We start from the raw sequence: 71,153 nt of genomic DNA on the forward strand, positions 1-71,153 counted from the left end.
TGTGTTAATGCTTAAAAAACATAGGGTGAGAGGGCTTTTAAACACCTTTTGTGGTGTAAAAATATTGCAGCACCATTTGGATCGTCTCATAAAGCACTGTTTTCGGTGTAGTTTAGACACCTGGGAATAAATAATCAAAAGTGAACATGTTCGGAAACTTCAATATTTGATTGTCCAGTCGCAGTTTCTCTTGAAAACGCAAAAAAAAATGCCTCGGGGAAACTCAGCACCAATCAAGGGTAGCATGAGCAAAAACGGTAAGTGTGTGTTAGCACCAGATTTCAACCATAGCGGTTCCCCGCATACAAAACTTGGTTTTGAAATTGCGTATCGAAGCTTGCTGCTGCCCAAACAAACTGTGTAACATCGGCAGAACAAGAAATCTCTTGCACTAATAGACTCGGGAAGCGTAACTTTCGTCAGGCCTCAAAATTACTGTCCAGCCACTCTTTTGTTCAAATTATTTGACAGCCTACGCTTCCTCTTGAGGATGGAAGTGCTGCGAAAGACTTATCGGCAAAAACATGGCAGGATCGGTTCTATTTGCACAAGTGCCGATAGCGTGTGTGGGGTCACCTTTATAGAAATGTACACCTATTGAAGGGGTTGAGAGTTTGGATACCACGAGTGCTTTCCCAAATAAGGTGCTTCCCGACAAAGCCACAGCTGTCACTGTTGCTAGGAGCTACATCTACAAGCATATATAAACACCATTTCATTTTTCATTCACTTCACAACACCGTCTGCATTTTGTAATAGGTCCATAGGATAGGTTCGTTGCGACAGGGACGTTTAGATGCAATTTTGTGATAACCGAGTTTTCTGGGGCAACGGCAAGAACTGCAGTGCAGCGACACTAATGACAGTCATCTTTTTTTTGTGTGTGTGTGTGTGTGTGTGTGTGTGTCTTATAAAAATGCGTCCACATTGTTTCAGTCTCACGGGTTTTTTGAAGGTTTTTAAATACATGCTCGTCTACTTGCCAAGACCTTTGAGTCAACACAAACAACAGTGTTTTTTGCAACATCACTGGTTTCAAACAAATTAATGCTTCGAGCACCATTTTTTGACAACTGAATTTGGTGACACCACCAGAAGCCACAGTTCATTCAGATCGATTGTAATTTGCTTGCCTCTATGCAAAAAAACATTTCTCTCTCTCATCAGTTCATCAAAGATGTTTTCCATGTGTACACATTTGTGTCAAATGGACTAACACTGTAAGTTTCCCAAACGTCTGGTTTGTTTTTTAACAAATTGTAGCAAAATGCATTTTTTTGCATGAAACCATGTTGTAAACGGAGCTCACGTGAACAACTTGTCCGCGGGATCCTGTTGACCGTCGCTAATTGTGAAGACATTAGCATTGTGCGGCGGATTTTGCCGGCGGCGATGCAACATTTTTTCCGCGTGTACCTTGAGAAGGAATGGCCTCTCCCCGGCGGTGGTGTTTGTTGTGTGATTCATGCAGACAGGACTGGCTCGGTGCAAAGGAAAGTGCGACAGCCTGAATTTGAGCAGGGCTTTCGTTTTTTTGTACAGTAATTTATACACGCGCATGCGCAGAACCTTTGAAGCTGTGTTTGGATGACAGTGCACTTTGCGACACGAGTGACTGGGAATGCTACGCCCTTCGGGCGAAGTTTTCGTTGCAGTGTGGCAGAGCGACTCAATAAAATATTTTCGGTGGTTCGAAGGAATTGCTTCTTTTTCGTGTGCGTATGGGCTGCATGGGAGATTTGTTGATGTTTTGATGCTCTCTTACTCAACGAGTTGCAACAATGTGTACAGTGCATCCATGATTGCAAATGGAAGAAAACCACATGGAGGGCGTACGCTCAACTTTTGTTTGGGCGTTGGGAGAAAAACCACCAGGCCTGTGCGGAACGTGCAGCACAGGCACAGCAAAAGCTGCAAAAGTGGCCTTTCAGGGCTTTTCTTAAACTCTTTGGGTAACTGCTACTAATAAGCACACTTGCAGGGCAAGCCACTATGACATCAAGCATCATAATTTTAGTGCAGTAGGGAAGTATTTGTTTCTTTGTTTTCCTAGATAACTGGCACGTACCTACTTTTGGGAATTCACTATGCCAATTCACTATGCTTCGAAGAAGCGTGGTACCCGCAACACACTAGGAAGGAGTTCCGTGCAATTTTTCTGATGCTGTGGCTGACGACGATGAAGAATTATGCCTGAAGCTATTGTTATGGGTTGGATCGTTTGACGACCACTCGTTGTGGAATTCGCATTGTGCGGCGCCTGGTTGTTCTTTTGCCGTTTTGAAATGCTTTATTACTCATGTTAACGAGATTCCTTCCACGACGTCAAGCCTGCCTAAGGTCTGTTTGCAAGGAAGTTTCGAGTACCAGCACGGCTCTGTGGCAAAACACTGGGCTGGAACTCAGGGGACTCAGGTTCAAATCTCATCGTGTCGTTGGTGTTTTCGTTTACTTAGTTTTTTTTCTTATTTTGCGCAATAGAGGTTACGGACAGCGTTGGAAAACTGCGGCGCACGCTACCCTTAGTGTGATCTAACAGCTTTCGCTGTGAAATGCAGCGTTCTTACTCGTGCAGTGCTGTTTTGGATGCCATGTACACAGTGCATAAGCTCGCCAATATATTGTGAGCATTAGTAATATTGCGGTTAACGCTATCCCACACTTTCACCAATATATTTTGAGAATGTTGGAAAGATGCAAATGTGTATGTACAGTGAGCGCACGTTAAAATGAAACGCCTAAACTTTCAGCACGACTGGTATGCGCACTTGTCCGAGATAACGCATCGTTTCACTACGCACTCGGCTATAGAAATATGTCGGCGTTAACGTAAGTGTTCAGATCGAAAGCATGTCCATCATCTGGCCCTAAATGCTCACAATTCAACCCGCGAGCTCTTTGCATATGTGTATGCACGCATACATTGCTTATGTACACCCACAACTTTACGTCTTGCTTCACTACATCATAACATTATTGCTAGTAGTACTAGCATTACAGTACATAACTTGCACGTGATGTTAGTTCCCATCTTCCGTCCGCTATCACCGAGCCAACAGAGCACATTCGTCTCGGTGACTGCGCCACGTTTACGTTCGTGCGGCCAATAGTTAGGCATAAGGCATGCGTATCGATTGCTTGCCACTTACGACAAGAGAGAATGATTCGGGACATTATGCAGCCTGCAGCGTTGGCTGGGGAACTCGGATCATTCGTGTGTGCAGTGTCTATGGCGTCACACGTAATAAGTGAAACGACTTCGTACGACATTCGGAAACACGACTTTTCTGTCATGAAGTGACGCCCGCACACGTAAACATCGTTCCTTGTATTGTGGTCTTTCCTGTTTATGCGATCTTTCCTGTTTATGCCGCTGCTTGAACAGCTCCTTCGTCACAGGTTTGTGATCACCTTTGGCAAACAGTACGTCCTTGCGTCTGGTCCTGCTTTACCCGATTTACACTTACTTCTCGTGAGACGGTCAAATATTGCACAAACCTCCATTGCGACGAATCGACAGGAAATGCGAGAGCCGCACAGCTCGACTCGACGTCCTAGGCTGCCATGTGCTCGGGGATGGTGGTGTATGCAGAGATTGTATCCCAGAGTTCCGTGACGTAATTGCAAGTTAGCTGCACATGAGGTATCAAGAACAAGCCCTAACGCGAGAGCTCTCATCGACAAAATGAAGCAATCAATTTCCCTTGGCATATACTGTGCCACATCGAAAGATTTGTTACATGTGGATTCAAGAGTTGATGGGACTTGAACGCTTCATTTACTTTATTGGGAAATTTCTGAAACTCGCACAGTACGTTGGAACAGATGAATCGCAAATCGCACCAAGAAGGGCAGTAACATTATCATAAATTTGTGCCGAAAAACTTCATTGGTTTCATTAGGTCTGACGTGAACAAATGCGACAGACATACGGATTATGTGTAGTTGCATTCAAACAAAAATTCCACGCGCAGTTACCGATGCCTAAACAATATGCTTCAACTGCGCTTAAATTACGAACGCCGAGAAATATTTGTAAAAATCTACAAGTACCTGATTGAATACTCTGGTTCTACTACTTAATAATATTTGGCGTTCCCTATTAAATGCATACTATATAGGGAGACTCTTTTTGAACTGACCCTTTTCATTGGGCTGTAGGTTTGCTACATAATATTAGATTTCAATGCTGTTTGTGCCACAGCATTCAGGAAAGATAACTGTACCATTTTTTTTTTTTTTTCATGTATAAAGGTGAAAAAAGTAAAGAAATAATGTAAACTGAGGAATGCTATAAAAAGTTTTGTGGGCTTGTGCCTATAAAATGTTAACAACTCTAACTGCCGTGTGATATGCCACAACTGCTTAGCGAAAGTTTGGAAGTCAGCCATTTTTATTGCTCTCGCGGGCCCCTAGAAGCGGAGGGCCCTGTTCATTTGAACCCCGGATAATCCGTCCCTGTGTCCGGGAAGGATTCGCGTCAGTACGAGTAATAAAGCTTTTAGGACAGCAAAGGAACAACCAGACGTTGCACAATGCAAATTGCATAACGAGTAGTTGTTGAACGCTCCAACTCATTAAAAATGCTTCAGACATAACTCTTTGTCGTCGTCAGCCACAGAATAAAAAAATTGCGCAAAATTCCTTGCAAGTATGTAGTGGGTACCACGCTTCTCCGAAGAATGAGAAAGGATGGCACATAAAATGCCTCCCTACAACAAAAAAATTATAATTAATGGCATAGTGGGTAGCCTGCAAGTGTTCTTGTACCAAAGAGTTTTAAAAATATAAGATTCTTAAAAGGCCTCTCTTGCAGCTTTCGCTGCGACTGTGCTGCGTGTTTCGCAGAGACCTGGCGGTTTTTTGGTCCACGGCAAAACTTAGTGATCTGAAACAACTACAGCCATGCAACGGGAAAAAAAATGCAGATCTCAGGGTACAGCACCAGCGCGTATGACCAGTAGGAATTTCAAGATAAACATGTAAAATCTTGTAAAAAATGAAACAAGTCGGTAAAATAACTGTTTATATTGCTTCAAGTGGGCTTTCATGCGCATGTCACTGTCACGAGGCTGTTTAATGGGCAAGCTCTCGTGTAGGTTCGTGTAAACCGAAAACCGATGACATAACCGTCATCAGGAAATGAGCTGACGAGACCATTTGCTTCCACAAAATTTCCAACACTGAGTATATTTACGAAACTGCCAAAAGGGAGTAAACAACAGACAAAGAACAGAGCATGCAAAAGTGAAAGAGCTTAACAGGAGCACTAGATGGCTAAAAGATTCAAGCAGTGCGCGGAAATAAAAGTTCACCGGAGAAAAACCCATATCACCATACATCGAGACGCGTTGCTTGCAGCTGATGCGACGGAGTAACGGCGAAGACGCACTCATGCAGCAGGGGAAGACCGGCGAATAGGTTGAGACGCTCACGACCTTGACTGGCACGGAAATAAACATCGGGCTGGTCGAGGTCAGTGACCTTTCGGCGTTGGCAGCCGCAGCTCGCACAGGAAGCCGGAGACGTTTCTTGGCCAACGCCAGAAGACCAGAACAAGCCTGGCCCACGTCAGGCGACGAGAAGAAGCTCTGCGTCCAAGTGGGAGCCCGCTGGGACCTTGGTGCAGGAGCTCGGCTGGCCGCCACTCCCACACCCTGGACACCTTCTCTCGGCCACGTCTGCCTGGCTTCACTGTTCTTCTCCCGTGGCTCCCCTATATCTCCGTGGAGGCACCTTATTGGCTTAAAATGTTCGCGCCCACATGTGCCGCAATTGAGCGTCGCCTTAATTGTCCTCCTTGGTTCAGGCTGATGGCGTGGCACACTTTTCGAATGCGCACAATCACATCACAGTCACACACGTAAAGAAGGTATTCCCAGCGCCGAATTTGTTTTAAGAGAAAGTCCGCCGCAGTGGTGTAGCAGTTACGGAGCTCAGCTGGCGACTTAAAGGTAGCAGGTTCGATCCCAGCCACGGCAGGCGCATTTCAATGGAGGCCAAATAGTAGAGGCTCGTGTACTGTGCGATATCGGTGCAGGTCGAAGAACACCAGATAGTCGAAATTTCCGCAGCCTTCATCAACGGTCTCTCATAATCATATGGTGGTACTGGGACTTAAAAGCCATATTTGTTTCATCAGAACAACGCTCTCTCATATCATGAGATTACACGAGATAACAGGCTGCTTCCGAGATCATGCTCGCTCTCTTCACACAAGCACTGAGCCAACTCTGTAAATTTGCGATTCTCTTTTGAGAAAAGTAAGCACTATAAATTATGAGAGTACTGTTTTACGCCACTTGCAAGGAGGTCATGGTACAATCACTTGCGCTCCTCTTAAGAACGTTGGAAGAGTGCGTTTCGCCCCAGTCCAACATTAACAAATTCGCAAGCAACTATACCAGAAGTCCTGCCTCTTTATTATTACTTTACCTTCAAGCTTTTGCATAAAAGTAAGAAACGCTAGACACCATGACTGAACCGTCCCTTTTTTTTTATTTTCGTTCCATAACAGAAACATAAGAGAACTTCTCGTGCCGGAATGAAACTAAAATTGGAACGCAAACATTTTCTTCCAACACCAAAGTCTTGTCAAATGATTTGTGTGCTTGTGTTATTTAAAGGGACGCCGCAACACATTTTCAATTGACCATCGAATGGCTTCATTAAAGGAGTTACTTGCCCCACTAATCGACTGCCCCCAAAATTTTTTATGATCTGTCGAGTACGAGTCGGGATGAAAGATTTGTCGCACACTGTGATTGCTTTCTCTCTTTTCTCATCCCAATGAACGGGCTGGAAGTTAAGCAGGGAGGGGTATGGCAGGGGGAAAAGAAGTCGCATCACGCGGGTTATGACTTCAAACACTTTCTTTCTTCCCTTCAAACGGGCAGCTTACTTTCTGTGTGTAACCGTGAGTGTGCGTGCAGACACGTGGTGGCCTCTCGCGGCGACCATGGTAACTTGTGCAGCCTGTAATGCTCAAATCGGCCAATGGCCATAAATTTGGGTGTATGAAGTGACCACTGTCATTTGAGTATGTGGCACCATTTGTGGACAGAAGAGAGAACTCCAAAAAGACAAAGCTCTAGTCATGAATTAACACTACGTGCAACGTGATGTGGGTGCCCTTTTTTTAAGGATGGGTTTCGCAGACTCCCTCAAACCTCCACTTGAGAAACACTGTTCTAGATGACTAAGAATGCATGAAGCTACACGAAACACATTGGAAGCATATACTCAGGTGCACGCACTTATTTAGTTGATGCATACAACAGGAACATACAAATAGATGCACAGGGTGAAAATAAATGTTGAATGAGACATTGACAGCAAAATAATGAATATCAATAGACAGTGAACAGCCAGAGAAGGTATTATGGATGTTCATGCAGTCTTAACAGATGTCTCCTGTACCATCCTTGACCTCATCGTCTGTCGGCTTTTAATAGGTTGTGTCTAACAAAAAAAAAAGTTTTCTTTTCTACGTTGAGACCAAGATAATACACAGAGTCAATAATGAGGCGTATGGTATGTAGAAATGAAATTCACTCAAACTTCATTATAGCAAGTTCCATCTTAGACAAGAATAAGTTAATTGTATTTAAAAGCTTGTTATGAAGGTATATTCCAACGCCATAGTTATTGCAAGATTATTCTTCATTTACTTCGTTATAACCAATATTTCATTATGTCCGTGTCCGTTATGCCGATCTATGAGTGTATATGACAGCCAGGACACGCAAGTGCTTTGCCTAGACACATTTTCACGTATCGCACTAAAGCTGCAAACAATACGATCAGAGGGTTCTGAACCATGCAGATCCAAGTCACACAACATAGTCACTGAGTTGTCATGACATGTCCTGTAAACTAGTTCATTGATTGAATTTCTTGCCACATGGTCCAGATATGGCCTGGATGAAGACTTTTGCACTCTTAAGTACTTACTAATGAGCATACCTTACATGTTCTTCAAATGTTCGGCGACATGCCACTGTGCTGGAACTTCGCTAAAACGATATCGCGCAGCACTCTTCTCAAGGACGCAATTGTGTGTTCAGCATGCTCAACCTCCAACCGAAGGCTGGCGTTTCTTGCGGCAAGCATTGCGATCTCTTTTTCAGCGTTTTGTATAACTGGCATCTTTCCCGCCCGGTACCCCAATGACGGCGTTCTATTGAGGAAACGCTTATGGTGAAGCTTGTTGCTTAAGTCTTTACAGCCCGTACAGGCATGCTGTGTACAGGCATGCTGTAAACCTTCACCTGCAGTCTCCCTAAATGCGACACCAGAAACCGAGTCTTGTTCGTGCTCCAAACGAGACACAGTGGCTTCGGGTGTAAGGTCAATGTTCTGCGAATCGTCGCTGTTGGTGCTTCCAATGTCTCTGCAGGGACTTCCAGGTGGTGAACTTTTCACAGCAGACAAACTTTGCACTGACATCACTGAAGGCATACTGTGGCTACTGGCTGGACAACCCGGCTCAACTGACAAACCAAGAAAGTCGGCAATGGTACTTGGTAAACTTGAGCAACAGTCTGCACTCGAAGATGCCACGCTGGTGGGATAAATGGATTCAAAGCATTCTGATGGGGAGAACGCATGGCTGTCTTGAAAATGGAGGGGAGACATTGGTTCCGATTTTATGTTTACATGCTCCACCGCACCAGCATACACTTCTGGTGCATCAATTGGCGATTCAGCTTTACATGCAAAGGGAATGCCGAGGATAGGTGGATCTGGAAGGCGAGTTGTGCTTGGAGCTGCGTCCATGCCTGAATTTCGGCTGGGAGCACCTCTGCAGCGGAGGTTGCTGCTGTTGACCTCAGAGGCGCGGCCCGAGAACCCCATCTCTGGAAGGACACCGAATGCCTGAGAATAAAGGGAGGAAACCAAGTAACCAGCTTAAAGGGAAGCTGAAGTCGTTTTAGAATTTCGTGAAAGTTCATGGTCAACAAGGCTGACATTATTGTTGATGATGTTGCAATTTCTTTTGCGGTTGTTGCAGAAAACTTCACAATACACGACAGAAAGGTTTGTCATGCTTTGCCTATGTGAGCACACTGTGGGCATGCGTACCAGCAGAAACTACGGCGTCTTTGTTTCTGTTTGCGGAGCCATCCTGCATCCTGACAAAGCTCTAGCCCCTCACTGATTCCAACTGATTGCAAGAGTACTGTTTATGTACCGGAGGCTCACATAAGTAAAAAGATGCTGAAAGTTCTGCAGCTCGATTACAATATCTGCCGTAAAGACAGACAGCTGAGGGCAATGTGAACATGCATCTCTCTTGTCTTCCACTGTGGCCTTCTTGATTAGCTTTAGCTGTGCCTCGTCACCAGAGCAAATCACGGAGGCTACTGTTCAGCAAAGCTGCTATTGCAGACAGGGCATGCCGAAGATGACGTCACTGCATTCCCCCACAGTTCGCTCAAAACTAGCAGCTGTTAAATTCAGCTTGCGTTCACTTTTGGGAACTCTCACATCATTATTCGACTTAAACAGCTGACAAACAGTGAGACACATGGTTCGCTGCACTGCAGCACTTGAATGCAACATGGTGCACGTAAGGTGCAACCACGGTGCAAAGAGCCTTGGAATATTCGAGAGAGGTCGTGCAACCTATGTGCACGGCCTCACATGCACGCAAGTGCTTTGCCTATACAACTTGCAGACGCCCATTACGCCTGCACCGTCTCGCGATGGTGCAGGGTGGTCAGAAAGAAAGCGTCGGGGCTGAAGTTACGAACGCTTACATGCACATGAGCAGCAAAGTTTCCGATGCTGCCTGCTTGTCTCCCCCAGAACCCAATTAACAAGGGCTTGAAGGCCGTTTGTGTGCGTTCATTGTTCTTAACAGGGGAGGAGGGGCATAATACATCTTTTTATTATATTAGTGAGCAAACGAGAGGAACTCGATCAACTCCCATTGCCGCATGATGGCTTTCACGTTATCGCATGGCATGTGAAGCCGCCGTACGATAGGGGAAGCAAGCCATTACGCCCAATGTTACGAGCCACACGGACTGAAAACCAAGTAAGGTGCTTGAAGTTTCGAGGAATGCACATAATTTTGCGATTATCGGCACGATTTGCGGCAGAAAACGGGAGGGATGGTCGGCGCTTTGACTACAGCAAGGTGGAATGTCACTTATGATACAAGGCAGCGACTCCGGCCCCCAATGGGGACACCATAGCTGGCACTTGGGTTCATTGGTGCTCACCGATGCCCAACACTGCTCTTAACACCTTCTAAATGATACCACACACACACACTACCCCTAAGGTGAACCGGATATTCTGCGTCTTCCAGTTAATTGTATTCGCGGGTGCCCCCCTGAGGCTTGGCAACGGAAACCAAACTACTTAGCACCACGTCCCATCTGCGACATCCGAACTCATCGTCTCAAGCAGCACCAGCACAATGCGAAAGCGACATGCACTTGCGCAACCAACCGACCATTCAGCACTGCGGTTTCGATCGATGAGCGCTGTACAACAAGCATGCGGCAAAAACAATTGAGCTCGAGCGTTCCAAGAACGGCATACCTTTGTCGTAGAATCTTCGGGAACAGTGCAATACATGTCGCCGATGCATCGCTAGCTGCGTCCACGACCTGGGACGGACGGAACTGTCTGTCTCCATTAGAATCATGCCTGGAAATCCATAGCCGCTTGTATTAGAGGCGGCTATGGTTTACCCACAGAACACCCATACACTACCAATTGGTTTACCATCATAACCTCCTATTTCATTATATTATTCTAGCATATTACAATAAACGACTGCGGCGAACTTGTTACAAATATGATGCCACCACGAAGGAAACAACGATGCCATGGATGGCGCTTTCGAAATAATGAAAATGGTGATTTCCACAGCCTCCTATAGATATCTTTTGCCTGCCAGATGAGCGCAAAACACCCGTCATCCACGGCGGCGCTGCCTACGTATGAATAAGGTTCTTTGTACTTAACCTTTGAGATCGGCAATTTTGGCGTTTGTTATCAATTTCAGAGGCTATGCCTTGTATTGAAAGAGTTGTCAGTTGATTGATAGCGTCACTTACGTAGGGTTAATTATAATTACGCTTACGCCTTCTTAAAACTTTGTTACGTTATTCTTGTTGCATATAAGCTCCTAAGACGTACAAATTTATTTGAAAACACCATCTACTTAGGTGGCTCTACCACCATAGTTCTGACTCAAGTGACCGCTGATAATGCGGCAGGCAAAAGAAATCTAGGAGGCTATGATTTCGGTTATTTCAATCATAGAGTTTCCCACAATACTTACTCTATGATTTCAATGCACTATGTAGCCGGACGACAGTGTGCGTATCTCGCTAAATTTTGCGATGGTTCTGTTAGGCACCCTAGTTTTTTTTTTTTTTTTTTTAAGATTGAGAGCATGGTTTGTGAGTTGTGAACCTGGAGGAAACAAACAACTCTTGCTGATGATGCTGACAGGTTATGCAACGCAGCTTGCAAACTGTGGCAAGCATCACCACAGAACGCCTTGAACTACCGCCTGACACTATTTTCATTTACTGCATTTGCGAGTTGTCTCTTGTCAGCGTGAGAGCTTCGTAACAAAACAGTGCCCTAGTAAAAGCGGTTTCTCTTCTCGAAAGCCATGCCTTGGCGTTTCAAGCTGACATACTGAATTCCATCGCATCATATTTCTCGGTCTTGTTTGAAGAGATTCTACAGCCTCTTAACTTGCTCACGTTGCGCTTGGAACACAAAACGCACTTCTTGCTTTGCTTACGAAGTCAATTGAGCAGAGAAGGAAGAGAAAAAACTTTATCCAACGAATACGGTAGGATTTCCCAAATGCGATGGCGTAGCCAGAAGCAACTGGTGGATATGAAATTTCTGAAGCACATCAGTCTTCTGCTCGCATATATTAATACACATAAAACCGATTAGTACATGTTAAGGGTGTACTGGTGTCCCTCTATTAAACTGTACAAGGTCGTCCACATCAGTGGTCAAACACCTAGATAATATTTAAGCTGCTAAATCTAGACATTTCATGAAAGAAATCTCTGTTATATGACAACTGATTATCATGTTCATAAACGATAATTTTGCAAATTACGTACCGAGCATCATCTTCCAGAGGCCTTTAACACTACTTAGGTGGTCACCTAAGAGGTGGACGACCGTGTAAAAACTGCCATCAAAGAGGTGTACTAAAGATTTCAAAGGAATAAGCAGTCATTGTTTCCAGCGGCACCAAATGCATACCTCAAAGTGTGGTATCAAAACATTTTATACGTTCTTTTCGCAACTGAAGCTAAACTCGGAGAAGAGCATACACTTGAGAGGCACATGAACGGTTGTTTCAGGCTTGATAAACAGTTGATGTAAAAGAGGAACGAAGCATACTACAAAAATAAGCAGGTTAATACACGAGGAAGGTGCAACACCATTTCGATACCCGCTTCTTCTCGTTATAAACCTTTAAAGCTGTGTAATTTACCACCGTCAAACATTGTTGGAGCACTCTGAAACAACCACTTAACATGCCATTAATTATGGGAGGAGAAAACGAGAAAAAAATTGAGCACAAGTCTTTATCGAGTGCATGCCTTTATTTTTTTACTTATGCATGCAATACAAACATAAAATGAAGGGTACATAAATAGACATTCTGAAAAAAAGAATACAGGAATGAGATATGTAAATTAGTATGTAGGTTAAGTCATGGTGTATGTAAACAAGGAAAGTTATACAGTGCCCAACAGTCGAAACACGAACATACAACTTCATCAACTACCACGTCTAAGCCACAAACTACACATTGGGAATGCTGCGACAAGAGATTACACGAGCCAAACCCGTCAGCTACTAAATACACTAGCCGCAGAGCAGGCACCGAGATATCGAATGCGTTAAATTTCTGTAGAAGCGGCCACATGCTTCATAACAGTTTTATCTCATTTGACGTTTCACTGTAAGCACCGATTTTCTTTTGCGTCACAAGGTGACGTTAGCAATAGAGATTATGCTTAGCGCAAACTACCTATTCCAGCGCAACTAGCGGGTGCACCAGTGTGGTCAGCTGCAACAGAAATTAACTCGTCCTATGAGACCTTTGCTACCGCCTTACTTTGGTGGTGTTCATGCCAAAAGAGACACCTCGGCGAGCATTTCTGAAATAAATGCACTTCATAAGCATATTACCCGTAATTACTCGAATCTAACGCGCACCTTTTTTCCGGTTAAGCGAGTTCATAAATCGCATGCGCCTTAGAATCGAGTACGAACTAAAAAAATTACGGTCAATCTATTGCCATCGGCAAATCCAAAATGGCCGCCCCCTACGTGCGTCAGCCATGTCTGCCTATGTGTTTCCCATGTGCGGCACTTCGTACGTGTGCTGAGGAGTTCGTTTCATCATCTTGTAGTACATTAGCATCGACGGCGTGGAAGGGCCGACTCCAAAGACTCGAGTGCACCACGATGCCGCTTTTAAAAGAAAAGTCATCGCGTGTGCAGAAACGGACGGAAATCGGGCCGCATCGCGGTCGTTCCCGAAACGTGCATGCGGGACCGGCGGAAACAAAAGCAGAAGATTGTCGACAGCAAAGCTTCACGCAAAGGCTTCAGTGGACCACAGCAGGATCGGTTTCCGCAAATGAAAGAGCTTCTCGGCGAGTATGTGCTTGAGCAGCGAGCGGCCCGTGACGACAGAACTGCTCCAAGTGCGGGCTATGCAATTAGTCTTAGAAAAAGGTCTAATGCGGAGCCAGTTTAAAGCGAGCAGGTGCTGGCTAACCAACTTTATGTAGAGGAAAGGCTTTTCCCTCCGAAGGGGAACATGCAGTTTAGCGGAGGATTACGATGAAAAGCTTCACAGTTTTCAGAGGTTCGTCCTAAGCTTGCGGCGCAACAACGGCTACCTGCTTGGGCAAATCGCGAATGCCGATCAGACGCCTCTTTACTTCGGCATGCCTGGCACCACAACCGTCGAGAAGAAGGGGGCGAAGCAAGTTCGCGTGCTGACATCGGTCCACGGTAAAACTACAGTGACGGCAATGCTCTGTTACACGTCAGATGGGCACAAGCTTCGCCCGTACCTCATATTTAAATGGAAGACGCTCCCGAAAGGAGTCGTTTTTTCGAGTGGTGTGATCGTGCGGGCCAGCGAGAAAAATGGGTGCGCGTTGCAATCGATGTATTACGTTTTTTTTTTTTCTTTCGCGGTTGAAATCGGGTGCACGTTACAATCGAGGGCGCGGTAGAATCGAGTAAATACGGTTATGAAGTGTGCGTGGCTTCACTTGATGAGCCCCTTCGCTCTAAAGAGGTCTCGCATCAGCCCCTTGAGATAGGAAATTTCGTTCGAGATGCGCTGTGCCTCATGATTGAGGTTGACGTTGGTCGCAGTGAGCTCCTCGAGCTCTTCCTCGAACTTGCTGACCTCCTGCTTCTTTTTCTGACGATAGCGTGTTGCTGCATCTTTGTTCTGCAGGCGCTTCCTCTCTCGGCGACTGCTCACGTCAGCCTTTGCCCGGGGCCGACGTTTGACCGTCCGCTTCCTTTTGCGAGGCGGCTCCTCTGCCGCAGAGTCATGTGCAGACTCCGAATCAGACCCGCTGGCCTCGGGTGCGAAGTCGGCGTCCATGGGATCGTCGTCGCCATCACGGAGGTCATGGTCTTCGCTGTCTGCGCTTGCGTGTGGCAAAGGGCTCTCTGCAAACTGTTCCGGACCGGGCAATGAAGAAGGTGCCGAGAGGCAACTTTCCGGTGAGCTTGGCTCAACTGGCGAGAGAATGTCGGCGTTGCCAGCGGCCGAAAAATTCGGGCAAGTGCTTGTAACCGGTGAGCTGACGGCTCCAACGCAATCGACCGGAGACCCAACCCGGCTGGCCGGTAGGTAGGAGGGCGATGACGGCTCCGATTTGATGTCACTGAGTATCTCTTCTTCCATCGACGGGACAGGCGACGCACAAGTTGCAACGCAGGTCTCCGAAATTGTGACCGGAGACCCGGCGGGACTGTTGTAGCCTGCAGAGTAAGACGGTGAAGCCGACGTTGATGCAAGTGCATACGGGACTTCTACGACCGTTGACGCAAGCGGGACGTCCAAGTGCGACGGAGTCAAAGGAGGAGAGAGGGAATTTGTGCTCGATGCTATGTCAGGGTCATCAGCACGGTCTGTAATGCTCGCTCCAGCATTGTGAAGGTGGTTGGTGTCGAAGTTGATGAAGATGTCGACGTTCGGGACGACTGCTGTGGGCGTCGGGGGAGAGTGAGTCGGTGAAAGGGGAGGGGACAGGAATTCAGGGGAATAGGGGGATGCGGCTTGGCTCTTCCAAGAGCCACTGGCTTTGAGGGCCGAGCTGCAGTTGCTGGACTGGTCAGGTTGGATGGCCGCCTGGAAGTCGCTGTCATCCAACATCACTGGGGTCAGGTCATACGGGAAGTCTAGCTGGGTCCAGGCGGACAAGTCGACCTTCTCGTCCAGCCAATCTAGGTTGCCTGAAAGCATAGACCAAAGAAAACTGTCAGCTTCTCACACTCCGAGCACGCACAAGAATATTTATTTAAATTCCCCGGTTCGCTTAATATAAGGCAATTTGGAGGACGAAATATGAATTGGACAAAACATGTGTCGTGTTGCTAATCCACATTTGAAAAAACAGAGCAAACAATGATTAAAGCAATCAGCACAACAATAACAAAAATACAGGTAGGAAAGTACCGCAGGAACCAGAAATTCCGGCGTGTAAGCAACAAAGGTAAGAACCAAATTCATTACTGATGAGCTGTTATCACTCTGTGCATAATGGTAACAGAAAATATGTGCCGTGAGGCTGCTACCAAAGCCCGAATGTCGGCCTGAGTGATGCACCCTTGTCTGTCATCTCGCAAAACCAGAGTAACATTCAAAAAAATTATGCCATAAACAATGTCACATTCTTTTGTTTAATTCTTGAATGTACGCCATGCAGCCACATGCATTGTTAGAATGCAGCGATAAATTTCTCGGAAACCCTGCTTGATGCCAAGCACGAGGAAAAGCCATACCTGCATCTTCAAATCCGCCCAGCTCATAGTCTTGGATGAGCTTGGAGGAGCAGTACTCCCCAAGCGAATCGAGGTCCCAATTGGCATCCATGCTTTGCGTATGGCTCTGCCGATTTAGATGAATGAGTTGATGGACTGGTCTGATGAGAATGATCCACAAGAATCAGTCTTGCCGATGTGCGGGCAGGCAAGGAGGCGTTAAAGCCTGAAAACCTGCAAGACAAAACAACAGAGTGCCCTTACAGTCAAGTGCTCTTAAATCGTAGGGTGGTGATCTTTCTAACAAATACCAAATACAGTCACGTTGTTGAATGATGCCGTTGCAAGTGACAAATTCGAAAGCCCAATTAATATGACTAGAGAACATTTCCACAAGAGTCGCCGTGACATGATCAGGATTATTTTTAATGCCAAAAGCACCTTTAACATACACTGAGAAAACAGTGCGCGCATGCTATTGCGTTACTCCTTCATTGGAATGTGGCAGGGAGTCGAACCGGCAACCTCCTGTTCAGTTGCACAATGCTAAAGCTACTCATAAACGGTGCAATGGACGATAGTTATAGCGCGAGAACAGAATGATGACAAAGAGTCAAGAAGGACACGAGCACTCATGTTTTTCTTGTCTCTTTGTCGTCATTCTGTTCTCGCGCTATAACTATCGTCATGTCATACCAACTAGCCCAAACAGCCACACTTCTAAAGTGCAACGGACGTTTTTCACGAGCGCCATGTGTGCATGCGCACCGGAAACTGTTCAACGGCGCCACCCCGAAACATTTCTGGTGGCTCATGGCCTTGGAAACCTGTCGGCACACCCATCTCGGAGGCAACAGGTGCAAAGGAACGCACCAACTCCCACACTGTCGCGTTGACCAGAAAGACATTAAATTTGTTTTGTTTTTTTTTTACGCTCGCCACTAAGGGTGTTGTACCTGTTGTGAAAAAGGTCAATTATGAGCCTAGAAACAATACTTACACATTTTGAAGCATTTTTTTTTTAAATTATGAAGCGTACAAAAACAAGCCATTCGATGACGTGCACCTCGCAGGAAGGGAGTTGCACCAGTTATGTTATTAGCTTCTAAGAAAAAAAAAAGCTTCGAATGAAATGTAAAAAAAAAACAGCAGCAACATAGCTAAAAAAAAAAAAACGCTGTTCGCAGATGTCTAGCCAACAATTACTTATACATCACTCACAGCCCTACCATGAACTGAAAAAAAAAAAAAAGAAAATAGAAAGGGTGAATTGATTGTTGGTACCCTTCAATCCAATAGCACAGAATCTGGGAACATCTATGCATGTCATAGTAGTTTCATGCTTTATTCGTGCTGTGAAAATAACGGCATTTTCTTTTCAGTGTTCAACAAAAAAGATTTTATTTCACACGATATTTACATATTTTTGTTTACTCCCAGTCTCTGCGAGCGCTACAAGTGCGATTTCCACACCTGTGCACTTGACCAATCGCTAGCGAGGCAGTGAACAGTTCTCAAACGCCTTTCGAGTGAGACGCAGTGAACTCTCGAACCAAACGGCAAATGACAAGTGGCAAATGAAAGCTGCCACAGCCTGTCTTCCCAGCATGCATTTCTCCAAGTCAATGGCTTCCGATCTTTCCGCTAATCCATCGCTGACAATACAAGACATCTGCTCGTCGTATAACAGTTTTAATAAAATGCGAAACGCGGCTGAAACGTCAGCCGATATCGGCGATTCCTCGGCATGTCAACTTGTTTTGTTCCGATAGAACCTCATCAGCAGTCACACACTTGTGCTCAACGACAATCTGGCATACCCTTTCACTACCACCAGACGAGAAAGTTTTAATTCATTGCACAATTCATCTTCTACCCAAAAGAGGACGCAATAAATAAGCAAGAACGGCGATCCGCTTCAGACAGAAAAAAAACAGAATGTTTTAATGACGGATCGTTTTTTCATTTGCGGAATGCAATCGGCCTTCGTGGGGTGCAAAACAATTGTCGCCAACACTCCGCAACAGGTTGCAGTTTGGTCAGGTTTCGGGTCCCCGAGATGACGTCACCATGACGTCACGCCTGCCCTACATATCGGAGTAAACGAATCCGTCGCCGAAAAATAGCACGTTTCCTAGTACGAGCAGACGGCTCCGACTTCCTCACGAAGAAGTCCGCGGATCGTGTGTTTTTGCGTAAAGCAAGGATGACGAAGCGACTTTTACGTAAGCGGTCACTATGCAACAGGCCGTAATGCGAGCCTGGAAACTCCACGCGTTCACTTTTGTCTTTCAGCTTGTTAATACATCGAAGTCGATCGAAAAACACGACTGATACTAGTACATGGCACGCAACCGATACTCTTTCTGCGTGCGGAACGGGTCACGCGGTTTTCACCTCGCAATGCAAACAATGACCGGCGTCTACACACACGGAAGCGCGCTATCTCTCCGCACTCCGACGGCACGCCCCGTGCAATCACGTGATCGAGAACATAAGACAGTAATTAGAAAATACTTACTCCATTTTGATGATTAAAGGTGCTGGCACCTTACGGTGCAAAGCCGTTAGGCCACAAACTATTCCATCACACTGGCGGTACCCACAGAGCGGAAAAATGTCGGTCTAGCTGCGTTCGTGACATGAGGGCGAATGAAAAAGTAGTCCGGCAGATCGCGATATATTCCTCGCGCCATCCTCTCCTTTCCTAAAACAGCCGCAACCGTCAAGTTCAGATTTCGTCAATAATTATTCCGCCAAATTACTGTTTGTGTTGTCTGCGAAGTGTGTACGTTTTCTTAGAACATGTTTTCAACGAGTGAACAGACTTGTAAAGAAAGTTTATTTTCTTGCGCGGAGCGTCGGTCAACATAACGGTGATGCGGCTGAAGCGGACTTGCGCGGACGTGTTCGCATATGTTCGATGTCGCGGACATTGCATCAGCCGTCGCGTCAACGATGAATACGCGAAATCCAAGCAGTGTGTTCGTGAAAAATCTGAATCTCACGTTGGTGTGTGCCCGAGCGATCCGCCGCTCGAGATGAAATTAAGCGGAACCCGAAAATAATCACAGCTGCTTAATCTTTGATGATGATCGAGACACGACACCGCAAGGCGCAAAGCTCAAAGTCCCGCCGCCACCGCCCGATCTGAGAAGGGAATTCGGCAAATGCCGCAAATACCAGAAATAAAAACACTCAAGTGACCGAAGTAACATCTTTTGCCGATGTCCCGTAGACGTTCCCGTTTCAGTCAGTTTCGCAAGTCCTCCGCACCATCGCGCTCATGTCGCTCTTGACCACTGGAGTGCTGATACAACGTGCATAACGTGGAGAAATGTGCGGCTTTCCGCCATCTTTTTCACTTACGTTGCTAGACGAAATATTGATGCAAGCTGGGGCAACTGCTGCGAACGACGCGGCGCATTGTGAAGTGATAATGCATGGACTTCATAAGTGAAAGGCAACTTGCGAACGTAACGCACTAAAGGAATGGTTTATGTTATCCAAGTAGACGATCGCTGCTCGCTTGCAGACCACTTTGCGTAATCAAGGCAAAGCTTATCCGCTATCTGTCATTGGTGGAAATCATGGCGGCAATTAAGTTTCACTGTTTCGGTTCAAAAAGAAATGAATACTTGCGGTGTGTGCATAAGCGATAAGCGTAGTTTGTTAATACTATTAAAATACTGCGCCCTTTGTTTAACATATATTGAGGAGCTAGGTAATGAAGAAATAAAAACCCTTATAGTTAGATCTTCGGGACGCTTTTAGCGACATTATTTTTAAGCATTTTGAACGCATCAGACGTTGCGAGAGCTCTTGCAAAAGTACAAATTACCCAGCCCAACAAATTTCCTGTGCGCATATCTCTATTTTTTTTTTATTCCATTCAGTATTTTTTTATTTTGTTTTGCAAGATTAAATTTCACCATTCGAGTGAATTTGCATAAAACAATACGTATGGTTCATGCGAATTCAGTTCAATTATTAAGCTAATTGAATGACAGTGAAGAGCTCGTTGAAATGACCGGTGCACTCGCTATAAATTTCAAGGACCCACAAAAAAATGCCTGACGTCATTTTGTGAACCCCTTCGGACTCACAATGACATTTTTTTTTTTCTTTCGTGAAGTTATCTACGCTCAGCTGTCGGTCATGTGTTGGGTACATATTTAACGTTCCACACATCACCCAAAGTGTTCATAAGGGTGTGCATGCCTGTCATAAAATGTGTAATTTTTCACAAAAATTCGGGACCTCCTCACTTTCGTCGCAGGCTTTCCACGTGACGTTCATGACGTCAAAAGAAAGGTCCTTGCGCGCGAAGTTTGATCTTGTCTCACCGAATAAAAACTTTTCAAACATCCAAATGGCACACCGCTCTTATGCCGCTGCATTCTGTACGACTGTACGGCCGTACTTCGTCCGAAGGTGCGTTTTATTATTTTGAACGGCGCCGTTTTTTCTCGTCCACTTAGTGCGAAGTGCGATAACGACAATTTTATTACAGAGCTCGACTACCATTAATTGAGTGACGCTAGCACGGCTGGAGCTCGCACACCGTTACAATAGCATGCGCTGTTTCTGCGAGGAGTTCTGAACAAAGCAAAAAAAAAAAAGGGTCCAGGATCAAGGCATTACCGTACTAAAAAAAAAAGTACATTTAAATCACTGATCCCAGCGAACATTCGTCTAGTGCGACTGATATGGAAGTCACCGCGCAAACTGACTCGCTTGCGTGAGCATCCCAATTGATGGTTTCGATTGAGCCAGTTATGCCTCTTCAGCTTATGATATTACGGCAGCGAGGTTCAGAAAACTATCCCTTCTTGAGGATTCACTAAATTGATATTGTTACAGTCCGAATGAATAATTGTTGCACTTTGCATGGAATAATAAATGGTGTCCCACGCGTAAACTGGAAGTCTTAATACTGTCAGCTCTTCTAGTACACTGTAGCCCTTTGTACTCTAGCTGTAACCCATTTTCTACTTACATGTCGCCGTATTAAATATCAAAGGAAAAATGTTTTGAAATTTTATTTTGAAGTTAGGAATTCCACTTCGCACTCCAAATATTCTCCTTTGGGGCTGCTTTACTGGAATTTAGCGACAGGAACATCTGCGGGGTCCTTGCAGCAAATTTTTATTTATTTTATTTATTTGTACATACTGCAGGTCCTAATCGGGTCCATGCAGGAGTGGGTACATAGAGGTAACATGAGGCATAATAACGCTCCACAAAAGAAAAGAAAGAAAGTATTGATACACATAGGATACTTCATGATTCGCAAGTACACATTTTTAGAAAAATCAATCTCTTCTACATTCCTCTTCTATCTTCTAGATTCCTCTGACACAAGAAAAACCTTGCCGAGTCATTCATCAGCTCTTTCGAAACCAAGCCTAAATTTACATTTAATTACTACATTGCATTATTTACAAACTAAAGAATCATGCATTATATAAAAGTCTAAGTCATTCGATAGCTTCCGTTATGTCTTCTGTTTTTTTTTTCTCTTTGCATCAACATTATCGCATCCTGTTAAAAAAAAAAAGATCACTTTTCTTTTTACCCTACATGGTTCTAAATGGGTCACTTACATTAACCGCAGGCTTCTTCACCAATCCCCCTTAGCAGGTAATAAAAGCCGAAAAAGAGGGACAAGCAAGCAAGCAAGCAAATACGACCAAGAAAAGGTTGCGTTTAAAATAATCACGCTTACAGTGTACTAGAATAGTACACTGTAAGAGTGATTAGAGTGTACAGTGAATAGAGTGTACAGTGTACACTGTACACTGTACACTCTATTCTAGTACACTGTAATCACGCTCAAAACCACATCGCTCAAACCCCCTTATATCGACGTCATTTAGCCGACGCGTTATTCTCACGTCTGTTGCTCTGCCGAACGTACGGACGGACGGAATGGAGCTCGCCGAAGCGTTCGTCAACGGCATCGCAACGGCCGCCGATCCACGCAAGCTTGGCGATGCGGACTACGCCAAACTGCTCGACAAAGTCTTCGCAGTCGTTACTGCCGACGGCGAGTCGGGCGCTGAAGGTGAGGACGACGAGTCGACAGCAGACGACGCCTTCAAAGATGGCGGCGCCGGCCTGATAGCGTTGGTGCTCGAAAGTGCTCGCTTCAACCTGGACGATTCGCAGTTCGCGTTGCGACTCGAGGAGTACGGGATGACGGGAGCCCGCGCGGATGCCCTGACCCGCAGGTATGCCGCCAACAGGCAGCTCGTGCGCCTAGAGTTGAGTCGCATCGGGCGCCGGCCGCCTCACGTCGTCGGAGTCGACTGGAGCGTCGACTATCGCGTCAAGAGCAACCACCTTGAGCGCATCGGGGAGCCCGCGTTCCACGTGGAACTGAAGACGACTTCGTCCGAGGGTCCAGTCCACTTCTCGTGCAACATGGCGCAGATGCAAGACCTCGTGCACAGTCTTCGAGACGCGGCGAAGTGCGTTGAAAACAAGGCGCAGGGGGGCGGTTCCTGAAAAGTTCTAAAACGCCCTGGTCTTTGTAAATACTCGTTGTAAATAAAACCGTTTGTCTAGATAACTGGAGCCGCTTTTTCGGGAGGGGGGGGGGGTAACTGGAGCCGCTTTTACGGGAGGGGGGGGGGGGAAGGGGTATTAAGTTCGCTTCAGCTTAACGTTACCCACAAACATTTCATGTGACCCGTTAGCACTTGCGAACCTCGATGGTGCAACCACTTTCGATATATCGATCGAATTTCCCGATCGTACTTGGCTTCCTTTTCTCTTTGCAGGCTGCGAGCGAGAGCCAACTACCGCCTGTTGATATGATCGCGATCGAAATTGCGTCGTTGCGACTATGGTGCAACTTCAATGGTGATGCGGTCCACTGTGCATGCGCGGTTCATACCCACCACCTTGATGGATAGTAGAGGAAACCAGGGTAGTTAGTGAAAGGGCAAGCAGCCCGGCTATTGTGCTGAAACTGGCTGGTGCCATGACCATTGTGAAACTAATGTAATCATAACTTATGTTTAGATCATATGGCGGTGAAGTTTTTACCACGATAAGAAGAAGAATGAAGAAGAAATGGCGGTGAAGTTTTTACCACGATAGACTTGCGGGAGGCATACAACCAGCTTCCGTTGGATGAGGAAGCCATGCACCTCACGACCATAAACACGCATAAGGGACTGTTCAGCTTTACTCGCCTGCCTTTTGGAGTGGCGTCCGCGCCGGCCGTGTTCCAACGGCGTATGGAGACCATTTTGCAGGGACTTCCGGGTGTTCAGGTCTACCTAGACGACGTCATCGTGGCAGAGAAACGCAATGACTGCACCACCCTGCACGATGTATTCAAGCGTTTCCGGGAATACGGCGTGCGCCTGAACGCAGACAAGTGCAAGTTCCGCCAACTAGAGGTGGATTTTTTGGGGCATCGAATCAGCGCTCGAGGTCTTCAACCAAAGACGGAAAACATAGACGCCATCCTTAAGGTTCAGGCACCACGGAATTCCGCAGAATTAAGGTCCTACCTCGGCATGGTAACGTACTACCACAAGTTTCTTCCCAATGCATCGACCGCCATGGCACCCCTATATCAACTACTCCGGAAGGAAGCTAAGTGGAAGTGGGATACCGCTCAACAGCAGTCATTCAGCAGTGTGAAAGACCTTCTGAAATCCGCAGACTTTCTGGCGCATTTTGACCCACACAAGCCGCTAGTCCTGGAATGCGATGCCTCCCCGGACGGAATAGGCGCAGTGCTTTCACACGATGTCGGGGGCGGAGTACTTCGGCCCATAGGGTTCCGCTCTCGGTTATTGACTGGAGCTGAAAAAAATTACTCGCAGCTGGAGTGTGAAGCCTTGGCACTTGTGTTTGGTGCGTCGAAATTCCGACAATACTTGCTCGGCAATACTTTCACATTGATGACGGACCATAAGCCGCTTGTTGCACTTTTTCACCCAGACAGGCCAGTGCCCGTGATGGCCGCTGCGCGAATCCAGCGGTGGGCCCTGCTGCTGAGCGCCTACGATTACGTCATCAAACACCAGCCCGGGAAAGACAACATTCCAGCCGATGCCCTCAGCCGACTCCCCACGTCAGCAACTTCCCAGCCAGAGACGCAGGAAGAAACTGTGGACGGTGAGTATGTCCTGCTCACGGAGACCCTCAATGATGGTGTCATGTCTGCGAAGCAACTGGGCACTCTCACGGAGCTTGATAACGATTTAGCAAAGGTGCAAAAATGGGTGCAGGAGGGATGGCCAAGAAATTTGGGGCCTAAGGACCAGCACTTGATGCCATACTTCAACCGGAAAGCTGAGATAACGGGGAGTTATGGGCTTCTATACTGGGGCCATCGAGTGATCGTCCCTAAGAGTGCCCGAGCAGTGATGTTACGTCTGCTGCATGATACTCATCAAGGGATTTGCTCAATGAAGCGGCTAGGGCGCTCCTTGATGTGGTACCCCCGGATCGATAATGACATTGAGCACATGGTTAAGTCCTGCACCAGTTGCATCCAAGCTGCCCCTATGCCCCCAAAGAAACCCCCTGTTGCGTGGCCAGAAACGGATGAGCGTTGGTCGAGGCTGCATATCGATTTTGCGGGGCCGATCGATGGTCACATGCTACTGATTGTGGTGGATTCACATAGTAAGTGGATAGAAGCGATACCCATGAAGAGTTCCACCACACACGCCACCATAGAGGCTCTGCGCACCTTGTTCAGTACATTCGGGTTGCCCCGGACGCTGGTATCCGATAATGGCCCACAGTTTACGAGTTGGGAATTTAACACCTTCACGAAGCTGAATAACATAGTACACCTCCGAACAGCACCGTATCACCCCCAGTCCAATGGGCTCGCGGAGCGGGCGGTTCGTACGGTGAAGTATTCATTGAAGAAGAATGTACAAGGGTCACTGAAAACCCGCCTGGCTAGGATTTTGCACAGGTACCGCAGGACGCCGCAGGCCGGGGGCCGGACACCAGCGCAACTCCTAATGGGCTACGATCTTCGCTCCAGGCTGGACAACGCAGTGTCCATTCCGCCCTCACCAGTTGACCGTCCCTCCCTCGATGGGTGGCAGCCCGGGGAGCCAGTCTGGGTGAGGAACTTCGGGCGAGGCGAGCCGTGGACTCCAGCCAGCATTACATCGACAGACGGAGCCCGCCTGGTGAATGCCGATGGTCCGGAGGGGGAAACCATTAGGCGCCACAGCGACCAGGTGAAGCCACGGGAGTTGGAGCATGACCAGGGAGAAGTCGGTGACTCTCGGTGCCTCGAAACTGCCGGCGGGGCCCTAGCAGGAGGAACACCGAGGCGAGCGCCAACAAGGAGCGAGATCGCCGGGAGCCCCTCAACTCCGGTGTTGCGTCGCTCGGGCCGGCAACGCAAACCCCCAGACCGTTACTCACCGTAGGGGGAGCGGAATGATGTATCCGTGACGTCACGCCAGCCGAAGCCGCCGTTATCACCACTGCTTCTTCTCCTTCCCTTCCCCTTAACCCCTCTCGCACAACGCTACATTTACCCGCGCTATCGCAATAAAGCTTTCGTCTTGGCCCAGCCACGGCTCTGGCGTGTTCGTTACAATATGCATAAGTCGAGTATATCCGAGGTCTAAAAGACGACTTAAATTGACAATAAAGAGCAGTGAAAATACTAATTTAGTGACGCAAAGCGTTAACCCAAAACAAAAGTGCATCAAGGCACACATCACAAGCAATTGAAAACACTTTAATTCTGTACAACTTTCCACAAAGTAAAACAGCGCAGCACTAAGGCAGCGACAAGTTGAAGCACTGTCCGAGGAAACACTTACGCCCTCTGCACTTGTCACTGCAATGGTCCGATAATCAAAGCGCTGCATACATACACTTGTCAAAATAATTCCGCCAAGCTCAGCAATACTCTCGCAACTATGGTGTGCAACCACACCTTGTAGAGTTGGTGGCCTTGCATGAACACTAGTGTAATGTTTTGGGCAGCACTTACGATGTCATTCAGAACGTCTCTAACTTTACATCTAAAAGACAACTAGCCCAAGCCTAGACGGTTAGTTTGTACAGCTGAAACTTCAGAACACACCAAGTAGCTAACGCATTGAGATAATGAACGCAAGCTCCGATTTTCCCCGCTTAAAATACGCAAAATGGAAACAAACTTCTATCGGCACACACTACGTATGCTTAAAAAGTGTCTGTAGAGTGCTCGCATTCACAGGAAAATTGTTTTTGAACCAAAAGCACTTAAGACCCGATATTTACATCTTGTAAAACCAAAAGGAAACATAAAAGAAACACCTATAAGCAAACAGTAAATACGCACCCAGTAATATATTACACCTCTGAAAAACCCTTAACACTGCTTTATAAGCAGACTCTTTACATGGTCTGTTGGAAAACTGCAACTGAAAACATACGACAGTAGACTGGTTTGGAAAACGAAAGGCCGTCATATAAATATCGACAGAATACAAGCATCATACACGCTCTCGGCTTTGCCGGCCACCAATGCAGCAGTTGAACACAAGCATAATGAACACAAATACATCTAATTTACATTGAACACGCGAGATTTGCCGACAAACACACAACTCTCTAGCAAAGAACTGAACTCGAGGCATTCATAACGTCCAAGTGATGCAACAAGCCCAATCTTACAAGGTATGTACTGCCAGCCAATAGCAGAGGTGGAGCCATATAGTCAGTTGTTTCACGAGTACAGTCACGAACAATATAGATGGGAATACAGATTTCACGCTGAAGAAACGACAACCCGCGATGTGCACATGCGAATCCACCATATTTGTTTGCAAGAGATGCATTAACATTTGAAACATTTAACGCTACAAACAGTGGTGCGCTCTGTAGATGTATTCATCCACTACCGCCTGCTGACAATTTAAGCATTCCTTTTCACATTTCCCACAAATGTACTTTAGGGTTGCACGTGCCACGCCGATACTGTGCTGTTGTCCATAGGAAGTCAGCCAGAGTTAGTCTACACAACCTCTCACGTCGCAAATGTCGCTCTTGGAGACTTTGGGAACACTTTAAGATGTAACCAAGAACTCCTGCCGACTGTGCGTAGCATTGTTGTCTAAGAGTTCCTTTGTAGCACTTTTTGTTTCACCAGAGATCACGAAATGGCATGTCTAAAAGAGCATTCAAAAAGTGTGTTCCAGTTCCTTACTAGTTTACGCATACTTATTTCGTGCATATTCTCAGCACACAAGCCTGTTTACTCATGGCTGGGTTTGACTGTGATGAAATTCAACATAGTAACCATAAAAGTCCTCCTTCACTTAATTTTTCACCTTGAGCACCTAGGCAGATAACGTAAAAATTCAAACTGCCTGTCAAATTTCAATATATGTGTAGGTGGAGCAAATACATGAAGATGTTGTCACCAAAGAATGGACCGGTTGTTTTATCTTTAAGGTATGCCTCAATAGTCTACGGGTCAACAAAAAAGGAGAGATTCGAGAAGCGACAGTGATTGAAAGACCGCTAGCAGTTCAGAAACCAAGTCACTATCAGAGTGAGAAACCTCAAACAGGTCCACGTGGCCAGATTTATCCCCGTAAAAAGCCAGCACACAATCCCAGGTTAGAACTGATTAAACATCTTGGTTCAACTGCCAAGATCTCGCTGTTTTACAGCTACGCACTCATAAATTTTTGTACTAAACTTGCATGTTGCACATACCCAAGTTTAGGATACTCAAACCACTAGTAAAAACAAACCTAAACTCAAAAAACAAGACAGATGCAATTATGGCGTTGCACTTTAGGTACCCAAAGTCAATCGGCCATAAGTCGGCAACAAAAACAAAAAAAAGCGGAACTCACTCAAGCTTACTGCAACACCGCAATAATATCTTGCCCTTTGGACTCGCTTAGGCTCACCAAAATTTTCCTGAGCTGAACTCACTCGGTCTTGGACTCAGAAAAACTTTCCTGCAACTGGACTCACTCAAACTCAAACTCAGCCCGATATTACTCACTCAGACCCGTAGCTTGATACGAGTCGGAGCGTGTCCACTCGTGAGTGAGTTCGCTGACCTACGCATTTGGGGTGCACCACATCTAAGAGCTAGACTTGTGAAAATATTACAGTAATCGAATTGGCTTCGAATTGAATTCAAATTACTGGAAATTTCAAAGTAATCATAATGAACGAACACGTGTATTAGTTCGCATGTAACTCCCTGTAAAGGCAGTTTCACGAAGGTGGAGAAGTGCTACTCCACTAAAACACTTACTCAAATCTATATGTTTTTTTCCTTTTTGAGTTTAACAGCTTTTTATACTGGCTTATATGCGCTTAGTATAGCAAATTTTAAAGCTTCAAATATTAACAGGTTATCCCTCGCATTGTACCGAAGGTCAAATCCAACGACTATTAAATGCTGCTTCCAGTTCCCCTTGAACCAGAAAGAATTACATTCTTTTAGAAGATATTGTGCAGGTTAGTTGCACCATGACAAATATGCTAATTTTTCTTTATATCTTTCTTTCTGATATACACACTATTCGAACCAAATTACTCTTCACTTCGAACCTGAAATTGGCTATTTGCACAAGCCTACAGAAAAACCCCAATACACTTTCTTCCTTTCGATAAAAGAACAGAAATCTCAAATCAACACTCGCTCGTTATGCTTCATATGAAGAATTACGAACTAAATAGCTTCATTTCAATTCCTGTAAGGCTTGATGCATGTCAAGTGCTCTGGATGTTCAGAGCCGGCCACTAAAACTTGAATGATGAATAGCACTATGGAGCTGGTTGTGCATTGATGCTTTGAGGGCACGGTAAGTTGGACAGGATGCACATGCCCACAATGATTCGTCCGCGACTCTGTGAAACACCACACTGTTCGAATTCACTCTAACACGTCGATGCAATGCGAGGCTGCGTTGAGTTTCTCGCTTAGAATTACACAGAGCCGAGCTAGTTTCTACATGCTCATTTTAAGGTATACCATACATTCATTGCGTATCTCACAGGCTAACGAAAGTGGGTAGCAGATACGGCATTAATGTGACTTTTGACGGCTGCCAATAAGTTAGGCAAGATTTGTGCTGCAGAGCAGAGAAAGAATGAGCCAGTAAAAGACAAGAAGCGGACCAATATTTGTCTTGTAAAACACACCAACAAATTCACCGATTGCCGTACAAGGTCCCTTTTCAGCTGTGGTTGCTTTACATAAGACAGACAGGTTGCTGCATTAACCAGAGGTTATTGGAACGTAAGACATCGCCAATGAAAGGCTCATCTTCTAATCTTTCTTTACATTGTCAAGAGTGTACGTGCATGCCAAAAATTTGAAGAATGCGCAGTTTTGTACCAGCGTAGGAATGAGAAAATGTGTCTGATCAGATAATGGCATATCTATAACAGCAGTAGCCCATGCGTGAGCCAATAGTCTATCGACTTTCATGAGGAATATATCGAAAGCTTCAACACTTATCTTTCACGCAGACCACCAGACGTGCCAGACTGATGGGTTTGCGTACTGCATGGGCATGCGCAGACATGTTTTCATGCATTCTTTCTTTTTGCCGTAGTGCGCTTCTATAGTTGTAAGTGGGCGTTCTTGGTGTCCTGAACCCCTTCATGCGTCTGTGTTTGAACTCCCTGTGCCTTTTAGATTGAGTTTCTCGTATCGCTGCTTGAAATGTAACCGCAAGTCACTAACAGGCGAAGCCATTAAACGAATACTTTTTCAGACATGCAAAGTGGAAAGACCGGCCATATGCCTTTCACCGAAGACAGGCGTAGTCCATTGGCAACTGTACGTAATGGCCCCGATCGACTTGCAGCCGAGGTCAACTACGGAGCATGCAAAAGCACTTTGCGGAGCTTCTTCCTCGGCTTTGCCGTCGAAAGATTGTGTCCTACACTTCGGCAGGCACACACTTCACACTGATAGTTCCCTTCACCTCATGGCAGTTGTAATCAAGCGTGACAGCCAAAAGTAACACTGAATCCACTTCAGGTACAGATCCACGCAGTTTCTCTAAGCATGATTCATACAAACAATGTGTACTCATGTCTAAGCTAGCCACTGAGGTTCACCCTCCTTTACGATAACTCCTATTTCAAATCTCTCTCATTTTTTTTTTCTGCTATACCTAAACAGGCTTAATGCAGTTAGGTTTAGTGCGGTGCCTAAAATTCTAAGCCTAAAATAGGATTAGCATTACGTGGCACAAAGCACAAATCATAAGCGATCAAACGCTTGCTGCAAGTAGGCGGGGAGACTTCTTGTGTTTTTTGGCAAGGGCCGGTGTCAGCGATTCGGTGACAACCCGCGGACACGACAACGCGCCTCCGTTTCCTCGGGCAGTGCAGACCTCTCGGAGCTAGTTTGGCCTCTCGGAACATGAAAGATTTTCCTTTCTTTTCTTTTTCATGTTCCTTGAAGGCTGCAGCTCTCCTTTTGATCTTATGTACTCCTTTTTTTGTTTCTTTTCTTTTCCTCCCTACGCTTTGATCAGTCCACACTGCCACCAGTGGTTTTGCTGGGAGGCTGAGAGTTATGCCGTACAGATAGCAGCAGTCGAGTGCTCGAGCCACTGCTGCAGCTGTCGCCGCTGCTGCGATTGCTGGCGTTGCTCGCCGGGGTGCCCGGCAGGGAGACACTGGTCTCGACGTGCCCGACGCTGCCGCTGGCCTGAGTGCGGGACGGGGACGTCGTTTGGGTGCGTGCCTGTACAAACAAAAATGACAAACTGGCAAACGCTAAAAACACCGCTGTTCTAGATGTGTACCAGCAGAGTCACATTTTATAGATAAAGCTGTCGTGAGATCACAACAGTGGCTCCGCTGGTGGTGGTTACGCGAAGTCACCACTGGCGCCTGTAAACGCTACTGTGCACAAGAAAAAAAATATCCAGGTTTGAGTGGGATTACAACTTGGGCCTTCTGATGGCAGTCGAGTACCACAGCACCATGCCAGTGCATGAAACCCCTTTGCAAGAAGATCCTATGCAAGCATTATGCCAAGCATCATGACAGATGTAATATAGGTAGAAGAGCAAAATAATCACCAGGTGTTACGCAATGTGAACTGCATGAAGACTGGGTGGTTTAAAGCTTCCCGGCCATTACAAAGGGCTCAGTCATAATTCTACATTGTCATCAGACACAGCATCAACAAAGTTCCCATAATGCCTTACAAGTGTGTAGCGAGTTCCTTGCTTCTCAACAGAATGATGAATAATGGCATAAAAGCTACTTCCCTACTTAGCAAAATTGAGATGATTTATGGCAAAGCCCTGTGGCTCTCAGCCATGAATGTTTCAGGGACTCCTTGTAGACTGTTGGAACTTGCGAAGGACCCCTTGCAGTGAGGTGGGCCGTAAATTAACGCAAAACACTGGGTGATATTTATACCTATCAAGGAATCGTCAAACAAAACTGTCATGTCAAGTCAGTCTCAATAGCTATTAAATAAGATGTGTGGCCAGCAGAGACGACATTCAACCTGTTTCTAGCTATGCTTGCTTCTCAAGGTTGCAAGCCTGGAAAATGCACGCTAGCATCTCGTAGAAAACTGCAACAAAAACTTGACAGCCATCTCATGTAAGAAATGCAAGAAGGCTCTGCCACAATGCAAAAATTTAATGCAGCAAGGCATAAACAATATATGTATCAGAATAAGCCACTGTTACAGGACCTGATATGTCTTTAAAGAATACTTTTTTTTTTCTGGCCATGAGTTTTGTGGGCCCCCCGCTGAGAATCACTGGCATAGTGGGTACATTGCAATTTTACGTGCTGCAGTCACCCAAAGAGTTTTGTAACCCATGGCCTCTAGAAAGGCCACTCCTCTAGCTCTGATAATGGCTGAGTGACTTGCCGGTGTAAGTTGAGTCAGTGACTCAATCTTTATTGATGGACTACACTCACCGAGTGACTGACTATAGCTGAAGAATTACTTTGACCACCTGACCGGTTCATTAACTGATCTGTTCGAAACTACAGCACCACAGGTTTACGAGACATGCTAGTGCGGAGGTCTCTCCATTAATCATGACCGCAGGGTTCATTCTTTAAAAATAAACCTACACTTGGAACACAAGCATTCAAGTGTGGCACTACCTCTGAAGGCAACCACCAAAAGCACGATGCAAACCCTCAACCTAGCACTCCTCAGAGAAGAACAGTGGCTGCTCTGTCGTGGCAGGTTCAAATGCAAGTGGCGGGGAGGAAGTGTGTCACATAAGATTGCCCCATGTCCTGTGTCCTATAAGCACCCTAAAATGGATCTCACATCGCCTGCAATCCGGTTTCATCCAGATGATTGATGACACCAGTGGTCTGACTGCAGTGCCACCTGATGGCATGGTCACTCAGGTTGAAAAGAAAGCTTCTCTATTCTTTTCTGTTCTGCTTAAAATCGACTACGCATGAAGTCGATCTTCTGAGCAGCTCTTCGGAGCTATCTCATGGATGACCTCTCGAATGTCTTCCCATTCCATCTAAACCATCTCCATTTAAGAGGTCATGTGCAAACAACACGGGCACAGGTTTCTGAAAAGGTTGAACATCCTTCGCTTGATGATCCTAAAAATATCTTTTTACATCTCAAAACTATGATACACATCTATGGTTTTACATCAAACTATGGTTTTACATCTCAAAACTATGATATGATTATGAGAGACGCTGTAGTGGAGGGCTTCAAAAGCATTGAGCATCTGGTGTTCTTAAACGTGCATTGCCATCGCACAGTACACGGACCTCCTACCATTTCTGCTCCATCAAAATGTGACCGTCATGGCTGGCCAAGCACCCTAGCCACTGTTCCACCAAGGCGACGGACTTGATAATCCAGAAGTAGCAACTGGAGCTTCCTTGATTCCGCAACACGTTAATATGTTAGCGTGCCAACTAGCTGTACAACTAGGCAAGCTGGCTCACCATATAGAAAGTGAACGAAATGCCCTGCAATACATTTACGATGCTCTATACTGTGTCGGTTGTTTAAATCTCAAGCACGAGATGCCAAACAGTTTACTGTGAACCTGTACCGAGTCTATGGCCTCAAAGTGGCGTGGGTATGCTACGTGCTAAATGCTACTGCACACAGTACTAAATCTTATCTGACAAACTAATGCAATTGGCTGCACTTGCCTCGAACGTCGTCGTCCCTGCTGTGGACGCCAGCGGCGTGGTGGCCTTCTTGACCTCCACCAACTCGATGGGGCGGTCCTCCTCGTGCACGGGCGAGCACCGGTCGTCGAAGACTCGCCGCCGACGCAGCGCCATGGCATCTGGTGAGTTCTTGGCACTGCCACTGCCGCCCGATGACGTCGGCATCGCGATTCCCGACGAACTCTCGGCACCGGGGGTCTCGGCCAGCGGCGTGTCCAGGCTGGTGTCGGTCCCTTGGTCGACCAAGAAGTGAGTGCTACCTTCTTGCACGGCTGGGTCCTCAGGGGTGTAGTAGTCAGAGTCCTCGGCTCCAGGAGAGGTGTCTGTGCAGCACACCATGAATATTTGGCGACTCTAGCTTTAATTGCTTATATCCCAGAAAGAAAAAAACTATGCACTTTTCTGTACAAGGTGGGGGAGAAGGGTTACTCATAAAGAGCAGGAATTAGCAGCCACAGGTCCTGTGCTCAAAAAAAGTATGTGAAGTAAGTACGTAAATAGATATGTAAGATATGTAAGTTAGGCAAAAATCAGCTCAAAATTAATCAGCTCAAAATTAAAGAAGTATGCTTTTAAAGCACGTTCCGTTCCAACAAAAACATCTTCCATGTGTCGATACTGCCCCTTCCTTAACCATTGACATTAGGACAGGACGACGAATCCAGCAAGAAGTTCGCCAAAGATTCAGGGCATTCTGTGAAGGCATTTGCACCTATTTCCGAAGCTCACCTGTAGCCTTGTTCTCTTTGTCCGGCCTGGCCTGGCAGAGATGCAGTGAGTGGGGCGTCGAGGCGGACACCTTCCCGTGTGGCGACGGAGAAGTTGCCACCTGGCTTCGCGAGTCGCCCGCTCCGCTCCCCTCGAGCAGCGAGCGCGTCTCGGCCGCCTCCGCCTCTCGGGCCTGCGTTGCAGACGGCACCGCATTCACCTCGTGTGAGTGACATCGAGAGCAGAGTGCCGGGTCGTGCCTTTTCGGGTCATGTTTCACAAAAATAAGGCGACTTTGCAAACCTGATTTAACTTTTTATGCCCCACCATCGCTGAAAATATAAATAAATAAAAAATCCACACATATCCGGTAACTGAATGCTGGTGATGGGACGAAGGCAGTGCATCAGATTATGCGCTGTGGCCTTTTATTTTGGTCTCATTACCTTTTTGTTATGTCATACGCTTTGATTGATAGGTGGTTAAATGTCACATTTTTCTGCTGTTGTGGCCTTGTTTAACAGCGTTTTGACAACCTTTTTGTTGTACACAGACGTCTCACTTTTTACATCTACTGTAGATACCGGCTCGTGGTCTGTGGACGGAGGGACACTGTACGGAGGGACATTGTGCGTGAGCGAGATAGATGGTGCTCCGCCCCCAAAAGAATGTATCCAAGTTACCGACCCATTTCCTAGTGTGCTGTGATATCTGCTCAATAGGTAAACACACACACAAAAAAAAAGCCAGAATAGTACCATTTTGGTAGGAAGCGCACAACTTCTACACGAGGGAAACGAAAGGAGAGACACAAGCGGTTGACTTCAATTAAGCGTTTATTGCAAAACTTCGGAATATATAGGAGCAACAGGAAAGAAGAACATACAACCTAAAGCCCACGTGTGGTACCATACGATACTCACCCATTATTACCAATCACACCACCCAAAAAACAAAGTTCTTTCAGCGTGATCGAGATAGATGGTGCAATTACACACTCAAAGTCATCACGATCCGTAGCAGATTGCCCGATGTAATTGTTTATTCAGAATAGCACTCCTCATTGGCCATCACAAATTAAGGAACAGAGCATTTATTTGCAGTACAAAAGTTGGCATCTCTGAACAGCTTGCAGCATGTTGTTTTCCTTCTAGTTCTGTCTGCATTAAAGCAGTGGAAATTCGTAGTGAAACAAGAACATAAACAAAAAGCTCTGCACATTACCATACTGCACCTGCCAGTCACCTGCGTGGGAGGACTGTGCAAGATGATTTCTGTCCTGATTGCAGGTATTTTCCTTCGGCTAAATTAAATCCTTGGCAACTCAAAAGTAAGTGTTAATCGCTTCTGTATAAAAATTATGCTTGTCTACATGTAAGGATTTGTTGGGATGTTGCAAGTTTCAAGCCTAAAAGTAGTGACACAAATTTATTAACATACAACGCGCAAAAGTATATCTGGCATTAAGTTGCACGGGGCATCTATGAGGATTCCCTCTGGCTGGGACGGCAAAGGCTGTTGGTAGAGTTTTTTATTTTATTTTTCATTTTATTTTATTTATACATACTGCAGGATATGGTGGGCTATGGCAGGAGCAGCGATAACATCACATGTCAAGCGCAAACAAAATACTCAGTCGTTGGCAGAGCACGAACAAACCGAAGCAAGGCATTCCAACCTTCAATTGTCGCAGGAAAGTAGCTATATTTGAACCAATCAGTTCTTGATTTAAATGGCAAAAGATGAAGATTATGAGAGCTACGAGTGGAAGATGGTTGAGCAAACTGAAAGTACTGGTTTAAGTGGGCAGAACGCGGAGATGCAATCAAGGCATGCATGAACTTTAAGTTGCGACGACGTGTTGCCAGAGTGGCCAGACTTTTTCCATAGGTTGTAAATGCCTAGTGACCAGGTATGCTAACACAAATACCGTATTTACTCACATAATGAACCCACCCCCCACCTCGGTCCTTAAAAGAAAGATTAAAAACTTTTTTTCAATGTATCTGTTTATTTTATTTTGGTGTGATAGCCACTGACGTCGATAATCAAGACGTTAAATCAAGCCATTATATCACAATAACAACACAATAAAAGTCAAAACATAGTTTCGCAACCATGCTAAAAAGTTGCGAGCGCGGATGACGTCAATCAAAATTCAAATGTCACGCGCTTTGCGACACAGCGCTGTCTGTTGAATGAAGCAGAAACCTATTTGCTTTAAGTGCCATGCAAGCACAATGGCACAAAAACAAAGCAAAAAACAAAGCCTCCTAGATGGTGGGCACGGGCCATTGAAACAGGCCAAGTGTGAGCCATCTCAAAGGCCATGCAAAGTGCAACCGTGCCGACACCGCGTCATGCACCCTCAACGTTTGTGCGTTCGAATGTCTGTGAATGCATGATACTATTTGCCTCCATTTTTGTTGTTCGGTTTGTCACAGTGAACTTAGCTGGCAACCTGCTGCGCAGGGTGCATTTGGCCGGTATGCTAGCTACACGGCTTGTTTTAAACTTTAAGTTGGTCGCAGGTGCGCTGAAGCATAGGAGCCAAGCGCTTTCGTTACGGGAGAAAACAAGAGGAGCTTCGAGCTACAGCTTTCATGTGTCACAAGAATGAGAAGTCAAGATCGTCCACCAGCCAGCTTCTCCAAATCTTCCTTAACGCACTTCCATCTTTCAGCTCTCCGCAACAACATGACAATATAATGCAATGCAATCAATACTTATAATTATCAATGTTAACTAGCCAAGGTTCTTAAATATGTCCCTGACGTCACTAGTTAAAATGTTTTTGCATTTTTACCCTATTAAAATGTGGCAGCCACAGCCGGGAGTCAAAACCACAGCCCTGGACTTAGCAGTGCAACGAACGTTGCGTAGTCCACTATGGCAGCTTTGGCAGTTTTGCCACGACATAGCGCCATTCAGTCGCAAACACACAAGTTCTGTACAAGTTTCTCAACATCGCTGAGGCGTTGTACTGAGCACGAAACACACACGCACGAGCAAAAGACGAACACAGACGGACGCAGACGAACACAGCCTCACGGTTGTTGCTGAAGCGCACTTTTTTTGTTCACTGCCTTTTTTTTTTTTGGAAAAGCTCACCCGTAACTGTGTTCGCCTGTGTTTGTCGTGCGCCTGAATTCGTCTTCTCTCCTGTGTGACCAGCTTGCCCAACAAGAGGTTCTCCTGAAACGGGTATACGGTTTCGTTTGTTCACTTATGCGGTGAATGAATAAAACAGCTGCAAAGATGGCAGCTCTGGCAAAGAAATTCAGCGGGAAACGGTACTCTGAAAGATTATGCCTTTGCAACGTATTACGATCGAACGTCTATAAATGCATGAAATTTATTTAATCATACATCAAGGTTTTGGAGAACAAGGGTAAACCAAGTGGTAGTGTTAGAATAAATTATGGTTTACTTGACAGCAATTAATTGTGACTGCAATGTAAATAATTACTTCATGATTGTACACTCAGTCATACTGTATTTCTTCCTAAATTAATTTCTATGCCCCACTCAAAGTGCATAAGATATTTATCTGCAAGCAGTGAGCATTGAACATTCCCAAAAAGGTAATAAAAATCGAAATTTCCTGCCCAAATGCCCCACGTTCATTGAGTCGCTACACAGTACTACTTTTACAGAAGCTATTGTATGTAGTGAAGTACTTCAATCAGAAGCGACAAAGAATTTGTCTCGTCTAGCTCGCAACGGGAATGCTTAAATTACGATTACCCTACAGTTTGTGGTCTCTCCTTTGTCAAAATGCACGGCAATGGTAAAAGTAAGTCACGTCTCCAAACAAAAAGCGTGCGTCTTTGTCATGGGGAAAACAGTCACGGGGAAAAAATACACTAGCCTAAGACTAATGTATGCCTCGCTAATGTTCCATGTTGCTCCTGTGATGTTGTTTGGCTACAAGTCGCGATCTTTGCATGTACGCGAAATAACAGCATGAAAACGCCAAGTTCTTTTGATCTACAGTGCCCAGATAAGCCTTTTGAATATTCAGTATGAATTCCCAGATGAACCAGTTGGTCATACTTGACGAAAGACTAACTGCGAACGTTCTCTGAAAGCAAAGGTCCCAATACTCAACCATCCTTCTTGGGTGTAACGTGCGGACTGCCAGCTTTAATGGAGCGCAAAATAGTAGCAAAAATGTGAGGTGAGAGAAAGAGAAGTTATCAGTGCACAACTTGATAAAATGTTATCTTTCAGGCCACACAAAAACACACTTCAAATAAATAATAAATAGACGTCAACAATTTCATGTGTAACCACAATGCAACACCACTTGCCACCCATGGTACGCAGCCCACAATCAACTGAAATTCGCGTTCTGAACCAATAAAACGACAGCACTTGAAAACAACAGCAGCTCCAGTACTTTCTGCGAAATTCAACAATCTTTCAAGCTTGTTTGCTTGATCGTTGCCATTATGCTAAAAAGAGCTAATAAATTACTTTGACGTTTGCAGTCAAGTGTGTTCTCCGCCCCACTGAAGCATTGTTGCACGACCTCCAAAACTGGCCCATCTTTGACAGAGAAACGATGACATAACACGCTGTAACTGATGGCGTCATTACGGCGTTACCACCTGGCTGCGTCACATGACACAACCAGTTGGTCACGTGGCTTTTGGTACAGCTCGTCTTCATGCCGGTGAACAATTCTTTGACTCTAGAAATGTACAAGGGTTAGAATAGCAGAGAACTGAGCGAGTCGATACGTACTCATTCTAAAAAGACAGGACATGCAAACACAAACACGAGATGGAAGTTGAGACAACACAAACGTCTACAAACAACTGAAGGTGCGCACAACGACAGAAAAGTAAGAAGGCACGAAAACTTATCTTCACATGGGCCACGCAGCATGCGAACCTATCAATCTGGCATGCGTGGGGGACAGACAGGACGTTGCATTAGCCAGAGATTATAGAAACAAAAGAGATCGCTAAATGGAAGCTCAGCTTCTAATTTTTCTTTACATTGTTGAAAATCTCAGTGCACGGCAATATTTAATGAATGCGCAGTTTTGTACCGGCATAAGAATAAAGAAATGTTTCTGATGGTTGAGGCAAGGCATATCAATAATGTAGTCAACGTTCGATTTCTCGGACGGCTGAAATTCCAGACATGCCTTAGTTCCCTGACTCATCTGTGGCACCGTCAAGTTTCTCATAGAGTCAATGTGTTCAAAAGTCCAAAATTCCGGACGTTTAGAGCTTTCGCCATCCGATTTTCTGGATTTTTTACCACTAACCACAGACACGAAGTCACTATTGATGGCGCCATTTTAGTTGTTTTCGGACCCTCGAACACACCGCGCTGCGCCGACGTACCCTCGAAACCAAAAATGCTGTAATCCAGCGCACTCCAATCCGTTGCCAGCCGTAGCCTCTGGCTATAGCTTAGGCCGCATGGTGCTGAGCAGCCTGTGCTCCGACAGTGGCAAAAGCTACGCTGTTCACCTTTGGTCTGCCGTCGGAATGTTTGCAGACTCAAGAAAGGCGATTATGCAACAGAACAGTTTTCGCCACGCCACCTTCATACTGGACACCGCCACTACCGCCTCGACCGGAGTGGACAGCATGTGCAACAACTTCCATCCGCGAACGTTGTTTTCAACGAACTGCATAATGCCAGTGTTTCAATTCCAGCAAAGATAACCTTTGAGGGCTTCGCCCACGCTGACGAAGACCTGGAGCTGTGCACGAAATCATTTGTCAAGTTACGAAGGGTTACGATGACAATGACACCGAGATCAAAGAGGGAGTGCCAACTCAGCTAACGAGCCTGGAGCTTACGCAAGCATTGGCACTGTCACCGATGTACGGTGACGGCATGAAGTTGCTGCAGACATCATCGCAAGCAAGGGGGACATCGTGCAAACAAAAACAGGTCACTTAATTATTATTATTTCCTTGCACCTAAGTGTTTAAAATGAAGTAGCGCAGTGCTTAAGTGTTTAAAATGCAGTAGCGCAGGCCACATAAAATTTTTCTTTCTTTCTTTCGGCTCTTTTCAGAGCCATCAAAGCGATGCACTTGCTGCATTGCAATGGGAACACTGAACACCTTGGGCGAATATCTCTGTCAGCGAAAAATACCTATTAAAGCGTGTTTTCGCTGGCATTCCTTTTTCCGGCCGGCTCCATTTTCCAGACGTTTGCACGGTCCTTTGAAGGTCCAGGAAATCGGACGGACATCAACCGTAGTGGTAGCCCATGCATGAGCCAACCATCGATGAACTTGCACAAAGATGAAATCAAATGCCTCAACCGTTATCTTTTACGTAGACCACCATGCATGCCAGTTTGATAGGTTCATATATTGTGTGGGCATGCAAGGAGAAGCTTTTGTGCCTGCTTTATGTTCTGCCGTTGTGCACATTTTCAGTGATTAGCAGGCATATGTGTTGTCCCGACTTCCTTTTGGTGTCCGTGTTTGCTCATTTTTAGAACAGTACAAGGTTTCTGCCTCGAAAAGTAAAGCTTGCATAACACACCCCATCTTGCAGGTGACAGCAGCTTCAAACGCCGTACACAATTGAGAGGCGGTGCCAGCAGCAAGTCGGCTCACCTTTCGACGACCCGCAGAGCCGTTGGATGACTCTGACAGCAGACGAACCTGCTCCGGCGCGGCACGGGAGGAACTCCGCCGGTGCCAGCGGACATCTGGACCGAGTGGAGAGACCGCGCGTCCCTTCTCGGCATCCGACGAAACCACCGCGGCCACCACGACCTCGGGAGCAGCTGCAGCGGCTCCGGCGCTGTCAGTCTGTAATGATGATGTGCTTCCTGAACGCCGCCTGAAAAAAAAGGACATCAAACAGAATTAAACACGTGCTTAGGGGAGCCACGAACCGCCCCTCCGGTTCAGGAAGAAAACGTATTGTATTCACTTGAATGGCTTACTAGTAGACGTTAAAAATTAAAATCATAAATAATACCCAGGATTTAATGGAATTTGAACTGTCAGCCCTCTTGTTATGCAACCTCTGTCCGAGATGATCTGCTTACACAAGAGAACTTCAAGAATTGCCACCATTACCTTCCACTCCTTCGAGGCTTGGCTGCTGGCCCCTCGGGCGTTGACGCTTCAGGTGGCAGGCCAACAGTTAGGTGCACTGGGCGACACAAAACGAACAATGTCAATAAAAAACAAAATATAAATTTCTTACATCTACCCGCATCAGTTGGCAACAAAATTCGAAGAAAAAAAGAATGTCGAAGCTAGCATCAAGCCGCGCAAGGCTTAAAACAGCGCAGCTGGGCAAATTCGAACTCTAGTCTGGTTGCTTCGGGGTTACTTCTAGGCCGTAGCTAGGTGACGCAGGTTCTAGGTTGCATCGAGGTTGCAGCTAGGCTTTAGCTAGGTTGTTTCTACATTAATTCTCAGTAGAGAGAGGTTCAACTTAATCCTCAGAAAGACACAGACACAACACGAACGTCCAAACTCCAAAGGCATAAACCTGCACTGAAACCAACTGTTTGCACGTCCAATACGTCTACAGTATGGCGTCGTTGGCATACGCCTTCCATCGCTTCGGGACCTTCTCACAGATTCAGTTGCCCATCCTGTTCTTTGGTACAGTAAAACCCCGTTAATTTGGACTTCACGGGTCTGGAGAGAATATCCGAATTAACCGAGAGTACGAATTAACCGAGAGTACGAATTATTGCGAGTACGAACAAAACACTTGAAAAATGTCTCCTACACCATCAGACTTTTATTTCTTGAAAAAGTCTGTGATCTCGGTTTGCTTCACGGATGCCATGTGCGACGAAGTCACAATTTTGCGAAGTTCCTGCAAGTGGCTTAGTCCGCCCACACTGTTCGAGGAAAGCATGCATATGTCCTCCAAAACGGCAAATGCATGCGCAGCTTCCATCATAGTGTGGGGTGGACGCTCGTCAGCATCACTTCCGTCCTCGTCAGCCGATACCCCTTCGCCGTCCAAGACTCAGGCGACGATATCGCTGTCGATCACTGTGCCGGCCACGGCAACATCGCTGTCAATTGCGAAGTAATCACCCAGGGGTGCATCAGCTGGCATGATGCTCACATAGCGGCCATCTTGCTCTTCGCCGGTTTCCTCATGGGCCACCACCCCAGGATCAGGAGCGTCGTGCACGAAGCCACTATGCCTAAAGCGGTTTGCAACTACTGCAGGCGGTGTCTTGTTCCACACCTATGTCAGCATGTGGATTGCGCTTAGAGGCTTACTTCGTACTGCTTGCCTGAATCCATGCAGAGCAACATCCGCTCGAGTACCTGCCATCGACAGCGGATTTTCACAAACTGTATGATTCCCTGGTCCATCGGCTGCAGGGAAGCCATTGTGCTTAAAGGCAGGAATAGCAGTTCAATGTTCTCACGCCCAGACACCTTCGTGTGCGCAGTACAGTTGTCTAGCACGAACAACACCTTCCGAGCCTTGGCCGCAAAGTGGCGGTCGAGCTGACGCAGCCACTCTTGAAAGAGTTCGGCAGTCATCCAAGACTTTCTGTTGAACCGATAGTCGATAGGCAGCTGCTTAATATTCTAAAAACAACTTGGCTTTGCAGCCTTCCCGATCTCCAGCAGCAGCAGCCGCTCTGTGCCGGTCATGTTAGCAGTCAGTAGAACTGTCAGGCGCTCTTTACTTTGTTTTCCACCAACGCATGGGTCCCCCTTAAACGCGATTGCCTTGTCAGGCAGAGCCTTATAGAACAGCGCTGTCTCATCAGCGTTGAAAATGTTGCACGGCTTGTATGTAGAAAAGCGCACAAATAGTCCAGACCGCCAGTCCTAACAGCACTTTCGTCAAGCACACCTCTTTCAACAGACACGTTGCGGAACACCAGTCCATGTCGCTTCTTGAAGCGGTCGAACCAGCCTTTAGACGCATTGAAGGAGTCAATGTTCATGGTCACCGCGAACTTCTCTGCTTGTGCACAGATAAGATGGCCGCTCAAGGGCAAACGTGCATCGCGCGAAACGGCAATCCAGCGCAACAGCGCTTCTTCTAGCTTGGGATGCGCCGCCACTCGAAGCCTCTTCCTTTGGTCGCCAAACATGTCCCCGTCATACGCTTACATAATCTGCTCTTCGTTCTTTGCATAAGTGCTCAGCGTGCTTTTCTTCACTTTGAACTTTTCTATCACTTCTTTTCGAAATGCTCCCGCTTGCAACGCCCTCAATATTTTCACCTTCGCAGCCAAATCCTTTGCTCCGTACTTCGCTCTCTTCGTTGCAGGAGTTGGGGCAGTTGGGGCCGCAGGAGACGGAAGGGAAGCCAACCCGGCGTCGCTTGTGCGGTGGTCACGCGCGCGCGCACGATGTAGACAAAAGAAACATACACACAAAAAAAAACACATGGTGATGAAAACGAAATAAAAACCGGCCAACTTTTCAAAAAACAGCAAACAGTAAGACTGCAGATGACACTGATCACACACACATAAATATTTTAAAGCACATCGGAGGTGAGCAATTCAACTCAACCATCACGCAAACGTTTTTGACGCACAAGAAAAAGGAAAGGCAAATCCGTAGGTTGCCCGTTACTGACGACAGTGGTGACACACTGCCTTTCATTTTGGTTGTCTAAACCACCATGTGGTTTTTTTTTTTTTGTGGGGGGGGGGGGGGGGGTGCCTTCGAGATGTTCTACCCGTGGACAAAGTTCTGAATCTCACAGGTTGCAATCCGATCCCTAAGTTGTTTAGGTGCGCCACCGATTCGGCCGGCAGAATCCGCTGCTGCTTAGGAGCGAAATGAAATCCACGACTACTCACTGGCGGCAACTGGCGCAGAGCCAGCGACCGGTCCGTTGAGGGCTTCCACGAGCGGCACGACCTCGTAGCCCGGCGGAATGTCTTGGCAGGTCTGAAAGATAAATTCAGATGCAGTTGGCCAACTCTCAGTTAAAGGTGCACTGAACCACTCATCCAACTAATCACCAAATAATCTCAGTATCCAGAGTTCATTGACTCACGAACTGATTGGCAAAAATTTCTCAAGTCCATCGAAAACCAAAAGAGTTACAGGGGTAGTTTTCAGCGACTGTGGTGAATATGGATGCGGATATGAACGAGACTTTGATAGACGATAGAGTCTCGTCAAAATGAACCTGAATATGACCAGGAAAGTGTCCGTTTAACAAAAGTTCCCTTTATGAAGAGATTAATAGGATTGCAAAAATCTGAATAGAGAGGTAGTTGTTTCATTTAAACAGCACTTCTGTTTCATAGATTACCGTTTATCGAGTCTCTTAATCTCACTTGACGGTTTTCTAGTTTTGCATGTAATATTTGCAATGGATCTGCATACAGCTGTTCAACAGAGAAAGCAATTGGTGGTAATTGATCTCCGACAATTTTTTTTTCTCATAAAACATCACACACACACGAAGGCAATAAGGAATCAAACCGATGACATGAGCGATTATGTCATCGATTTCTTTCTTTTTTGTCATGTGTGCATGCTGTGCCATGAAAGAGTTCAACCAACTCACCCAAATCGCTACTTTGCTCATCTTGCGTAACTCACAGCGCTAGTTAGATGAGAATAGAAAATAAAGGATCATGCCGCAAGTGCCAACTTCTTTTCGTGGTCCTCGTCCAATTACCACTGTAAATGGCGAAGGGGAGTGCAATTCATCATACAGTCGAATCTCATTGATTTGAACACGCTTAATTTGAACTTACGGTTAATTTGAACTCACGATGAGGTCCTGTCAAAGCTATGTGTATTCCAATGGGCGAAAACGGCTGGTAATTCGAACGCGCAAGCACTTGGGACGGTTAATTTGAACGTACCATGCTCCAAAAATGCTCTCAGCACCCAAACCAATCTGGCGGCGGCACCTCCGACACCTCAACGCTGCACGCGAAGGAAAAGAAAAGGAAAAAAAAGGCTGCGCTGAAATGTTTGCTCTCTCTCAAATGCCGACCTGCGACGCGCCTGTGCCACGCTTCTTCTTTTTCCGCCCCTGCCGCGTAAAGACCCTTCTACTTCCAACGCCGCGTGCAAAGAGAGAGAGGGAAAAAAAAAGAAAGCTGTTGTGGAGAGTGGCTCTCTCTCACGTGCCAGTGCCATGCTTCCCCCTTTCCTGTCCCTGCCACGTAACCCTTCTTTCAGCGCGCAAACGCCAAGAGAGCAAAAAAAAAAAAAAGCTGCCGTGGAGTGTTGGTTTTCTCCCAAATGCTGATCTGCTTCTCTACACGCGGAGACACTCTCTTTTCTCGTCACGTGCTAGCAACACTGCAGCTTTAACGCAGAGGATAGCAGCGAAGATGCAGTCGTCGTTGTCGTCGTTATAGAGTGTCGGCGCTGGACATTGCCGCGCGCAACTTCTCTTGCCAGGAGAACGCTGAAACCGAAATAGACATGCTTTGCAAGCTGCGTGCGAAATTGATTGACTCGCTGCAAGGCAAATGTGTGCAGACGCACATCACCGATTACTTCAATTAATTACGGATGTCTTGAAATTCGTGAATATATGCAAGTCTTCCGAAACTTCCCCCTCGTGTGTTAGCTCAATGCACATGCGCCACTACATGGAGAGCCCTTCGTTTACTTAGCTTTCATTATTTTGAACTTCTTTTAATTCGAACAAATTTTCAGATCTCTTCGAGTTCGAATTATCCAGATTCGACTGTATTTATGTAAGGGAGTCCAGACGCAGAAACTTGAAGGACACTTCAGGTTTGCCTTCTAGAGAAGGCTACTCAGAAAGTTTTCACAAGAGACACAAACGATGTTGAGTCGAGGAAGACCGAGAGGCGGCGACGAACCTGGGCGTCTCCAGCAGATGCGCCGAGGTGCGGCACGGCGACGGCCGAGGCAAGCGTGCGCCGCACGGCCCGCACCTGGAGCAGGGCGCGGAAGGGCGCCCGGCAGATGGGGCAGTTGTTGGCCTGGTAGCGTAGCGAGTCGGCGCAGCACGAGCACAGGCACAGGTGCCGGCAGGGAAGGATCAGGGTGTCCCGACTGTCGCACATGCAGATGACGCACTCGGCACCACTGTCCTCCGTCTCCTCATCACCCGTGGGAGGCTGTGCGCAAGAAAAAGCACCACCGTTAACATGACGAGAGAGGATTGACCCCTTGAAGGGACATAAACAAGAAACAATTAGTTGCTTTAGCTTGATAAACTGCACTCTGGGAACTCTGATGTCATAAGCGTCACTGTCATAATTTAATTATTAGCGAACAAAATCGAGGTTGAAGTTTTATCTTTAAATTCCGTGCCGTAATCTCTGAGCGTGGCGCGAGAAGTTCTACATTGTATTGTTACACGACATCAGTATTTTCGTGACATTGGCTTGATATAATTTTCTGAAACTTCGTATGCTAAGTCTATAGCACCCGTAGATTACGATGTACTTCAATTTTATTTTATTAGAAGCTACGTAAGACCCAGTACACACCTTCAAAATTTATGATTTCACAGTGTTTGGTGCGGGAATCTCAAGGCAGTTATTTTTTTCGCACGTTTCCTCGCTTACGAATTTTCGTGTCGCGGTAAGAGTGGTATTTTCAGGATGGTGAAATTGTGCTTTACTAATACAAGAAAAAGCGTTTTGCTCCTCATATCCCTTTACCCATTTTGTTTCTTGAGTGCTTCTGTCTAAAAGTTAATTTTTTCTAAAACTTGATGATGGATTTCCCGGTTCTAAAAGGACCCCTTGACCATTGTTTCTTGAGTGTTTCTGTCTAAAAGTTAATTAAAAAAAAATTGATGATGGATATCCCGGTTCTAAAAGACATGTTTCGATGGACAAGAAAAGAAAAAACGATTGCCGTGTAAGTTAAATCAAATTAGCATAATGAAGCAGCATAACGATGCCACCCATTAAACAGTATTCCTCGTCTGCAAAAGTGCCAATCCCGATGCCATGGTTACTATCACTCTCATTTCCAGTATCAAACTTAATTTCGGAATCTGAATAATTGCTCCTTGAAGAGCTGGACAATGACGAAAGGCTTCTTTTCTGTGACAATGAACGAGCACTGCATGCGATAACTGAACGAGATATTCTAAACACAAGTCGTGAGAAAATGTAAAATGGTGGCTAAAATAAAAGAAATTGCCATGCAAGCGCTGACATCAGTGAAGTGACACGCAAGCTAGCTTGGAAATGTGCAGGTCCTGTTCAAAACGCCCATGTGGAGATGTTACCTGAAGTGGATGAGCGACACTAGTCTGAAAGTATTTGGGCACAGCTTGACAAGCACGAGCTGAGCTCGTTTAAGATGGTCAAAGGACTAAACGAACCTGCACAGCTTTTCAGTGGAATTCACAGTCTGAACTGAGTATCTCGTTTAAGCAATTGGCAATCTTGCAGTAAGAAACGCAGAGGAGGCAACAGATGACAGGCGTGCACAAGAGGGGGTTAGCCACTCCCCTAGTCACCTAAGAGGGGGTGGGGTCAAAATCTGCTCCATACATTGACACACCAGGGAGTCGGGGGCGCTGCAACGAACCATCGCCACACGCTTGGGGCCGTGGTTGTTGCTTCCTATACTTCGTAGTTTACGCAGCAAACATAACCGATCGTCTCCTCGCAACCTCCTCACCGCCTGCTTGTGTAGTCACTGTATTTGTTCTCGATGTCTTCGCACATTTGCAGCCTTTTGTAGCACCAAATGGCTGTCTACCTGGCCTGCATGACCCAGACGTGGTGCTGCCCCCCCCCCATGTCTGGGCAACTTGGGAGGCTCTACGTCCGGGCCACCATAGGGCCACTCTCATAAATTTTTCGCAGGTGCAGGCGTGGGTGCCGTGGTATTTGGCATAGTGTTTCCTATAAATACACTAGAGGGAGCTCCAATGCTAGTGTCTACGGGAGCTTCAGCCAGCATGGGAATGATGGTTTAGTACACGGATTTGTCTAATTTCCATACTTTCAACCCCTGTTGGCTTCGCGTGGATCGAAGTTGCTTCGTCACGAAGCAAAAATCAGCAAGTGTTAGGCAGCAGCACTTTACTACTTTAACCTCTTAGTCTCACGATTTCACATCATTTCACAAAGTTTATGACCATTCGTCCGTTCTTTCATTAGAAACAAAATCAAAACACAGTAATAAACAAAGCCAAAATTGTGTTCGAGGCATGCATGCATGAAGACTAGGCAAATCCAAGTACTACCCATCATTCCCATGGTCGCTGAACAATGACAGCGCAAGAGACCCCTCTAGTTAATTTTAGGGAACTCTATGGTATTTGGTTTTCAACTGAATTTACACTTATTCAAAAGTGACAAGTCAGGTGAAGGCCAGCATTGTTACCGTCCTATCATTTCTTCTCTGCCTTAGCTTTAATTAAAGAAGCCAAGTGATATTTTTTCAGTAGGGACAGAAAATGCTACCAATTGGTAGTTGGGATTCCTGAGAACATGCGAGCCAAACGTTATAGCACAGCATGTGGCCAAGAATTTCAAATTAAATATCAGTCAACTGGAAATCGCTACCTCTTCTATCGTCATATCTTCTATACCATAAACCCAAATGACTGAGCCCTCAACCCAAAGTCCCCAGCAATTGGTTGACTAAAGCACTGCGACCTGCGTAGTTACTGCGGTCAACACAGGATGTCGCCACGTGCCCACTGAGGAGCTTCCAATCACAATGAAAATAAGCCAGGCATACAAACGAAAATAAAGTAATAAGGCAATCAATATCACGACACACACTAATGAATGGACATGGCCTCTTGTTCCCTCACTAGTATGAAAGGAGAAAGGCAACACTCGAAGCGTGCAACTAATTCACGAAACTTTGCTGGTGCTTGAGGGATTTTAGAAGTTCTTACGGCAGTTGATTCGTGAGGCAACGAACTCTTTTACTGAAGCCCTTCAATGATTACTTGCAAAAGTGTAGCAGGAAACCTACAAGTCTTCATTCTCGTGATAGAAAATGTCGTCTTGCAGAAGGCTTCACTCGGTAGGGTCCTTTGGCAAGTTAAGCAAATACGGTGCGCAAACACGGTAAGGTAGTACGGTAGTGCTCTTTTCCAGTGACAGTGCATCCTCCAAACGACAGGTTCCTCGTTAACAATGTGAAGGCTGACAGACCAGGACGAGGCATGACAACTCCACAGTAAATATTAAAAAAGCTTTTGTGTTTCTGGAAGGGTGGGGGGCGGGGTGCCTTCACTGGTCAAAGGTCAACGCCCGGAAAAAGAGGAACGGTAGGGTATTAGCATACCGTATTTCCGTAACTTGCTAAAAAAAAACCATTATCCTCAAGAACCCATCACGTATTCCGCAAATGCTCGCAATCCGAGCACCTGGGCCTCACCTTGGTTTGGGCCACGTTCTTGTTCTCGATGCCGTAGATTTCCTGCAGCAGGTAGCAGAGGCCATCGACGAAGAGCTTCTGCTTGAGCGGCTTGAGCGTGTACGTGTTGTCTGAGTTCTTCTCCACGACGGCGACGAGCACGTGCGACTGGCGCGGCTCTGTAGCGCCGAGGAACGTCCACGAACGAAGGCACAGTGAGAAAGAACTTCCAATGCACTTTCTAAGCTGCTAAGGCGATAAGCAGACGACCCACCTTCGCAAACACATTTTGAGGTAGTTCAAGTAAGTTCCTACAATGCTTGAATGCTCACACTCAAATTTTATTGTTCAGAGTTAGGAGGTACAATACTCACGAATTGAAATGTGACATTTATTATAGTATGAATGCCAAGAGCAACTGCATTCATTAGGTGCGCCATGTAGCGACAAATCTGGCCCCTAAAGCTCCAATGTTGGCTCTGATGTAAGGAGTTCCAGTCAAAATCACGCTCATATGACTTGAACCGTAGATGATAGAAATTAAAGTATGTGCATTACTTAACCCTAAATTTTTACATTTCAATATGCGAGTGCCGTACAACTCAGACAGGTGTGCAGCGCTCCTCAGTAGTAGCCGCGAGAGCTTGGGCTAGCTAGCACACCTGTTCGCATTAACCTCTGCAAATACACTTAAGCCTCATTATAACAAAGTTGTATTTTACATGAAAATACGCTCGTTATATTCCGAAATTCGCTACAAAAGTTTATTCTTAACATTATATCTACCGCAAGACTATTTTTCATATACTTTTACAGGTATTTTACAGGCATTTCGATATATCTAGGTTAGTTATATCGAGGTTAAAGTGTATGCACAAACATTATGTTGACAGAAATCAAAAGTTGCACAACGTACCATCCCCTTCCTCGGCCAGGCAGTGGATGACAACTGGCAGGGTTTCATCTTCGAAGTTGTAGCTGAGCTGCATGGAAACAAGCAATGCACGTTTAATGGAGCAGAGGTAGCAACACAGGCAGCACCGTCTCGCTGCTGGCATGAAACATTTTATCCATGCCTGTTATATGAAATTCCTACGGTAATGGAGTTCTGAAATAAGAACCTGTCCGTTGAAAATGATACAGTCAGTAGCAGATTTTTGAGCACTCTATCGTTTGAACGTGCTTAGAAATTCGGGCACTTTCAAACCACCACTCCAAGCCCCGTAGAATGAATGCATCAGATTGTCTCAAATAAACATTCTGCCATACAATTTTTTGAGCTTCGCATTTGAATTGTCGGTCTAAAACAGCATTGAGAAGCCAATGACCTTGCCGCTCCTTACGTAAATAGGTAAAGTGGTCAGGGCAGTATGAGATACTACATGAGTCTCTAATAGAAGGAGCAGATAAAAGATCTTCCTCTAGTTTTTTTTAATTCAGTATTCTTTTGATAAGACGGCTCTATTCCTGATTACAGGAATAAGAAAACTGTATGCCACATACTTTTTTAACTCATAATTTATATGTTTTCTTTGTAAATTGCATTTCATGAGATCTGTAAGTGCTCAGTCTAGCAAATTCTTTCTGTATCTAAAGCCATGAGATCAGTGTAAATACGTAAATACGTAAGTATTTAAGAACTTGACACACAAAGATGGTTTCAAGGTTTCCTCACGCTTGCCGTCAAGTGATTCTGCTATAAAAAACTCGTTTCTTAGTTTGTTAAAGAGACCCCAAGGAGCAAAAGGATTTTCGCATACTAGTAAAGTATAATTTTACAATTCCGAAAACCCCTCTATTACCGCAACATGAAGCTTGGTAAGTGAGAAAATGCACGAAACTTAGATGAGAGTGGAGACGCCACCTCGAGACTCTCACACTAAACACCCTGGCGTTATACAGTCGAACCCCGCTACAACGAAACTGACGGGGCACGGAAAAAATTTCGTTGAAGCGGAAATTTAGCGATGTCAAAAAAAATATAGCTGATCTGAGCCAGCAAAACAAAGGAACGTTTATTCTCAAAATTCAAAAAATGGCCACTGCTTCCTATTCTTTCCCAGCAGCGTCACGATGAGATTCTCACTCATGCATAGCGAGGCCATGGTGAAAAGCACGCTGAAACAAAGCCTACAACCACTTCCGTGAATGAACAAAACAGCTGCGTTGAAACGTTAACACCAGCAGCTGTCCGCCGTCAAAGTGTATCCGACCACGCCGAGATAGAGGCAAAGTATCGTGGAGCGGTGAATTTTGCCTTATTCTATGCCATTCTTATCATCCATCACTCACGGATAGCTGATTTTGTTGATAATGTGAACAAACAGCCGCTCTGATAAGTTACCACACTGGCCAAGCACGAATAACATAAGCATTGGAATCGGAAAAAGCATCGTTCCGTGGTTGCACTCAGAAGCTGCGAGAAGGAAACCATGAACTGAGTGACTGAGCTTCAGCTTTGGGTCGTCTTCGACTCAAAAGCAAGCAAGCAAGCAGGGCAGTCTCATTGCCATCACTATCGAGCAATGGCTACACCCATGCTTGCTAAACAGTGGCGGTTTCTGATGGTGGCAACGCGTGTTTTAGACGTCGTTGCGCATTTTTAGGCTCTGAAAATGAATTGAAATGTTAAAGAATGGGTTTATGGCATAGCAATAAGTATCTGAGCCTGGGTTAGGCTAAAGGTCAAACAATCTTCAAAGGACCGCATGAGCACTCTGAAATTACCAGTCAGATGTGGCATGTTGATGTGTACCACTTGCTTTTTCGGTCACCAGGTATGGTCTAAAATTCCTGCACGTTATCACCCCACTCGCGGCTAGCTGGTTCTGTTGATAATGCAGGCGAGCAGCTGCTATGATTAGTTACAACAATGACCGAGCGAGATGATACGCATTGGCATCGAAAAAGGCATCGTTCCGCACAGCTGCGTGAAATAAAACCATGAACTGAGCGACTGAGCTTCAGCTTCAGTTCGTCTGCGGCTCAAAAGCAAGCCAGTGGCAAAAGCAGGGCAGCCTCATTGCCATCGCTGTCGAGCAATGGCTGCGCTCACGCTTGCTAAACAGCGGCAGTTTCTGGTGGTGCCAACACATGTTTTAGACTTCCGTCGGCGTATTTTCAAGCTTTAAAAATTCATGAAAATGCTGAAGACTGTGTTTACTGTATAGCAATAAATATCTGAGCCTGGAATTGCATCGTGAAATTTCGTTGAAGCAGGACGGCAGAAGAAAAAGCATTCGTTGTGGCGAGAACGTTTATGTATTGACTCCTATAAACTGCTGGCGGGGAACCATGAATTTTTTGTTGTAGCGGAAACTTCATTGAAGTGGCGTTCGTTGTAGCCGAGTTAGACTGTAAATTTTGAAGGCATCTACTGGATTCTACGTAGCTTTTAATCAATAAAATTAAACGACATTGTCATCCGTGGGTGCCACATTTCTCTCATACAAAGTTTCGGAAAGCTTCTTTGAGCCTACGTTCCGAAAATATGAAAAGTGCATTCAGAAAACTTAAATGTCAGGCACGGAGATGTCAGCGCAAAATTTGAAAATGAGACTTTAACCTCGATTTTCTCAGCTAATAATGAACTCACGATAGCGAAACACATAATATTAGAGTTCTCAGAGTGCAGCTTGTCCATCTAAACCAAGTCACTGTTCCTATTTAGTGTCCCTTTAAAAACTACACATGGATATGCCTAAGAACATGACAAGGCAGCCAACTCACCTCTTCTTCGCAGTAGAGGCTGGGATCGAAAATGTGCGACGACTGGCTAAACTGCTGGTTGGCACCGCGTTTGTAGTGGTACGTCTCCGAACTCATCTCGGCATTTCTTGGGCTGTAACTATATACAAGGAGCAAGACGGACAATCACATTATGAGCGAGCAAAGAGCAGGTCACCAAACCGAGAATTACAGTCATAATTGCATTTCTAACTACAGTTAAACCTCATCACAGTGAAGTCACGTCTTACAAGGAACAGATTCACCATATCCAGTAGTTCGTAATACTTGTATAAAGTACCTCGTGCTGCTTTTCTGGCAAAACTATCCTCCTTTTACTGTGTTACAATTGACTACTCCTCATACACATTTCCATTTTATTATGGTTTGACTAAGATTATATACTACTAATATATAATTTATATATTAATGTATCTATCGCCATTTTATTACAAATACTAATTAGAATAAATCTCAACTAGCCTTAACAAGCTAGGAATCAAGATGTTCTTGCTACACTTTCCTGTCTATTCATTCAACCCTAAATCAACTGCACTTGAATCTGAAAGTGTTCTCATAGTTCGTTCCCATAAACCCCATAGATAGCTCTCCCCATATCACTATGCTGTAAAAGGACCTCGTGCGGCAGCATTCCTGAGCGATCACTTTTAGCAATGCCATCACTATTGCGAGATTTTCTCCAAGACCTGCAAGAGACAAGTTCAGAATTACGGGCCACAGCAGCTTCTCACAGTGCTAGCCATGCAGAGGCGGTGTAGAGGAAACATCATCGATCACAGGCACCGACACGTCAAGCGCCAATCACCTGAGAAAAGTACGGCCACTCTGTGTGCAATCCAAGCTGGTAGAAAAGCCGCTTACATCAGACCATTGCTGGTGATCTCCTCTGCGCAGAAGTAGTGAATGGTGATGGCGCACCGGACGTCCGTGTCGAACGTGAACTCAATGTTGTACCGGCAAGGCGGGGCCACCTCCGTCGTATCGTCATCCGCCTTCAACGATTCGTCTTGAATCCTGTGGTCACGCAGGAGGCAGAACAGAGATGCAGACCGGTTAATGAGACATTCCCAGGAAGCAACAGTTATCCATCTCACAAGGCTAGAAGAAAATGTGGCTGAGGAAAGTGCGAGAACCAGTACCAGAAAAGGCAGTGCTAAACAATATTAAAAAAAAAAAAGAAACACATAGAAACAGCACAAACACAGCGTGCTTAATCGCTGTGTTAGTTTGGCAATGCCTCCTTTCAAAATGCTTTACTGAGCTGAGCCGTTCGGAGCCACTCACTGCAGCGCCTCACTGCAGCTTTGCCCATCCCTAACTTCAACACTCGTTACAAAGATCAAAGTGGCGGCCTCACGTGTGTGTACTTTAGCCAGGTGTTGGCTCGGCTACTAACGGCTACATTACTTTCTGGGGGGCCCTAGTTGTGCACCACTTTTCTAAATGAAAAATAGCGCATTTTCCACAATCCCCGAATCTAAGTCGACCCTGGAGTTTGATACAAAGAAATTAGAAAAAAGCTATCAGCCTAGATTCAAATCAACACAGCATAAGTTTGTGTATGTGTGTGTATGTGCAATTTGTCATTGCCTCACATGTTCTGCGACGTTTTCTTTTTCCCCCGACTTTCAAAGTTTTTTATTCTATTTACTCTAATGTTATATTGAACTTACTATGTGTAGCACCGTTTTATAATACTCGTTTATTATTGTCACCCCCCCCCCCTCACACAATGTTCCAGATACTGGAACCCAAGATGTACTTAAATGAACAAGTTTCGCGAAGAGCTCACATTTCTAAGGAATTGGTTGTCGTGCACTCCTTGTTGAACCTGTGCGGGGCATAAAAACTGTGAGCTCAGGAAATAAATTTTTCCTGCAGTTTGCACTCAGTGTGTCATCGTCTATCCTTCTAGTCCTAGTTTCAACTTGCACGATTCAACCACCTTGGAACCTAAGAAATTCCGCAAGGCGGATCACTGTGCCAGTTGGCATAGCTTTGTAGTTGCTACGGTACCATTCCCTTGATTTGCAAGGTGTCTGAAATACCTCCAGCACGAGACTTTACGCCCATACCCTAAGCGGCCTTACACTTGTCGCAAAGGGGTTCCAGCCAACAAGCAACCAATGAGCACTGGAAGCGAAATTCTCACTCACTGCAGGCATGGGTGGCATGGGCAAGTAGGATGGTGTAGCAGTTATTGCCAATTAAATAAACGACGGGCCTGTGTGCAAAGCGCAGCGCAGTAAAGGCAAAAGCTGAGAGAGGGGCACTTCAAGAACCGGTTGGGAACTCTCTTGGGGCATGCTAATGCAAGTACGCTCGCAAGGTACCCGTTACGCCACAAGTCATAATTTTTGTCAAAATTGGCAAGCACACAATGCGGTATTATTCATCGTTCTGTGGAGAAGCGAGGCAACCACTACGCATCTGCAAGGCATTATGTGCACATGTTTGATGCGGCGACTAACAACAACGAAGAATTCTGGCCGAGCCCTTTGTAACGGGTTGGAAGCATTCAACAATCCACTCGTTACACAATTCATATTGTGAGACGCCTTGTTACTAAACTGTCATTGCGTGATGCCTGGTTGTAGTTTTCTTTTTTTCTTCCACCACACTATATATCAGTGATGGAAGTGACTTTTTTTTTTGGAGCATACTTTGAGAAGCAGGAAATTTACAGCTTCGGAGCAGCCATAAATATTTTCGGAGCAGAAAAACGAAAAATGCTAGTTAAGAGCAGCTATTGGTGTTTTAGGAGCCGACATTGAATTTGCTACACATTAATTGTCGTTCGGAGCATTTTATTATTGAAGCATCTCGGAAATAAAATATTTATGATGAAATATATGTTACACACAAAAATGCTAATTACATGAAGCAAACAATGGCAGGTTGCCGAAAATGTGTTGCCAAATGACCCACAACTTAAGATCCTAGTACTTGTGGCAGAAATCAAATCAAAACGGAAAAGCTGAATGCCACATCTTAGAAGCAACCACAGTCCGATAGAACTGCTGTCCAATAAGCAGTAGATAATCGGTAAAAAGCAATCCTGCTCATTTTCACACTTCACCACACTAGCCCCCATGTCTAGCTGAAAGGAAGAAAAAACAAAAAAGAGAGATCAAAGCCAATAATGCTGCGAAATAGGTGCACACTTGGCCGATAGTACACAAATTCTTTTCAGTTTCTCTAGGATTTATGAGTCGGTCAAACAGTAAAAGCTAGTCATTCTCACTCTCTCAGTGTCATTTTAGAGCAGGTTTGGACCAATTCATTACTAACAAAAATTACTGTTTGGAGCAGTATGTAGCAGCATTTCTCTTTTAGCGCAGTTCGGAGCAATTGGAGCACCAATTCCATCACTGACATGTGTTAATGCGGTTCCTTCCCTACACAACGCCTGTATAGGGTCTTTTTGCAAAGAAGGACCCATATCCGAGCCCAATTCCAGCCTGGATATTTTTTTATTTATTTGTCCCTCCCCTTGTTTCGGACAATAGCGGTTACGGACACCAGTGGCAGCATCAATAACGACCTCTGTTGTGACCTCATAACAGCTTTTGCTGCAAAACAAACAGAGCACACTGACCATTTCACTAAATATAGTTTGCGATGCCCACCGTATATTTTGCAGATTAACCTGCAATGCACACCCCGTTAAGAGTAAAAATTGGCACTTAAAGAATTTTTCAGCCACACCGACTGTTCACTAAACATCACATTACGGCCACGCTTGCAAGAGTTGAATATTCAGCAAACGACGTACCTGACAAAGCGCAAAGACTCCTTACGGATGTTGACTAGACTTCGCAGCGGCCTCGTCGGCTCGTTGGCCTGTGGCGCTGGGTACGGGAACTGCGGAAAGTCAGCGGATGCAACACATGCCAACTGACGGGTCAATCGGTGAGCTAACCTGTACTTGCAATCATTAGCACATACCCAGACTGGAATGCAAGTTAAATATTGGTGTTAATAAAGCAACATATCTGCAGCTTTGAATCTGCACTGATCATCATTGAATCAGCACTTAGTCACTATAGAATGCCGTTTTCTGCTAAATTAGTTTTGGCAGGAGAGCAAAGAATTTATAGCACATATAGAAATGTAACAGAAATGACAATTGTACAAAGATGAATGGCTAGCAGCCTGGGAAAGAATGCGACATTGATACGGCGAGCAATGTCAGTGCATTCCCACCTGCGGGCAGTGATATCAACCAATTACAAAAAATTAAAACTTATTACCGAACCGTTTGCTGTGAAAAGGTACAAGTAAACATAAGCACTTTTCTTCGCATGAACCTTCCTTCATTTTTTGGGGGATTACACATAAGTGATTAGCTCCATTTGGTGTCTATTCTTTAACTGCCCATAAGCTTGTTTATGAAATGCAACGTAACAACCAAAGTCTCATGATTAAATGAGATAGTAGACAGGGCAGCCAACCCGCAATGATATTGGTCCCAGGTTGAATCCCCTGCCAACAGCTTTTACATGGTCACATCGTGCAAGCCGCAAGCTAAGGGAACAGGGCTGTTCACGCTTAGATGGCTCTCTTCAGGCTGCAAGAAAATGTCTAGGGGTGCTTAACGAGCTTGCGTCATGTAGAAGTCAATGGTGCGGTCATACACAGTTACCAGGAATCATTAGCAATTCAACGATACTTAACAAAAAAATTACGAATTTAGCGTAACTATGCGCTTTCTACTTACATCGGTTTCACTTACAGCAGTCAATTGCAGGCAGCTGTAAAGACGAGTTTTGCAAACATCATCCCGTCAAACACAACGGACAACTCCATAGGTAATATCACGAGCGAAGCCAACGCACTGCACTGGACAAGCTTATTTAACGGGTTAACAGACATGACTGGCCGATTGGCAAGGCCACCAATCACTTAAACACACAAACTCACGTACAGGAGTCGGCTTTCCCCCTAGGAAGTTGAGGTCGGTGTTCTCCCCGAACAGGTACGCTTCTGGTTGATTGGCGTCAAACCGCTCCCCTCCCATGATGAAGTGACTCGCAAAGTAATTGCCTGCGAATGACAATGACATAGAATTTCATCAAATGGTTGTAATGCTCGACTACTGTGCCGAAAACCACAGGTTTGATTTCGGCCACGGCAGTCTAATTTCGATGGCGATGAAGTGCTAAAAGCTCGCGTGCTAAGATTTAGATGCACGATAAAGATACCAAGGGGGTCGAAATTCCCTGAGTCCTCCACTACGCCATAGTCATATCTTGTGGTTTTGACAAGTAAAACCCCCCATACTATTATTATAGCAGTTCACGAACGCACAAGTCTGATTCGGTGGTCGAAAAACAGAGACCACCAAACGTAAGTTTGAGGCAAAGGTGTGGGCGCTTCCGATCGCGATTTAATTTTTGGAACAGGACCGGCCCCCTTCCGCATTGTGCCCAAAATAAGCCAATCGCGATCAAGATATATCATTGGGATGCGGTCCATGATCAGCTGTGCAAGCTCGGGATAAAGGTGACCAAAGGTGTAGTACCCTCGATCACGATCGAGCCCCGATCGCGACCTAGTTTCTCGACTGTGACTGGCCTCCTTCCGCATCACGAGCAAAACAAGCCAATCGCGATCAAGGTATGGCCCGGGGGATGCGATATCTGATCAGCAGTGCAATCTCGGGCGCCTCGGGATACAGGTGACACAAGGGGCACTTTCGATCGCCGTAGAAAGTGCACCGCATGATCGGCTGTGCTACCTCATGATGAGGGTGACTAAAGGTGTACCTCCGATCACCACCAAGGGCCGATAGTGCCCGAGTTCACTGTGAATGGCCCCCTTCCACATCGTTAGCGAAATAAGCCGATCGAGGATAGCTAGGTGATCAGCAGTTCAATCTTGGGCGTCTCTGAATCCAGGTGACACAAGGGGAACTTTCGACCGCGATTGAGCCCAAATCGGTATCCAGTTTCTTTGCTCTCGACTGGCTGTTAATGAAGGCAATAGTGGAAAAGAGATTCGAGCCTCATCCATGCAGGCTCTATCGCGATTGAAAGTGCACTTGACACCCGTTTAACGACTAGCTGAACTACCAACAAAGTTTGTCTGCGATACGATATCAAACAAGGCTCTCAAGGCTGAAGTGTTGCAGAAGCACCAGCTGTCACGGAGATTACGACCTCAACTCATTGGTACAGCTTTAAAAAAATAAAGATGCGTAAGGTAGGTTTCGGTCGGGTTTCGGAGGATGTAAACATTTCATAGGTGCACCGTCAGAAACCAGTTTTTGGGTGCAAATGCGGCGTCAGACGGAGAAATGCGGAATGATCGCTGCATCTGACGTGATTTAGCGAGTTTCTTTGAATAACTTGCGTGCTTGAAAAAAAGGAAGTAGCTGCGAAACATGCACGGTGCGTCGACTGTCAAGACGCCATTGGAGCACAGCTGAGAAGGCCACTCACTACTTACCATTTTTCGGCGGATACCTGTAGGCATAGTTGGCGGCGAAGTCTACTTCTTCCACCCGGACGTTTTGCCTACTCCATATGCCGCCCATGTTAGCGTATCGCCGCGTTAAGAAACTTGTTTCCCGAATGGGTAACGGGTTTCGGCAGAGTTCAACCGCAGTACATCAGCATGCTTGTTCCCCACCACTGTTCTGACAGGAACGAGATATCACGACGCGCTCGGCCCGAGCGTTGTGCGGCAAATAACATCGCAAAGAAAACTAGTGCGCCAAAACGGGATTGGCTCGTTTCGAAGAATAATCGGCTTGGCGCCAACTTTTGAACATCCAAGGCACCATTTGTCAATTGTACGCCGGTCAACCAAACTTCACCGATCACAATGACGTTCGTTTCAAAGAGAACTTGTTGGACTTTCGTAGCACTTGCTGTCCCCATGAGTTTTTCTAAGTCTTTCCTCGATCATGCAGACAGCGTGTTCCACCAGGCCATGACGGTGGGTGGAAAGGAGAGCCGTCGTCACGGTTGATCCCGTTGATTTTCACGAACTTCTGAAACTGATGGCTGAGACAAATCGTGGTCTGTTATCTGAAACCGGTGTATGTGTGTACGCTTTTACGGTGGCTTCAGACGTCGTACTATTCGATATGGCCTCCAGGGGTACAGTAGGATCACTGTTGTATAGCTTGGGCTGGTGTGGCTTGAGTGGGGCGAGTGCCCATTACCCCCCTGCTGACGCCCATGGCAGAAGCATGTGTTTTCCGACGTCCGCGGCCTACGTGGTAGATTGGCACCCGATACCATTTCTGGCCATGGTGACGGAATCTGCGCAGGAAGCATCGCAATGGTTTGGGCGTCTCACATTCGCATACCAATCCGATCGATCTACCCATCCAGCTACACTCTAATCATGTTTGAGCCAACAACAACAACAACAGCAACAGCAACAACAACAACAACAACAACAACAACAACAACAACAACAACAACAACAATAATAATAATAATAATAATAATAATAATAATAATAATAATAATTACTCACGACACGGAGTTAATGATGATAAGTGGGGTGAAGCGTCCGTCCGTCTGCCTGTCTGTGGATATGCTGTGCTGGCTACGCCGGAGGGATGGACTGCCCTAGACCATAAGGAGAATTAAGCTTCGCCCCTAATAATAATAAATTAACGGAATCTTCCCTAAGGGAACCTTTGTGGGATGCGAAGCAGCAGCGTTGCGCACGGATGTGATCGGCGTTTTCGACTGACAAAAACTCCCAAGCATTTCCCCGAGGGTGAACATGGTTAAGTGCGAATACACGGGGTGATGCTATGAGGGGTATTTATTAATTCGCACAATTATATTTATTAATCACACTGTGGTGCCTTTATGGTGTAATGGTTCCTGGGAATCGCAATTTGATCACACGGGGGAGTTTACGTTAACTCACTGGCGAATGCCAACGGATTTTAACCACTCACGACCCGCTCTCGACGGGAGAGAAGGCGGGCGCGCGAGAGAGAGGGGTGCGTGCGCAGCTGCAGCGAGCGAGGAGAGCGGAGGAGCGAGCGAAGGGGGAGGGGGTATAAGGCGCGTTACTGACACCGATATCAGCGTCGCGTCCGTGGCTTATTCGGTAGAGCGTCGCGCTGCGGCCCGCCAAGTCCTCTTTCTTTTAAAGATAGAGAGAAGACTGCGGACGCCGCCGACGGCGGTGGATGGTTTGGAGTCGCTTATAAAGTGTATTCACACTTTAAAAAAAAAAAAAACTAACAGCGCTGAAACAGGACGGAGACGAGAAGACATAGACACTCACGCATCGTCGGTGTCGATGGTCTTCCGCTGCCGACGTTTGCGCCTCGTGCGACGTCGTTATTCGCGAACGTGATCGGCTCTGCTAACCCTCGCAACGCCGACGACGGCCTGGTTAGGCCAAACCGCTTCGGCGTATGTTTCGGAGGGTGAAGGATATTCGCTTTCCGGCGTGCTCTCCACCGCAGATAAACGAGCCGAAGAGTGTTACTCGATGTGTGCTCGAACGTTACGAGTGGTGGAGAAAGTGAAGCGAGAAAGAGGTGACACGCTTTAGACATGTGGCGAGCGCGCGGCAGGCGAGGTAGATAGTGACGTAACCACGCACTGCGAGGATAGGCGTGACCTACTTGGCACAGCCCCAACACCTGCGGCAAGGGGAGCGCGGCGCAGCGCGTTGCCACGGAGACACGGATGGACACTAGTCAAAGAGCTGCTTCGCATTCAATAACGTCAATTGTCGACTTCCGAGGTGAAGTCAAGGACTTGCGCTGCTGGTACCCGAAGTTCGCTGTTTCAATCCTGACTGTTATGTCAGGACACGCTAAAGAACACCAGTGGTCGAAATTTCCAGAGTCCTACGCATCTCCAATAACTCGAGGTTTTGAGACTTGAAACGTACGATATTATTATTGAATAAGATGTTCTCTAACAGCAGACATATATGCTCACAAGCGCACGCCTGTAAAGTTTTACTATTCACAGTAACTTTATGGCACGTCCCCCATAGAAGCGAGCACCCTCATACACCAACGTTCACCTCCTGGCAGCGACAGCATTAACAAAAGAAGGGCTTCTAAAGTAGTGGTCAGTAAGAGAACAGTAGGTTCGTTCCTCGATCAACATCTTGGCGCGACTCACTTTGGGGGATAGCCGCGCGCATAGGCTATGAATCGGAATGAATGAGTGGAGCTTAACGAATGGGATAAAGCACCTTATTTCTGCTAGTAACGTTGCCTCGTAGGGGATGGGAGAAGGGGGATAAAAGGAATAGCGGATAAATAAAGAAGATAGAGCACTCCGCACAGCAGCGACGGAAAGAAGAAAGCGATCGGAAAGAGGGGAAACAAGATCGTTCGGAGTCCGAGGACGCGTCAGTTCGGCGAGAGCGGCATAAGGCCGATCGGCGAGAGCTGCGCTGGCGTCGGAGATCGCGCGGGCGACACAACCGTTCAGCACGAACTCCAGCAGTCGGACGATGCCTAATTTTACCGTGCATACTGTTGTACTCTAGTGCCTTGGAAGTTGGCCATTAGTAATTTACGCTTGTGAGATTAAAAAAAAAACAGTGAACAACTCTAATGTTTATGGACCTGCTATGATTTTTTCTTGCTACCTTTCATTAACTTTTCTTATTGTTCTGGTCAGGACACACAAACATTATCATCATCTATGGCGCGCGCGTTTCAAGGCGCGTTCCATTTGGTTCGTGCTTTTCGTGCAGCCTTGCGGTTTGTTGTTTGTCTTGCATAGTCGGGATGGCTGCTCGTAAACCTGCTTCGGCCAGGTCGTCCGTCAGTGACAAATTGGACACAATGGGCACCGACATAACGGGCACGACGGTTCCTGCCAGCTTTCGCGGAAGTATGGAGAAGGTCCTGCGCATCGAGAATCTCGCCGACGAGTGCTTGAAGATGCGTACGTGCCGTACCACACTACACCTGTGGTAAACGCCGGAAGATAGAGTGATGGCGCTCTCCCCCGGCGCTTCGAACGTCAACAATCAAGTTGAACTTGAGAAGCGCACGAACTGTAGCTTGGGAAATCTAGCGCCGCCACGGTGGTCTATGGCCAATGCACTCGGCTGCTGACTCGCAGGTCGCGGGATCGATCGAGTCCCGACTACGGCGGCTGCATTTTCGATGGAGGCGAAAATGCTGTAGGCCCGTGTGCTAAGATTTGGGTCCACGTTAAAAAAAAACCCCAGGTGGTCCGAATTCCCGGAGCTTTCTACTACAGCGTCTCTCAAGTCACATATGGCGGTTTTGGGACGTTAAACCACACACATCAATCATGAGTCAGCTTGGGAAATCCATTTTAACTCCAATCAAAGTGAAGTGCGAGAAAATACGTAAGAATCCAACGTTTCTCAACCGACTCGGTTCCTTCCTCAGAGGGGACTGTGGCGACGTTGCAGCGGCGTCTTGAAGACGCTGGCGGGTCGTTTAATGATCCCCCGTTTTGCCGCGGAGCGTAGTCCGTGTGCATACAGCGGGAGAAGGGTTCCGAGGCAACTGTCGATGTTTTGGGGTGTTCCCTGTATATGCCACCACTCGAGTTCAGGGTTATTACGCGACTCGTGGCATATACAGTGAACGGCCCAAAACAATTGTTCCCTTTGTATAACAAACTTCATAACTAACTCTGACAGACTATGATAGGGTGGAAAATTGCAAAAGATAGTTTAATTTTCCATCATGTGTTACGGAACTCTTACACTACCTGGATGAAACCTTTTAAATGACAATAACAGGTGGTCGAAATTTCCTGAGCCCTCCACTACGGCGTCTAGCTCTCATGACCATGTGGTGGTTTTGGGAGGTTAAACCCCACATATAAATAAGTCAGTTAATTAAATGAGAATGGAAGTCAAGCCATAATACAGTGTTTAGGATTGCCAGGCCAAGAAATCACCTTCAAGTGACGACATTAAATGGTCAAAAGAAACTCAACCGATATTGCTCGAAGCCAGATTGTTTTCATTTTCTGATCTTCAAGAGGGGAAAGAAAAATGTGGTTTTAGGAGTCTTTGCGAAAATTTTACAAAGCTAGCGTACAACGTCTTTTTTCTGTTGCGTATTTTGATTGGCATTTGGCTATGCAACTAAACAGGCAAGTCTCCTTGCCAGTTCGTTTCGTTATCGCTCTGTTGAATTGTTTTGTTGCAGATTCAGGAAAAGATTGCACAGTTCGAAGCCCGCTGGCAACTCAGGCACTTGAAGCCCAGCCGAGTAGGTGAGCGTATGCAATGCCCCGCAGTACTCTTCTTGCTGGTTGCTTTTAGAAACCGAAACTTTTATTTCATACATCGTTGTCTCCTGGTTTCAGAAAACACCCGCAAACGTATGATCGCTGCCGTACAGGCATTGCGCGACGCAGCAAAGTAGGCCCCAGACTTGCAGAGCAAATGATTGATATGTGGGGTTTAATGTCCCAAAACCACCATATGATTATGAGAGACGCCGTAGTGGAGGGCTCCGGAAATTTTGACCACCTGGGGTTCTTTAACGTGCACCCGAATCTGAGCACACGGACCTACAACATTTCCGCCTCCATCGGAAATGCAGCCGCCACAGCCGGGATTTGAAACCGCGACCTGCGGGTCAGCAGCCGAGTACCTTAGCCACTAGACCACTGCGGCGGGGCCCTGCAGAGCAAAGGCGCTGACATAGTAGTGTCCAGCAAGATGAGTGTGTGTGGTCAAGATTTTGTTTCTTTGCGTTAATAGTGTTGCAGACATGCATGTTTTGTCTCCAGCACCCGAGATTCAGCTGGACCAAGCTGAAGCTCAAAGAAAAATACCTTGGGAAGGCGAGTAATAACCCCTTTGTGCAACGTGCAGTATACTTGTATCCACGCTGCCACGAGTTACTTGCTTGAAACACCGTGTATAGGGTCGACAACTACCAAGGTGAATACGTCATTACAGAAGAGTTGATTGGCGTGCTAGTTGGTATAGATTCATTATGACAACTTGGCAGTGCAAACAAACGAGACAAAGTAGCAAGGTACACAAACAAGCGCAGTTTGTGTACCTTGTTACTTTGTCCCATTTGTTTGGGCTGCCAAATTGTCATAACTAACACCTCATTAGTGTTCAAGGCAATGAAACTAGAAAGTCAATTCTACTTACCGAGGGAAGGGTCCATTATAGAACGCCTAATCATGGAGTTGATGAATGCAACTTTTTTTCTAAAATATGTATTAAAGGCGTACACATGTAAAATTTGCCGACGCTTGTGATACGGCCTAATTTGAATTGTGAACACGATTTCGTGCGGTGCAATGCCAGCTGTGCCCGAAGCGATCAACGGTAGCCGCTGCAAAGTAACATTCGTTACTTATTCCCACAGAAAGTGACGTCACTAGAGTACTACGCACACCAATCTGCGCATTGCAGTTTTGGGAACGAAGTTAAACGCCGACAGCCCAATTACGACAAGCAAGGTCAGTTCACAGTGAACGTGCCAGCCCTGCACGTTTCCAAGCTCCGTTTGAGAGGCTGGCACATGTGATGGAGGAACAAAAGCGAGGTACACCCGAACCTCATTACAACAAACTTGCATCTTACATGAAAATAAGTTCGTTATATCCGAAAATTTGTTATAAAGGTTTATTCTTAACACTAAATCTATTGCGAGATTATCTTTCATTGACTTCGTTATAACCGATATTTTGTTATATCCGGATTCGTTATATCGAGGTTCGAGTGTGGCTGCAGTGGCTCATGATATCGACAGACTCGCTGTTCGGTCATCGGATGGGATGCGCTTTTTAAACACTCATTGCTTGCTTTTTCAATAAAAGATGCACATTATTTCCATACCATATTCCGATGTGATCAGTTGCACGATCACTGTACAGAGGTCACTGCTGCGGTGGCCATATTAAGAACAGCACTTGCCTCTCGGCCTTTGTGCTCAAGGGTGTTGACAACGGCAATTGCGCTAACGCCATGTTTCCACCAATGTTTTATTACAACGAGCATTGCAATTCGTTTTACGTGTACACATTTCGCGTCAGCTTCATTATTTGATACTTCTATGTTTTTACCAGTCTTGGGGCGCACATTTTTAGGCACCGAAACATCAACAGAACATTTACATAGTTCACATCCCTCACATCGCAAATCACGGCTCATAACTTTTATAATTTTTCATGGCGCTTTTTGGCCAGGCATGGCCCATGTGCCATAAATACCTACATATCATCACATCATCATCAGTGTTAGCTCCATTTCATCCTCGTTCGCTCTATCAGTTACGCCGACTAGAGCGACGCTGCTCAACTAAGAGCTGTGCTCTGAAATTTTAGTGTGGCATCTTTTAGCTGCAGTATGTAGCTAGGGCCTTCTTATTGTTGTTGTTGTTCCCCTATTGATCGTGGCGCATACCCACTATGGGGTATTGGCCAAGAATCGAGTGGTTTTATAAATTATTAATATTTAGAACAATGGAGATATAATAGAAAGATTACCGATAACCTAGGAAAATGTGGTGCTTGATCTAATGCGTACCATTATTTAAATAAACGAATTTATTCCTAGAATAGAGCAATTACCCGATTTTTATACGTATATATATTTTTGAAGACATGTTAGGATAATGAAACAGATTAATTAGTCAACCTATTAGTTTCATTAATATATAGTCCCGGACGGCCGCGCATACTGTCGCATTAGAGAACTCAGAAATGGAAGCTCCAAAAGACAAAATGACAGGCACAGATAAGTCCATACCAATACCACGTAAAAATATTTCTGAAAGGTTTTTCATAATGTGTTAAACCGCCTGCAGGTCAAAAAGAAATGATCTATATTAGTTCCAGTTCATCACAGAATGCGCACACAACACGGGGAACACGCGCGCACGTCCACACACACACACAGCCCACAGTGTGCAACAGATAATTGATTCCAAGCTATTTATTGCCGATCAGTCTCAGGGCCCCATTGACTCGTGCCTTGCCGTGTGCCAGCTGGATCAGCCGATGCCACTTTTGCGGCTCTGAGCTTGTCAGCGCAGTAAGGAATGCGAGTGCTGAACGAATAAGGCGGTAGACCGGTGGTTGTGGACATTTCCAGCTGCAGTGGTACGTCGTGGCCTTCGCTCCACAACAGCGGCAGTATGAGGAATGTTGTGTGGGGTGGAAGATATAAAGGATCTAAAGGCAGGCGAATGAATTAGTCTGAAGTTGCCGCCAGGCAACAGCGTCCTCTCAGTTGAGTGATTTGTGTGGCGGTGGGAAGTACACGAGTAGGAAAAGCAGCGAGTGCACTTACGTGTGAGCAGACAGACAGATTATTTTGTGGATCACACAAGCAGATAAGAATATTGTCACGTCTAATGCTGGTTATTATTGTAAGGCCTCCGATAGGAGGGCGGATCGTTTCTTGAAGTTTGTGATGTGCACATGGCTCGTAGCGCTGCCGCGTTTGGCAGTTGTTGATTGTGACGGCATTCTGAACTCGATGCTTGCGTTTACTTGAAACGCTACATTATTGTGGGTGGTTTACGGGCCCTTTAAACATGGTTAAGCACTTCTATTTCACTCTTTCAGCACTTGCGCGGCCATGACGAAGATCCTGTGTGATTTGACAAGCAGCTCGAAGCTCAAGCACAAACTCGATGAGGGCCTTACGCCAACATGCTTTGACCGGAAAAAGCTGCAGGTGACAATATTTTGCACTGTCATAAGGACTTGATGACTGATTGGATTCTTGATTGCAGAGTGCATTTTTTTTCAGCACTGCACAATTAAAGGGGTCCTGTAACGATTTTCCAAGTAATCATCTAATGGCTTCAGGAAACGACTGCTACAACAATTTTTAGAATCTATCAAGTATGCACAGAGTTACTGAGGTTTGTCGCAAGCTTCGGCCGCTTTCTTCAAACGGTGAAGTACAACTGTCTTCTTGTGTAATTAAAATGAGAACATTGAAGCTCCATACTGCCGAAAAAAGTTAGGACTATAATTAACATTACTACTGTTGCAATCTTTTCTATCTCTAGAATACAATGACATTTCAGTTTGCAGGGTCTCGGTAGCCAGTTTATTGAAAATGTGATTATATAAAGTTATCATGGATAATTTTTCACAATTCATGGATATAATATGCATAAAATCTTGATTCTCATTTGATATCAGTGCATCAAGATGAGCGCATCACCAATGTTTTCATTATTGTAGTCAATATACGATGTAGTTTATGTCTATAAAGTTATACTCCTTCCCCTGGGCTTTAGTTGAAGCTTTGATGTAACGTTTCGTTCCGTAGGCACTCTGCCAGTTCTGTTTTGGCATCATCATGCATTGGCATATGGCTGAAGCACAAAGTGCAGAGTGTTGACGAAGTTAATACAAATAACATTAGGTGGTGGCATTGCACGGGGTCATTAATGAATGCGCTTCATTGACTGCACTAAAGGATTGTGCTTTCTCAGCAATACCTCCTCTTTTCTAGATTGCTCAATGCACCTTACAATGTGTAGTATCGTTCATTTGTTTCTGTTCGCAGGAAATTGAGAAGGCTTTGCGCGAGGCCGCAGACACCATCGACGAAGACGTCAAACAGCTCCAGGAGCACATTGAACGTCTGAAATGAGATTAAGTGACTGTACATAATTGCCTTTAAGTGTTCCTTGTTTGTATTAAAATTGTTTCGTGCTAGCATTGGCTTACTCGTATCATTCTAAGGTAAACTTTCTCAGGTGAAGCCCGTCATAATGCACAGAATCTGGCGACAAAGTACGTATAAGACGCGACACCTGCAAGCGCAAAGAAATGTGGCCCGTTGAAAGTGCACCCAGTCCCAGTCACATGTGTGTCCATACCCTCTTCATCATGGGCTTATCGTCGATCGGCCGTTTTTGATGCGATCCCTTATTGAGGTCACTTCACGGTGCCACATTTCATTGTTGCCTGGATATTAATGCACGACCGTCATCATTGTCTGTAACAACTGAGGTGTTGTGATGCGAAGCATGTGGATGAAAGACCCAGTATGGAGGAAGGAAACAGGTAAGGGTATAGTGCAATGTGATAGAAAGAAAAGTACGACAGATCGTCATAACAAAGTTGCATCGTACACGAAAATAAGTTCGCTATATCTGAAAATTTGTTATAAGGGTATATTCCTAACACTATGTCTATTGCAGGACTATTTCCTTATTTACCTCATTATAACCTATATTTCTTTATATCTGGGTTCGTTATACTGAAGTTAAGAGTGTATCAAGTCTGGCACAAACATACCAAACTTTGCTTTCTCCCATTTTCCTCGTTGGGCAGCTAGATGTTTTCTTTTCCTCATCACATCCGTATGTCTTAGCTTGAGTGTCCACGGTAACTATAGCTCAACTCATTCTGGTGAATGAAGCTGCGTTTTGAGACTGCTAGCTCTTTCTTGTGGTCTTATTCAGCAAATATATGAGCCTCATGATGTCACTCAGGAGTGCTTCACCACTGGTTCAGGCTTGTGTGCATCTGCTTTTGAGGAGGAAATGCCACAGACTTATAAAGTTGTACCTGACTGTACACTTTTCCATGGGAGAGGAAAATTGCGGTCATGATGGGCTGCACACGAGAGTACGAAGGCCGACGTTACAGCCTCTGTGGTGCATTTCTTGGGGGCGATGCCAGTTTTTAACGCAGCCCAGAGAGGATTATGGGTGGCACTCGGGAGTTGTCTGTGAAAAGGTTTGTAGTGTATCAACGTATGGGAAGTCCTGCCTGCGGTTTGTAGCCTTGAGACCTCCTTCTGCATATTTACCTGTATTGCATTCTCTTAGTATGGTAATACTCGCGACATGGTAATACTCGCGACAAGAGCCTTCTTTTTCTTGTATACTTTATGTATTGAACCTGCCATAGCACCCCCCAAAAGCTTTCTCTAACAATTTGGTTTTGCATAATGTTTGATATGTGGGATTTAACGTCCTAAAACCATCATATGATCACGAAAGACGCCGTAGTGGAGGACTCCAAAAATTTCGACCACTCGGGGTTCTTTAACGTACACCCAAATCTGAGCGCACGGGCCTACAGCATTTTCGCCTTCACCGAAAATGCAGCCGCCGCAGCCGGGATTCGATCCCGCGACCAGCGTGTCAGCAGCCGAGTACCTTAATTAGCCACTAGACCAGCGCGGCGGCACGTGCTTTTGCATTATGCCTTGCAGTATTAAAGATATTGTAAGCTTTCTGCACCTCGCCTAGTTTTGCATTGTCTCCGCGATCGGCCCACCCTCGACGCTTTGACCAAACATGACATCATACGATAACTATAGCGCGAGAACAAAATGACGACACAGAGACAAGAAGGACACGAAAGACACTTCTTGTCTCTGTGTCGTCGTTTTGTTTTCGCGCTATAACTATCGTCATGCCATACCAACTAGCCCAAGCTGCCACACTTACAAGAAGGACACGAAAGACACTTCTTGCCTCTGTGTCGTCGTTTTGTTCTCGCGCTATAACTATCGTCATGCCATACCAACTAGCCCAAGCTGCCACACTTCTAAGTGACATCATACGCGTGCGCACAGGGAGGGGAGGGGGGGCAAGGATAGCGCCATACATTGGCATGATAAATGGGGGGGGGGGTGCTGCGACGAACCTTCGCCCCCTAAAGGGGAAAGTCATGATGACCTCGCTGTGGTTACGTCATCCCGTGATGACGATTTCTCGCGTCACACCTTGTTGATGCCACGTTACTATATAGTAACGTTGGTTGACGCCGCCAACGCTTTCTCCCAAGCTGGCAGGAAAGACCGTCGCTGGCGCACGAGCTTCCCGAGGCGCGTTAACGGTAAATCCAGGGCACGACTTTACGAGGGCGGGCAACCAGCCATACCGATTACGTCACCAAATGGGGAAAATAACATATCTCAAACCACAAAGCTGAGACAGCGCTCACACAAAAAGCACGCTCTTAAAATCAAACGCGCGCGCTTTAAAATTACGCTTGGCTTGGCTTGAATTGGATTTACTGGCTCAAAGGCTCAGCTAAAGTGGTACTAAAATCATGGAGTAAAGATCAAAGAACGGAAGCCCATAGCAGCACGTACTGCAATATTGACCGGAACATAAAGCATTTTTTACACCCTTTAGAACCAGAAGTTTCGGTACCCACTATTCCCAGGGTGGCATAAAATGAAAATTGTTGGAGTGAAAAGTATTGTCAAGGGTGAAGCTTGAAGGGGCATGATAAAAGAATCAGCGTTCGGCCAGAGTCC

The 71,153-nt window shown here is 45.9% G+C and overlaps 4 protein-coding genes across 6 annotated transcripts; 1 reads left to right on the top strand and 3 right to left on the bottom strand.

Annotated features, from left to right (window-relative positions):
* Window positions 1-7,674: 7,674 nt before the first annotated feature.
* LOC119179464 (uncharacterized) lies at window positions 7,675-10,897 on the bottom strand. The gene is made up of 2 exons (XM_037430537.2): window positions 10,555-10,897; window positions 7,675-8,877 (listed from the first exon to the last, which is right to left on the bottom strand). The coding sequence occupies exons 1-2, from the start codon at window positions 10,588-10,590 to the stop codon at window positions 7,978-7,980; spliced, it is 936 nt and encodes a 311-aa protein (XP_037286434.2). The 5' UTR covers window positions 10,591-10,897; the 3' UTR covers window positions 7,675-7,977.
* Window positions 10,898-14,174: 3,277 nt separating this feature from the next.
* Window positions 14,175-18,687, bottom strand: crc (bZIP transcription factor crc). The gene is made up of 3 exons (XM_037431455.2): window positions 18,548-18,687; window positions 16,048-16,260; window positions 14,175-15,498 (listed from the first exon to the last, which is right to left on the bottom strand). The coding sequence occupies exons 2-3, from the start codon at window positions 16,136-16,138 to the stop codon at window positions 14,294-14,296; spliced, it is 1,296 nt and encodes a 431-aa protein (XP_037287352.2). The 5' UTR covers window positions 16,139-16,260; window positions 18,548-18,687; the 3' UTR covers window positions 14,175-14,293.
* Window positions 18,688-21,896: 3,209 nt separating this feature from the next.
* LOC119179558 (COMM domain-containing protein 3) lies at window positions 21,897-22,600 on the top strand. The gene has a single exon (XM_037430662.2). The coding sequence runs from the start codon at window positions 21,958-21,960 to the stop codon at window positions 22,534-22,536; it is 579 nt and encodes a 192-aa protein (XP_037286559.2). The 5' UTR covers window positions 21,897-21,957; the 3' UTR covers window positions 22,537-22,600.
* A 3,144-nt stretch (window positions 22,601-25,744) lies between these two features.
* Window positions 25,745-59,793, bottom strand: Mrgn1 (Mahogunin ring finger 1). 3 transcript variants are annotated; one of them, XM_075868954.1, is made up of 15 exons: window positions 59,391-59,793; window positions 57,868-57,986; window positions 56,716-56,837; window positions 53,802-53,954; window positions 52,923-53,040; window positions 50,110-50,176; window positions 49,215-49,372; window positions 45,707-45,967; window positions 43,706-43,796; window positions 40,977-41,052; window positions 40,506-40,734; window positions 37,018-37,101; window positions 33,928-34,099; window positions 33,178-33,521; window positions 25,745-30,748 (listed from the first exon to the last, which is right to left on the bottom strand). In XM_075868954.1, exons 1-15 carry the CDS (start codon window positions 59,476-59,478, stop codon window positions 30,533-30,535), a joined length of 2,298 nt encoding a protein of 765 aa, XP_075725069.1. In that variant the 5' UTR covers window positions 59,479-59,793; the 3' UTR covers window positions 25,745-30,532. The 3 variants fall into 3 exon arrangements, with proteins under 3 accessions (XP_075725069.1, XP_075725070.1, XP_075725071.1); XM_075868955.1 differs by having other exon boundaries at window positions 56,716-56,804; window positions 59,391-59,792; XM_075868956.1 differs by lacking the exon at window positions 37,018-37,101 and having other exon boundaries at window positions 59,391-59,791.
* Window positions 59,794-71,153: the final 11,360 nt, after the last annotated feature.

The sequence above is a fragment of the Rhipicephalus microplus genome, chromosome 7 (genome assembly GCF_043290135.1).
Source record: "Rhipicephalus microplus isolate Deutch F79 chromosome 7, USDA_Rmic, whole genome shotgun sequence".
Classification (NCBI taxonomy): domain Eukaryota; kingdom Metazoa; phylum Arthropoda; class Arachnida; order Ixodida; family Ixodidae; genus Rhipicephalus; species Rhipicephalus microplus.

Excerpts from the sequence above, each read along its gene's own strand:
- LOC119179464 (XM_037430537.2), bottom strand. The coding sequence starts at position 10,590 with ATGTATTGCACTGTTCCCGAAGATTCTACGACAAAG. Across the intron at positions 8,878-10,554 it reads CCGAAGATTCTACGACAAAG|GCATTCGGTGTCCTTCCAGA; the intron begins GTATGCCGTTCT and ends CTTTATTCTCAG.
- crc (XM_037431455.2), bottom strand. The coding sequence starts at position 16,138 with ATGGATGCCAATTGGGACCTCGATTCGCTTGGGGAGTACTGCTCCTCC. Across the intron at positions 15,499-16,047 it reads GGGCGGATTTGAAGATGCAG|GCAACCTAGATTGGCTGGAC; the intron begins GTATGGCTTTTC and ends CTATGCTTTCAG.
- LOC119179558 (XM_037430662.2), top strand. The coding sequence starts at position 21,958 with ATGGAGCTCGCCGAAGCGTTCGTCAACGGCATCGCAACGGCCGCCGAT.
- Mrgn1 (XM_075868954.1), bottom strand. The coding sequence starts at position 59,478 with ATGGGCGGCATATGGAGTAGGCAAAACGTCCGGGTGGAAGAAGTAGAC. Across the intron at positions 53,955-56,715 it reads GAGTCTTTGCGCTTTGTCAG|GATTCAAGACGAATCGTTGA; the intron begins GTACGTCGTTTG and ends GCGTGACCACAG. Across the intron at positions 33,522-33,927 it reads CAAAGAGAACAAGGCTACAG|ACACCTCTCCTGGAGCCGAG; the intron begins GTGAGCTTCGGA and ends TGTGCTGCACAG.